The 72,089-nt window shown below is 35.6% G+C and overlaps 1 protein-coding gene across 3 annotated transcripts; it reads right to left on the bottom strand.

The window, feature by feature from the left end:
* Window positions 1–16,283: 16,283 nt before the first annotated feature.
* CWC22 (CWC22 spliceosome associated protein homolog) lies at window positions 16,284–70,732 on the bottom strand. Of its 3 annotated transcripts, none has more exons than XM_045831040.1 (20): window positions 70,532–70,732; window positions 57,211–57,353; window positions 52,697–52,764; window positions 50,862–50,972; window positions 49,262–49,507; window positions 46,478–46,606; window positions 42,791–42,959; window positions 42,363–42,416; window positions 39,958–40,093; window positions 39,672–39,878; window positions 39,518–39,580; window positions 33,605–33,709; window positions 32,232–32,313; window positions 29,047–29,107; window positions 25,586–25,663; window positions 24,772–24,924; window positions 23,208–23,335; window positions 21,510–21,611; window positions 21,205–21,419; window positions 16,284–17,134 (listed from the first exon to the last, which is right to left on the bottom strand). In XM_045831040.1, the coding sequence occupies exons 2-20, from the start codon at window positions 57,235–57,237 to the stop codon at window positions 16,548–16,550; spliced, it is 2,721 nt and encodes a 906-aa protein (XP_045686996.1). In that variant the 5' UTR covers window positions 57,238–57,353; window positions 70,532–70,732; the 3' UTR covers window positions 16,284–16,547. The 3 variants fall into 3 exon arrangements, with proteins under 3 accessions (XP_045686996.1, XP_045687017.1, XP_045687006.1); XM_045831061.1 differs by lacking the exon at window positions 70,532–70,732 and adding an exon at window positions 69,805–70,293; XM_045831050.1 differs by lacking the exon at window positions 70,532–70,732 and adding an exon at window positions 68,929–69,129.
* Window positions 70,733–72,089: the final 1,357 nt, after the last annotated feature.

Genomic DNA, 72,089 nt, shown 5'->3' with positions numbered 1-72,089 from the left:
AGGCTGAAATAGAAGATATATATCATTGTTATATACTATGTCTGAGTGCATGGGACTGAATATTAGAGGTATGACTAATGGATAATTTAATACTTACTGTGGAATAGGGGAGAAGGAGGTAGGTAGGAGAGAGTCTTCCTAGATATTTCATTCACGTTGGAGAGAGAAATTGAATTTAGTCAAAAGTATTACCTGTAATCCTTCTAGAAATAAAGCCTGACATTTAAATAGCCTCAGATTTCATATGAGATTGCCAACTATTTCTATTGGAGAAGTAAAGTTACTTTCCTTTCTTCAACCTGACTTTTTTAGATGAACTAGCTTTACTATGAGAGATAGTCTACAGTCCATTGTTATTGAATTATTAAAAATGACAATCTCGAATGCTCTCTTTTTGACCACAAATCTCCTGGGAAACATCACCTACTCTTACTACCTCAAGTTTGTATTATAGTAAATATTTTATTCATTTCCAGGGGCCAACTTGGAATCATTCCTTCACTTCCTCTTGCTTTGTCCTTTCCTGATAGATGATTCACCTAAGACGGGATTTAATCAAAACAAGTCACAGGCCAGCAGGAGAGATGCAGAGTGTTCATCCAGTGAGAGAGGACAGACCTCCACTGTAATTTCTCATAAGCTGATGACTCACTCCTGTTGCAAGTCACTGAGAGCTTCTGCTCAGCTGTTTCTCTACACCTTTGCCAAAGACAGCCACATCGGACTGACAGAGTCTTCATTTGGTGGGAAGCAATGCTTTTGATAGTTTACAAGGGGGCTGTATCAATAGTTAACAGAGTCATCAATATCCAGGAGCAATATTGATTTAGAGAACACAGAACTGGAAAAAAGACTTAGCAGACTTTTCCTTTTGCCTTTAAAAAACCCCTGCATTTAAATATATATATATATATATCCTTTCATGGTACCATTTCTTAAATGGTTAATATCTTGCCAGACAAAGCAAAAATATAGATATGTAAAGGATTACTAATGATGAAGAGTTGGAGTTACAGTAGGCAAAAGTGAATTGTTGCAGAATGTGGTACAGCTGAGTAAAGCAGAAATAAGAAAAGAGAAAAATGGTCTAACACCACAGAGGAAGATTCTCTCAATTTCAGGATGGAAAAAAAAAAAGGGCTGCCCTAGGAAACTGACCAGAAGCACATCTTTTATGTTCATCTCAGCATTATTTACAATGATGAAGATTTAGAAATAACATAAAAGACCAGGATTATGCTTCACTCATGTGAGAGAACACTATTGCACCATAAAATGGGTCACAGACAAAAACATTTCATTCAGTATTATAAAAAAATAAAAACCAGATTACAAAATGAGAGCTGCACCATGAGGGAAACCAGGTAAAACACACAGAGACACTCACTGCCCACACAGAATGCAAAGGTAGCAAAGACATGCATCCAAGTGTGATTCGTGTTTAGGTCTGGGCTGGTAGGAGCTTATGGATTATTTTAACACTCTTTTCTGTACTTTGTCTATTTCTCACATTTTCCAACATTAACATGTATTACCCTTATAACTACAAAATAAAAACAATACACTCTATTTAAAAAAGAAGAAGAAAATGAAGAGAAGAACTTCTATTTTTGGCAATAAGGCTGACTAGATACCCTAAACACCCCCTTTGCTAAAAACATGAAATTCTGGGCTAAAATAAAAATAAACAAATAAAACCCCTCCTCTTAAAACACATTGCCACGCTGGTACAGATATGGAGAAACCTAAAACAAAGTCAAAGAGGAAATGCAAGGAGGCAATTTATCATTCAACTGCCTTTCATCCTGAGGGATATTCCAAACTCTGGTGAAACGATCTCCAGTTTTCCCAGCCTTGCAGTGTGTAGGCAGTAGTGTGATGGAGCTGCCCACCACCAACCCTGAGGGGTGGCTGTACATGCCGCTTCCCAACTGCATGTTCAATGGCACCACGTTGGTACTTGAAATTGGCCATGTGAGTGTTATAACATGGAACTTGGTAACTTCAGGATTTTTTTCTCTAGAGAGCCAGTACTTAAGCATTTACCAACATATTAATAAGCACAAAGTTTGGGGTGTATAGAAGATAGTCTAATTGTAGACACAACATAAAGCTGGGGTGCCAAAGAAATACATACTGAGAATAAGAGATCAGTAGAAAAAAGCCTACTTCACAGAAGGAATCATCAAGGAAATGAACTTGATGTTGGGGTGGGGTGGGTGTGGTAAAATATCCTCCCTGAAATTTAACCACAAACCTACCCTCAAAGAACTTTTAGGACCTGAAACTCACACCAGCTCTGTGGCCCACAAACACTTTAAGTCAAAATTAAAAAGTGGTTCCAGTAGATAATATCCCCATGTTTCTGAGTGATTCAAATATAGAGCCTTTCTGTGGAAACACACTTATCACTCAGTCCCTAAAATTAGCACAAGTAAAAAGTATTAGCTCACATTATAAAAAGAAAATAACATCCCCAAAAACAAGGCAGTATGAAACAACAAATGCAAAACCAGACCTGCCAAAGTTTTATATATTTAAGCTAGGCATAAAACAGAAAACAAGTTAGATATATTTTTAAAAATAAAAGAGGGAACTGTAAATATGAGAACAGTATGAGAGTCTATTAAAATAGGAGAAAGAAAGACTTGAAAGAAATGAATGGAACTTCTAGAAACAGGAAATTAAATAATGGAAATTAAAAACTCAGTGAATAAATTAAACAGAACATTAGACACAGATTAAGAGAGAATTAGAGAAATCAGAAGGCAGATCTAAAGAAAGTACCCAGAATGCTACAAAAAGAGTCAAAGAAGTAGCAAGTATGTAAAGGAGGTTAGAGATATGATAGAATGATTGGGGGATGGGGGACATATGTGGTGAATCCATAAATAAAAGCATTGAGATAAATATTAAAATAGAACATTAGCTACCTGTGGAATAGAGTTCAGAACTGGATCATGTGGGCATATAGGGTTTAAAATAGTGTGGTAACTTCTGTGTAGATTTGCTGTGGGTGCACAAGTGTTCCTTTTTATTGTTGTTTTGTATGCTTTTAAAATATTATAAGTATTTGTTGTGTTGTCAATATTTGATAAAAACCGTTTTTAAAGTAGCTCTAAAGTAATGCTCCACAATGTTCACTGTAGTTGCACTTGAGTCATGAGACTATGAGTATTTTTATTTTCCCATCTTTTCAGATACTTTAAACATTTATTTCATAAAACTATTAAATTTTCAATAAAATATGATAAATACACTTAAAAAAGGAAAGCATATGTTTTCCCAACATGATAAATGTCTTTGCATAAAATAGCAAATGCAGATGATCTTATTACCTAGGATTTTGTCTTTTATTTACAAAAGGACAAGTTTTTAAAATCCTGTATTCTGAAGTCGAGAGGCTCCTCTAGGTTCTGTTTTTTCTCGGGTGAGGATAAACATGCTATCACGTTTCCAGGGAACTGAGGAAGTTTTGTAATTACTCTTTGGAACTTATGAGGGTTCTACATTGAATTACTTCTATTTCTTAATTATATTTAATAACAAATTAATTAGAGATCTGGGACTGGTAAAATTACAATAAGACTGCTGAGATTTAAAGATGTTCCAAGCAGAACCTGTGGCAAAGATAAGATTGATTTAATTTTTGACTTAATGTGTATATAGAGAGGGTAAGAGTAAGGCCCGCTGGTAAGAGAAGCAGTGATACTGGTGGATATTTAGAGAATTTATCAGGACTTCAACATATTTTTACTAACTAGCTGAATAATAATATCCAAAAGAGGAAAAAAAACCCACTTGTTTAAAGTCCTGTATTTGACTTACGATAAAATTATAGTTCGTAAAATCATTTAAGGAAAAAGAAGAGATAACGTTTTAAAAAAATCTTAGCAGTTGCTTCATTTTTTCTTACATAAAAAAATAAGCTGTCATGTAATATGCTTAAGGGTGATATGCTTAAGGTGTAATATGCTTAACTGTTTCCTCTCTTAAAAGTATGGCATAGTTTGGAATTTTTAAGTGGCCTTAATCATCATAAGTATTCTTTCGGTTTCCAGCCATATTTATTGAGGTATAATCATATACAGTAAAATACACAGATATTAAATGTAAAGTTCAATCCAAATTAACAAATGCATACACCTGTGTAATCCAAACACCTATATAAAAAACTTTTAAAGGTGGGGGTTAAATCTCTCCGCTTTTCTGCCCTTTCTTCAATCTGTCCAGTAACGACTCAGTGAAGGCCTGTGGAAAAGAGTTGTGGAGGGAGACTAAATGGTAATAAATGATGGATGGGGATCTTGGGGTTTCTGATTCATCACACCAGCCTTCATTCAGCCTTTAAAATGTGTTAAAAGCTCAGCCATTTTCTTCCTACCCTCTTTTGTGGCAGCTTCCCCCTCCTCCAGCTGTTCCCCCAAGGGTAGAGCGTCTGCACACCTCTTGTCTCACTTTCCAAATTCCAGTTCGTTAGGTTTCTTTGCATCCTCACTCTTCCGTGCCCCAAAGTGGGGAGGGGGGGAGGATATGAATTTGTAAGTTATCCAGATTGTTCTTCCACCTTAACAGGTGGAAGCAATGCTTTCTTGTGACTTACTATATCCTGCACACAGGCTGGGCACAAAAGAGCCAGAATAAGTACTCAAATGACATAAGACTTTCTTAAATCTTGGACAATATTAAGTTCCCCAGATAAGTGTGTTAATACTCCTGTCTCCAGAGAGGATTCTGATTACATTAACTTGGCTTTGATCTCAGGGCTCCTCAATCTTTTCTTGATAAAATTACTTTCGATATAACAGAAGTTTCACGTACTATTGTAGAGATTTCACCTAATGTAAGTGAACATTACCCTCTATAAGTCCCACAGGTGTGACTCTTCTCCCTCCCATTGTCTCTCCACTGCCCTGTCCTCTCACCTAGGCTCCCTTCTCCAGTCTCGCTTGTTCTCCAGCCCACTGTGCACACTGCTGGGAGACGATTCCTGGAACACAGAACGATAACTAGCCGTGAAGCCCTTCAACAGCTCCCACCAACAGTCCAACAGTCTACAATGCTCTTTATGATCTGGCTCTGCATTATATATACAACCTTTCTATTCTAGATCAAAATACCTTAATCTTATTTTTATCCAACAACTGTTTGGAAATCTGTTTAGTTGCAGAAAAGTGAAGTCATGGTTTTTTTGCTCCTCATTTTCTCCCCTTGATTGAGTTTCTCATTCTGGATTGTCATGGGTACATCTTGGAACATTTGATTTATCACCACTCCTCTATAGAGGCAAATCCTGCCATGTCTGAGTTCTCATCTAGTGTCTAGCGGGTTGCACACTGCATCTGCTGTGTGCCTTTTTCTCCCCCTCATGAGGCCCCAAACCACAAATCCACAAGTTTTCAGTGTCCTATTCACACAAAAATCTTTTGGTTACTTTTCCCTCTTACTTGAGTTGGAAGGAATCTATATGACTTTCTAAGATTCCTTTGTTCACTGTTTAGACATTTCTAATACACTCTCCAGTGCTATGATGACATAAAAATTTCTACAGGGCTTGTTGCCTTCCGAGAAAGCCCTGCAGAGCAACAAGGTACAGGATTCCTTACCTCAGAATTTCTAATTTATATGGGGTTCTCCATTCTCCCCTGAAGTTCAGAGAATCTTTATTTCAGATGAGGTGATAAAAAGTAATTCCTTCTTATCACATATTCTTCCAAATACCTCTGATGTACTCTTGAATTATATCTTTTGAAACCCAAAAGTCAAGACTTGACATCTTTGTTCTCTGTTTCTACTGGGACAACTCCCACTGAGGACAATTAGTTTCCTGTCCCATGACTTAAACACAGAAAATGTGTATAGGGTAACAGAAAGTGATGGGAGGGAAAGAGGAAAAAATATCAGTTAACATTTCAAGATAGCTACCACATGAGCTTGTTTTTATCCTTTTCAAATTTAAAGTATTGGGACCCACAGGAATAGCAAGAAGAGAGGTAATGGCTTGCTCTGAGAAACATCTCTCTGCTAGGAGTTATTTAAAGATGATGCTATTGAACCTCTATCAGTAGAGCATATGTCTGGGTAGGTTTTCTCACTGAGGCTACATTCACCAGTGTCCCCAATCCTGCACCTCTGATCAGTAATACACAGCAGAGGACAGGGGCCAACAGGTAGGGGTGCAGCTCTACAATGGTATAGTCAACAGAGCTAAATAATGATGTAGGAGTCTCCTAAAAACCCAGATTACAAACTACCAGTTTCTTAGAGTTAAGGACATTGTAAAAAGTATTGACCGCCTTACTACATTGCAAGACTATGCATGCCAACTTTTTCTGGGCTTTCTTCATGTTTCATTTGAAATCGTTGGGCTGGTAGGGATGAAGAGGTACCCTCAAGATACGGCCCTGAAGGAGAGGTCTTTCTTTCAAAGGATTAAAGGAAAGGACAACCACAACCCTCCACAGTAAACTTGTTCATTTTTTCTGACAGGAAACGTCTTGCTTTAAAAAACCAAATCAAACCATACAACTGCTAAAGAAAAGTTCTGACTATTATGTTCTAAACACATAGAAAGCAGTTATCAGCATGGTTTGTGGGGAAAACCGTATCATATTTGAAGGTCATTCTAGGAGCTTTCAAAGAGGCTGGTGTCATACAAGAAGCAAAACACCTCAACAACAGCCATTTAAAATGTTTTAACATGTGTGGAGCTAAATATTGTGGTTTAAGTTGTAAAACTGACTACTTAGGACAAAAACTAGAACAAGAAGAAATTTCCATTTCTTCATCATTATTAAAAGCATTATTTTAAATGTGGTATATGGGGTTATGTTGCTTTGCTGAACATTCAGGGATCATTATTATGTCTATCAATTGTTTATAGCAAACTATTCCAAAACCAATGGTCTCAAAGAGCAACACCCATTAGTTCTTCAAGTTCTGATGATTGGCTTGGTGGTTCTCTGGTCTATGCCAGACAGGTCAAGGCTCCTCACGTCTGGTACTTGGCAGGTTGATGCCCTTGGAGGGAGGGGAAGACTCACTTACATGTATGGTATTATATGTACGGGAATGGCCATGGCCTCATTATATATTTTTTAAGATTTTATTTATTTTTAGAGAAAGGAGAGGGAGGGAGAGAGGGAGAGAAACATTGATGTGAGAAACATCAACTGGTTGCCTCTTGCATGTCCCCAACCAGGGACCTAGCCCGCCACCCAAGCATGTGCCCTGACCAGGAACTGAACCAGTGACCTTTCAGTTCACAGGCTAATGCTCAATCCACTGAGCCACACACCAGCCAGGACTACCATGGCCTCTTATTATCTAGCAAACTAGCCTGGGCTCATGAGCTTGAAGGAAGGATTTTCAACATCAGGAGGGGTCAAGCCCCAGTGAACAAGACCTATTCAAGCATCCCTGTGCATCGTGTTTGCTAATGATCCTTTGGCCAAAGCAAGTCATATGCCCAGTCAAACCTTCTGCAGGAATATAAAGAATACATTCCAATTGTAAAAGGGCTGAAATTCTAACTAGGGTCCAGATAAAAACTCAGATTCAGTGTAGGGTATCTCATTTGGTCCCAATGGTATAGTAACAGAGCATACTTCTTAATGGTAGGGGGCATGCAGTGAAAGGAGAGAAATTCATGGCCACAATGCCATCTCCGACATCATGCACCTTTGCTTATAGTAGAGGCAATGATCACAGCTGTATTTGAGTTGGAAAGGTCAAAAGCAGTTTACTTTAAGAGATTTTAGACATATCCTTTTTTTCTTTTACCTTGCTTTTTCTACTGAACAGAAAGTGAACAAGTCCTAAGGATTTACAATTCAACACATTAGCACAAAATGAAGAAACGTGTGTAACTAACATCTGGGCCTGGAAACTGAACAATACGAGCACTCCAGGAGTCCCATTTATCCCTTCTCCCACCATCACCCCATCCTCCTCCCACATGTAACCACTACTCTGACTACATCAGCTTGGCCTGTTTTCCTACTTACCGTAGTTGGGCTCATTTAGTGTGTCTTCCTTTGGGTCTGACTTCCCTTGTTCAACATATGCTCATTAGATGTATTTATGTTGTTGCATATAGCTGTGGTTTTGTTATTTTCTATATTTTATTGCATGAATAAAACTCAAACTTATTTATCCATTCTACTATTGATGAACATCTGGGTAGTTTCCAATTTTGGCTATTAAGAATAATGCTACTCTGAAAATTCTTGTACATGTCTTTTGGTGTGTATTTGTACATATTTCTGTTGAGAAGAAAGAAGACTGAAAATGTTGCAGTGTTCTTACTGTTCAGGTACCTAGGTACGCAACATTTTTTTTGGTTCAGCTTTATTGAGGTATAATTGACAAATAAAATTGTAAGATATTTAAAGTGTATGAAGTGATTTGATATGTTATATATACACTGTAATATAGAGCTGTCTATCACCTCATATATGTACCCTTTTTTAGAGAGAGCATTTACATTCTTTTTTCAAAGATATTCAACATTTTTATTATTTTATTTTTCACTTTATTTTTATTGTTGACACTATTATAGATATCCCCATTCCCTGCCTCCAACCCTTTGCCTGCCCCGCCCTGTTTCCCTCTGGCCATCACCACTGTTGTCTGTGTCTATGGGTTATGCATATACATATATATATATAATATATATTGCTAATCCCTTTACCTTCTTTCATCCAGCACCCCTTCCTTCTCTTAGCAAATTTCAATTATACAGCCTTATCATCTATCATCAACCATGGTATACATTAGATCCTCAGACTTCATTCTTCATGTAACTGGAAGTTTAAAAATGTTCAGTATTCTTACTGTTCAGTATTTCATACTGTAAATGATCAGAATACATTAGTTGTTAAGACAATGTACTCAAGTATTTTGTGTCTTTTTATTTTTTATTTTTTTTTCACAATTTATTTTTATTGTATTTTTTCCATTACCAAGTATTTTGTGGTTTTAAGGAAGGATCCCTGCTCCCAAAATAGCTTCAGTTAGTCATTTTATCTGGTAGTATGAAACCAATTTTTGTTTGTGAATTCTTTCATCTGTGTATTACAACCATTATATTTCGAACTCTGAGAAGAGTGCTTTAGGAAAAAAGAGGTTCTCCAGTTTTTTAAAATGGAGTATTAATAATAAAATTAACCCCACTTAAAATTAACCTCTAATTTAAAAAGACCGCCACCAAAGGTCCTTTGTTGTAATTTTTTCACATGCCATCTTTATTGGGTCCATATTTATCTCCCTCAATCATCTAAGGGCTGCAAGAAAAAGTATGTAAATGAAGGGCTAGTGAGATGAGAACAGCTGTCCTTAACAGCCAATGATTCCAACAACCTGTCCATCAATAGGAATCACCCTGAATTGGTACAGACATTTTTGTCTAAGTGGTAGAAATCCAAATCAAAGTGGCTTAAGTAGAAAAGTGTCATTAAACTGAGAGGTCTAGCTTCAGTGAATTCAATTCAGGAACTCAAACAAAATTTTTAGGACCCACCCTTCTTCTCCAACTGGGCTGTTTCCTTTTGGGCGGCTCTGATCCTCTCTGCTGCAGACTAGCTTTTTCCACAGTAAATGCTTCAGCTGCAATGAACACACTTGTTGGTCTGTGTGCCCTTAGACATGGACCTGTACTTCATGCTCTAGATTGAGAAACTACTGGGGAAGGACTCTGACTGGCCCCGATTAGGTCACAGGCGTGCTCCCAAACCAATTACCTTGCCCAGGGGGATCAGGTACTCCGTATGGCCAGGCCAGGGAGTTCTTTACTTGGCAGGTTCATCAGAGTGATCTGACCAGAGAGGAGAAATCATCCTCTACCAAAAACAGCAAGTGTTCAGTACAGCCCTCACAGGGTCTTCACATGCATTGGTCATAAAAATAGTGTTAGGGAAGGGAGGATACCTGGTTAAGCCAAACAAGATACTCTGTAAAGCATGGGACTCATAAGGACTCCTAATTCGTAACAGAGATACATGTTCCACGATTCTGTCTAGGACAGAAGTGAACTCACAGCAGATACAATCCCATTTGGCCAGTCTTTTAGGTCTTGTAATGCATGAAGTTACTCATTAAATGGCTAGTTTACTCACTTTAATAATCACTGACTGTCCCTGAAGTGTTCAATCAAAAATTAAGGTGTTTGGATAGTGAATATTCTAATTATCTAACATAGGATTAAAAATACTACAGTAGTCTCAGGTGGTTGTTTTCCATTTCAAAAATGAGTTGGTTATAATAAACAGGTACACTGAGAAACCAGAACCTCTATGAGTATGTTATTATATATTATATATATATTTAATATTATATATGATATTAAAACCTACCTCTTAAAATGTTGACTAGCATGTCTCCCCCGGGATGTCCAAATATTTTGTCAAACAAAAAGCATTAGGATGTTGCCGTCCATCACTCTATTAAATGATGGGTTCCTTAATAAAAATAAAAAGCCTCGCCCTCGCACAGACAGGACAGTATAAGTCACTGCTTTACATGAGTGGACACAGTGACGTTCCCAGAACAAGCACTATCACTGCAGGGCATTAAAGAGTACTTTCTAAGTTCTAGGTCTATGGCTGTGGTAATCAACTAGGAACACTTTTGCCTCCAAGGGCATATTTGGCAATGTATGGACACAATGTCTGATCATCAGGACAGACATAGTAGCACTAAAAGGTTGGTGCTACTGGCATCTAGCAGGTAAGGTCAGGGATGCTGCTAAACATTCTGCAATATGGGTGAGTCCCCTACAATGAAGAATTAACTGAACCAAAATGTCAATAGTGCTGAAATGAACACACCCTGGTCTATAGCAAGGTGCAGGCGGAAAGGCAATGTTTAGACACAACTCTTGCCCCTGATAAATGCATCATCTATTTGGGGGAGAATAAGATAAAAAAATAACAGTGAGCTCTCTGTACAATCTGTAAGTGCTAATAACAAGGCTTTCACCACGTGTGCCCTGCATGGCATTAGGTACTATAGGAAGAAAAGCCACTGTTGGGTTCTACACCAGAGCACCCTCTGTATTAGTAGCTAGGTAGACGTGAAAGATTTGAATGATCTGGACAAGCAACCAGGAAAGGATACTTTGTGTAAAGGGTAAGAGGGAGGCAGAAATCCAGAGATGAGAGACAGCAGTGTCTTTTCAGAGCAGTTAAATAACCAGCCTGGCTCCGGCAGGATTCTCACAGTGAAAAACTCAAGAAAAAATGCTTTCACCTGTCACGTGAAATAACATAGCCAAGGGAGTCCTGGCTTTGGTGCGTTTTAGCTAGGCAGGTTGAGAGCTGTAAAACTGGGATTCCTCCTACCTTACAGCTGTTGCTAGAAAAACTAGGTACTTAAAATGCCTGCCACACAGTAGTATTCAAAGGATGGCAGCCCCTAGAACAAATATTAAGAGAGACAGGTTGAAGTTGAACTTTAAAAAACAGGCTGTGGATTTACATTTCTCCTGCATGCTAGAAGAGTCATTGGTCCTCAGTGTGTAAGGGAGTGACTGGAGGAAAATAAACCTTCAGATTAATCTGAGTCTGGGTGGATACTACACCAGTGGTTATTGCACAATTCTTTTGGCTCATCTGAATAGCTAGCGTTTTTTCAAGATACTGTTTTTTCTTCTTCTTAACTTTCTGTCCCCCTCCACCCCGTAAGAATTTAGGCTCCATGAAAAACAAGTCCTCTGTGTGATCACTGCTTTATCCTCAGAACAGTACCTGGCACACAGTAGATGGATCGCTAAACAACTGTCAAAGTCCAGCCACAAAAGAAAAAGGGCCAGAACCATGCGGTCGGTGACAGTTTGGGTGAGAAGATGGAAACATATACCAAAGAGTCCCAAAAGCAATATTGATAGAATTTGGTGATTTCGGGATAGACAAACAGCTTTGAAAACTCAAAAGTGATGGGAAATTGGTGGACTCAGTTCTAGTTAATTTAGAAAACATGCTGATTTGAGCAAAAATAAATTCTATTTTGAATACATTCAGTGCAGAACTAAAACCTGACAGAAATTTTACAGTTTAGCTACAGGAGACTGCTGAGGTTAGCAAAGCGAGGAAGTTTTCTCTAGAAAGATAAAGGGTCTTATGCTTCTAGTATAATAAAGAGCAGAAGTGAAAAAATGATTTTCTTTGTATAACAAATAGTGTCACTTCAAAATTAAGTAGTAGTCTTGGATGGTCTAGACAAACTAGTTCTTTAAAAGCTTATTTACCTGTAGATATAATTTTTTAGACTGTAGAATTTTGGGCTGCTTTACATTAAAAAAAAAAAACATCGTCTACGTTTAAAAATCAGAATGTACATAACAATTTGATTCTTGAATTTCCTTGAAAACCAGGCAGATTTATCAGCATTCAGCCTTCTTTTCTACAGGCACAACCGGATGGAGCTGAGGAACAGTTGCTGCCTTACTGACTCGAACACACTACCCAATTCTAGGGGCCTCATTTGTGTTGGCCACCTGGCCCCGGTGTTTGAGCTTGCATTTCCTGGTCTAGTGGCACTGTGTGTGCTTTAATGACAGTAACAATAAAAATGGTACCTGTAATAATAGCACACTGAGCACTTAGTTCCAGGCCCTGATCTAAGCAAGCCACAGAGATCATTCACTACTTGAGGGACTTACTATTAGTCTACCATTTTACAGACAAGAAAACAGACACGGAAGTTCAAGGACCCGCCCAGAAGTCAACAGCCAGCAAGTGGGATAGGTGAGATAAAAACCCAGTCAAACGTAAATGTGCAGTCAGCCCCCAAATATTCAAATTAAATGGTAATAAATTATTGTGTATGAATCTGAGTCTATTTCTAAAAGCAAGCATCTTTACTTCAGCCACAGACTGCGGCTTTTCTGCAGTGCACCTGTGTACAGACACACATACCCCTGTGTGACTTCGAGGAACTATCTTCTTTCTTCTACCTTGCGTTCTTCTGGCCTAAGTTGAGTTCCATCTCTCTTCAGAAGCCATGGCCTTTGCATGGTGGGGAGGGCGTGTGGTCGTGGTAGAGACCAGTCCTCACTTTAATCTGCAGAAAACATAAAATGCACAGATAGGACTAACTTCAGGAAATATATGTTCTAACTTGAGATATGCAATGTACTCAAAGGTTTTTAAGGATTTAAAAAGAAATGTGTGGGTGGGTATAAATGGAAGTTGTAGAGCGTATCCAAGTCTGAGGGTACACAAGAGATCAGAACAAAAACAGCCAAGAAAACCACTGGGAAGTGTTTCAGTTAGGGTTTGGAAGTGTGTATGTGAAGATGTGTACGTCAAATAAACAGAGCTTTCCTAGAGGTCACCCTGGACACTCTCGGTTCTCTCCTAAATTATCAGTGGGTGTAAAGTTTGCTTGACTGAAGAAACATGCAGTGGAATAAACCTGGAACAGAATGAGAGAATCTGAAAGATCATAAAGAGTATGTGCCTACCTTAAAAAGAGTGAGAATTGGGAGGGAAAAACATCTGGGTTCTAAAAATGTTGATGCTGGAAAGCATAAAAGTATGAGGTAGGCATGAATTAGGAAAAAAACATATCAGTTGAGTCAAGATGCAAACAGCATAAACAAATTATTGAAGAATCAAAACTTTACTCATAACTATCGCAGAGAACCGAAACTTTTTTCTCCCTTTCTGACAGCACACTTGGAAATATGAAAGCATGAAAATCATGGGTGTAAGAAGCGGTTGCCGTGAGCTAAATGAAGATACTCATATACAGCTGGGGAGGCAAGTGATGGAGGATTACTCTTTGTCACAGTGATTCCAGAAAAATCCATTCATTCTCTGAGCCATCTTAATGTCTCCCCCACTTTTTTTTTTTACAAAGTGCTATTTCCAATGGGATGAAACAAAGCAATCCTAATGAGTTGGTCAATGAGCTTGAATTTTCTTCTAAGTCTTTGTTGCATATCGGCAAAAACCCCCACAAAACTAATGTTTACTGAATACCCACTCTGTGCTACATACTATTCCAGGCCTCACTGCATTACTTCACTAAAATTATTACTGCTACTGTGCAGGGTAGTGATAATAAATATAGGGGTAGGCAAAAGTAGATTTATAGTCATTCACATGGAAAGCAGTAAGAATAAACTTCCACATACTCACAGCTATATTATTATTTTACTTCTCATATGCACAATGGTAAACCTACATTTGCCCACTTCTGAATTTTTTTAAAATCCTTACCCAAGGATGTCTTTATTGATTTTTAGGGGTGGGGAGTGGGAGAGAGAGGGTGAGAGTTATCAATTGCCTCCTTATCTGCCCCAACTAGGGATCAAACCCCCAACCTAGGTATATGCCCTGACTAGGTATCGAACCCACAACATTTTGGTGTATGGGATGCTGACACTCCAACTGAGCCAGCTGGCCAGGGGCCCACCTGTACTTTAAAGATGAATGTGAAGGTCAGAGAGGTGAAATAATATGCCCAAGTTCACACACCTGTAGGTGGCAGAGCTGGAACTCAAATACTTACGATCTTTTCTCCATCCTCCAGTTGTGCTTTAGAATGACACTGATCTGGGTGAAAACCTGGCCCAACTACTTGAGGTTTGAGCCCAATTAACCTCTCTGGACTTCAGTTTCCTCTTCTGTAATGTAAGGGGACAATGTCAAATTTCATAGGGTTGTTTTGTAAAAATTAAATCAGTTTACTTATTCATCCATTCAAAGGATGGACCACAGAACAAGGGAAGTACAGAAATGGGGGGGGGGGGGCGGTAACTAATGAAAACAAAGTCAATAGATTTGAAGTTTTGATAACATGAGAAAGAATCCGAGGGTAGCAGTACTAAAGCAGGTAAGCTGGATGGGGAGTGGTCAAAATGTGATGCTTACAGGGGAGCTTTCAGAGGTGATATAGATTGTGAAGTCAACATAAAGGAGGTAACCCCAGGAGTAAGTGGCTAAGGGTGTAGTAGGGATAGAGAAACCTCGGAGGGAAGGAAGTTGAGAAGCTGAAAAAGAATAAGAAGTGTATGCAAAATACCTGGAACTCAGCTGATCCTTTAGAATGCTAATCCTACATTTTTTACAAAGTAAAAAAATAGAAATAGAGGCAACCTGTTTCTTGTCTGCATATTAGAAGGACTGAAGTGAAAAAGCTGCCCAACTGTAGGCCAGCGCATGTGAACACATCACATTTGATCACTGGACGCTGTAGAAATGCGTCACAAAGGCAGAATGGTGCCGTTCTGCACTCTACTGCCTAGTCCCTGTGTCCCCACACAAGTCACTTACACTGAAACACTTCTGCTTGAAGGTAGTTAGGTGTTCTGTTAACTGCTTTTGTTAATAGTAAAAACAGCGAGGAGCAAAAAACCCAGATAAGGAGGATGGGGGCAGGGCAGGAGGGCTGGAGGAGGAGAGGATGCTTCTTTATTAACATGGACTTTATTTTTACTTATATTCAAGCTTTTGAACAACAAAAACAGAAAACATTTTGAATCAAGAGTATGCCTGAAAGTCAGACATGAAGATGGTGGTCCCATTATTCTTGAGCCCAGGCAGGGGGTAAAATGGACTTTATAAACTTTTAAATAAGTGAACAAGCACAAGTAGTCTATTAAGAAGTAGGGTTAAATGTCTGTCGACGATTCTAAAATTTCAGTGGCAATGTTTTATTTAAAAAGTGACAAATAATATGGTCACATAATATTTGGTGAGAGTTACAATGATGGAAACTCTTAAAAATTCTTATAAAAATTGGAATTATTTCAGTTAGGTTGTTCACATTTCTCATGACTGTATGTTTTCCAATTTTGTATTAATGCAAATAAAAAATTAAAAATATAATTCACCAACAATAACTTCAAGGCTGAGAAAAAGCACTAGTCACAAAGAATTTCAATTAAACATTAATTTAGCAGTCCAGAAAGAAGAAACATTACAAATGAGAGAAGTTTTAACTATAAATAATATAGTTGTGTATCTTTTTAAAGATAAAAATACACCCAACTTCACCAAAACATCTGTGAAAAACAATCATATATACCTCTTTTGTTCAAGACAAAATATGAAACTTGAAATAACTGTTCTATTAAAAAAAAAAAGTTGACTCCCAAAAAAGGTTCATAGCATCTCATCCACAAAGCAAAAATGTTACACTGAAAGAGTTCACTTATTTTGGTCTTCAGTTACAAATAAAAAGCCAGTAATAATTAATTATAATAGTTCTATGACAACTGGAAACATTATCATCAGAAAAAAAATTGCCAATGGAAAAAAAATCACTGATTCAGTAAATGTATTTAATCATTTTATTAACAAAATATATGCAAGAATTACATCCCTCTCCAGTGAAACTTTTCTCTTCAAATAATTTTATATGGAGGGCCTTGAAATGTATCAATTATATAAACCATGTTAAAATGAAAACATTTTTTAAATGTACAATACAAACCAGTACTTTATACAAGAATTCTTATGAAGTCCATTAATCAATGTAAAAAATAATTTGTTTGGACTGAATATAAGGCATGTTGAGTTTCTGTAACTTTGTGTACTTAGTTATTTTTTTTGCTTTGTTGGAGACTTTTCTCTTCGTCGGTCCTGATTTCTTTTTGATTCTCTGGGTTGTTCAGAGTATCTGCTAGGTTTTTCCCATCGCCTATCAGCACCATTCTGATACCTATCTTCATCGCTTCTAGAGTCTGAATGTTTTCTATTCTTTTCTCTTGATTTTGATCTGTCTTTTCTTCTAAAATTTTCACTGTCCTTATTTCGGTGTCTATGCTCATTTTCAGAAAAAGAATTTCTTCTTTCTCCTCTCTTCTTTTTGGGATCACCATACTTATTTTCCACATCTAGGTGCATTTCTTGGTCTCTGTCATTTGTGACTCTACTGTAACTATTTCGTTCAGAAGGAACACCTCTGTCTGAAGTGTATTTTGTTACAGGATCTCTCCAATTTGTATCCCTTGAATTTTTATCTCTGAGTTTTTCTGACCTTCTTTCTCTTTCAGTCCTTGTTTCTTGGTGCCTTGGCTCTGGCCTTTTTTCATCTTGTTTCCTATCATTTAGTTGTTGTTTCCTGATCAATTTATCTACTTCTTTACTTCTGGTGTTGCCTTGTCCCTTCTTTCTTGTATCTTTAGCTGCACATGTAAAGTAAAATACAGTTAGCTTTAATTTCATAATTTAACACATTTATTAATATAATGCAGGTTTACTAATTCAGATAAACTGGATTAAACTAACTGAATAACAAGTCTGACAGAACTTTGCACAAAAATTTTAAGAGTATGCAATATGTCAACATTAGTCACCAAAGTACTGTTTTGATCTTTAGATCCAAAACAGTTAACGGAAACTTTTAACTACAGCAAACGTTGTAAAATCCTTTATGAAGTGACTAAAATACATTTCTACTTACAAATTTTATTCAAAAAACAGGAATTCCATGTGCCTTATGTCCTATGAAATATTACGTCAGTTCTGATACATAAGCAAAATACAATGATCACACACACCAGCAACATCACTTCCCACAGGTGGGAGGAAGTGGGACAGCTGGGTTTACTTAACAGCATAAATAGATATACTGCAAATAAAAATTGCTTCCTACAAAACAGCAGTTTTTCTTCCAGCGCTGTTAGAGGATTTTGACTGTACCACCATGAGAAGCCATGGTAAGATATCATCACAGGCTTTATAAGAGCCACTAAGGCTTGATTTCTGAGAAAACCCTTCTTCAAAAAAGGCCTTGAACAATTTAATTTTATTGATGGAATCACAAAGATAAATATTAAAAAATTACAGTGCAATAACTTACCATTTTCAGCTAAAAAACAAATTTAATTGCTTTATTTGTGTTATTTAGTTTAGATATATAAGTCAAAGGTGCTGAAATGATTCATATGTGCACAGAAAAAAGAAAATAAGGTAGAACACTACCTATTCTCATCCTACCTCCACCAACATGTCACTATACCAACTTGTCTTCCCTCTACCAAATGCCTACCCTTGAATAGTCAGTGAGTTTGCCACTAAGGACTTACTTCTCTGTTCCCATCAAGCAGCGCAGCTGAACTGCAGGTACCCAAGCAGAAACCATCTGGCTCTGTGCTAGCTCAACGTCTCTGACACTACTCCACACCGCTCAGTGGTCTGCTGACACTAAAGCCTGTGCCATACAATAATATGCAATCTCCTTTCTCCTTTGGTGTCTACTTTATAATTTTCCAATTTGGAAAGCAGTAATGAATACTGCTTTCATGCTATTTAATTTTTTTATTTAATATTTTATTTATAAAACTGAAAGCTCTCTAATGAAATTGTATGATAAGACAAATGAATTTTGAATCAGCAAAGCCTCCTTATTGCAGCAATTCATGCTGTGTTGTCATCTGTTCTCAAAACAGATCATGAAATAACAAATTCTTCAGAATTAGAAGAGGTGAATGCTAAATGAACAATGCTGGCATATTTCAATTCAAGAAGAAAACTTCCCGTAAGCAAATGGAATCTTGCTCTAATAATATAAAACACTGAGAGTCCTACAGATCTGACTGCCACATAGTATGAAAAACACTTCAAAGTGTAACAACCCAGGGAATAAGAATAAAAAGACCAGGCTTCCAACCTTCTGAGACTACAGGAAAAGGTGCTCCCTCTCTGACATATGCATTAAAAAAGTAATATGCATTTTATATAATTAGATTAGCTCTAATTCTGACTAAAATTCTATAATGAAAGAAAGCAGAGCTGCCCTTGCAGAAAACAACTTAGACTTTTTCAGAAAATGGGACATTTGAAAAAAATCTTTGACTACAGCACTTCCAGTTCCAACTAGAATAGAGAAGGCTGTGAAGACCAGTGTTCTTGTTGAAAAACAACTAGAAATGCTGGACATAAATTTAAATCTTTTACTTAAGGATGATAAAGATCTTGAACAACCTGAGATGCTATAAAGGAAGGCAGTGCTCAGGAAAAGGACAGGGCTCTGTCCAAAGAACACAGGAGTCAACTTCAAGGAACTTCTAATTGCCAAAGCTGAAATGATCTGAACAAACTGAACGATAGTATTGGACTTTAATCCACAGGATAAGATAAACATCCATGTATCCACATTGATAAAATGTATAGTTAAATTATTAAATAAATGAGAGGAAGAAGAACTCTTTCTTATAGAAGAAATTCAATTACAAAATGCAGAAAAAAAGAGAAATAGAAAAAAATCATCATTTAGCAAACACCACAGAAATAAGTGTTCTAGACAAAAACCAAAAATAAATGCTAAAACTAGAGAAGAAAAGTTAAAGAGGAGATTTGCATAGTATCAAATTATCTCCCTGTAAGATCCAGGTTATAGAGAAAAACCTTTCTATCAAGAAATCCAGCAGACATTACCTTAACCAAGTTATCAAAGTTAATGTCACCAATACCTAAGAACACATCACTTCTATGCTCTAGCCAAAAATGCATAAACCCATTCTAATCATGAGAAAATGTCAGGCATGTCTCTATAATGAAGGACATTCTACAAAATAAGTGGCCACAGGACTTCAAGTGTCAAAGCCATTAGGAAAGCCTGAGAGGAACTATGACAGATTGTAGACGACTAAAGAGAAATACAATTAAATGTCTAATAGCATCCTGGAACAAGAAAGAGAACATTAGTGAAATGCAAAATTATTAAGATCTGCTGTTTGGTTAATTGTATTGTTCCAGTGTTAATTTCCAGGTTTTGATATGTGAACTATGTTTATGTAACATGCTAACATTAGGCAAAGTTGGGTGAGGGCTACATGGGAATTCTCTGTACTATGTTTGCAACCTTTTACAATTGGAAAATTAGTTCAAAATAAAAAGTAAAGAAGTAAAGGCATCAGAGAGCTGGCAAAAGAATAAGGACTAGAAGAGTCAAGACTCAAGAAAGCAGAAATGGAGAGAGGTAAACTGACATTCCACAGCCACTTTCTCCTGGCGAGCATCTGCTGATCCCGGCTGCTGCTGAAGCAGAGACCAGCAGAGCTCCGGTGGCCGCAGAGACAAGACTATATGTGACAAAGGATATACATCCAAAATACAGAAAAACTCCCACAAATCAACAGAAAAAAATAATTTAAAAAATTGAGCAAAGACTTGAACAGCCACTTAACAAAAAGAAAATTTCTAAATAATCAATAATAAATAAAATGGTGCTCAACCTCCTTAGTGATCAAGGAAATACAACACAATGCCTTTTCACACTGACCATGGCTAAAATGAAAAGATGGTCAAGGGAAGTGGTAGTGAGGCCAGGCTCTAAGGGGAACTCTCAAACCTGGCTGATGGGGACGTAAGCTGGAATAATCACTTGGCAAATTGTTTGGCAGTATCCTCTAAAGCTAAATATCCATACAACCTAAAACTTAGTAAATCTACCTCTAGGTAATACATGTGTAACAGAAATGCATATGTATCCAGTCCCAAAAGATATGTACAAGAGTATTCATCGAAACATGAATCACATCTAAATTGCCATTAACTAAAAGGAATGTTAAATATACTGAGGTATATTCATGTAGTAGAAAACTACTCAGCAAGTAAAAGAAATGAACTATAAATGCAATAATATGGATGAATTTAACTAAATAATTTTGAAAGACAAGCCAAAGGAGTTCATAGTACACAATTATAATATTAAAACAGACAAAACTAATTTATGGAATTGTGAATCATAATAGCTGCCCTGAGACAGTGCAAAGAAGCGGTGGCAGTAACTGGGAGAGGAAACAAGGAGGACTGCTAAGGAACTGGTCATTCTTTTCTGGGTGCTAGCTGCACAGTGTGTTCTCTCTTCACTGCTGTACACCGATGAGATACGCACTGAGTGTGTGATACATGTCAGTAACCACCATAAAGCTTCCCTATTAAAAGTAAAAACCAAAATTTCTTAAAATACGAACGTCAGGAAAGCACCTATAGACTAGATTACAGACATTATGAATGGTATGAAATATCTTCATTTCTATGAAAAGCTTCCAAAAGGTAATCTCTGCATTGTAAACGTTGCAATTTGCCATAGACTGCAACAGTGACAGACGATCATTTATGTTATTAATTGTGGCTTTTAAACTGAACTCTAAAATAAGAAAAAAGTCAAGTTATTTATTTTTCATTGTAAACATCACCAGCAATACACCGATTAGAAAAGAGCATGATTAATTACAAGTTTTAATACCTGAGGCAGAGCTCTCACTACTGGCGGATGAAGAATCGCTCTCCTCGCTGGAAGACTCTGAACTGCTGTCACTGCTGTCTGAGTCGGAAGCAGAGGAATCGGACCCTGCAGAGGAGGATGCGGATGAGGAAGAAGAGGATTTATCTGGCTCAACTTCTGGTTTCTGCGGCACAATAACCTTTGGTGTATTTTTGAGATGCTCACGTAATTCATCCCTAATTAAAAAATAATGTTAGATTTTGTTTAGGCGGCAATTCTGAGATAATTTTGTAAATTGAAAATAAAATTCTGAAAATAATCCTTACGTTAAACCTCCAAGACCTATAGAAGTAAAAAAGTTGATGGCAAACCGAGTGTTTCTGGGATTATCTCGGGGTAATAACCCTTCAAAGAATGGCTGTAGGGTTCTAAAAGAAAAGAAAAGACAATGAACAAAAGAAAACAGATTGCTTAAAGATGAAATTCTTTGCTTACAGGCAAAGTTCTTATACAGTCACTGTTCAAATTTTCTATGTGCTAGATTAGTAAATAAAATACAACCAAGTAAATGATTTATATAATTTATCAGGTTAGGCTACATGGTATCTAAGTGAAGCGAGTAGGGTCCATTCTGTACTAAACTTGATTTATATAATTATACAACAGAGGTTTTTATAAACTTTTTTATACACATGCCACACACACAAGGAGAATTTATATGTATATAACATATACAAACGTGCATATATCTGAATACATATTCAGAAAGGTAAAAAAAATACTCCTCAGTTGTATGTGTATATATATACATACATATTCACACATACATACATGCACACATGCATGCAAAGACAACACTGTGCAAGACACTGGGGGAGGGGAAAGTAATCAACAAAAGGTAGAAATCATGGTTATTGAATGTACATAATCATTATTTATTAGGAGAGGAACAAAAAAACATTTACAATATAATGTGGTTTTGAGTGGCATAGTGAATGAGTAACCAGCAGAGTCAGAAAAAACTGTTTCATAGAAAAAGGTGACAAGTGATTAAGAATGATTAAGAGTTTGCTGGACAGAACAAGGGAGGGATCTCCAGCTCTGGAAATGGAAATAAAGAGGCAAGAATGAGCCAGACCTGCTTAACAAGCTGGGCAATGCTGGGGTGGTTGGAGTGCAGTTTGCTGGAGTGGGCTTTACTAGGTGAGCCTCGAAAAGTGGGCAGGGACCAAAAAATGAGTTTATAAAGCCAAGGAAAGTGGATGGGGTGGCACAGAGAGAGCATGGAGAACCCAGAACAGACCTTTGGTATACAGTGGAGAGGCAGGCCGAGGAGAAGGTAGGGACTGGGGAGAGTAAGGTAGAATGAATAAAGTGAGGAGCCACAGTGAGGAAGTGGTCAGCTGTGTAAGTGAGGCTGAGAATTCAAGGGGCAGGAGGACTGAGAAAGATTACTTGATTTGTTTGACAGCAGTCACCAAGAGATCTGAAAGGATAACTTTAGCAATGTGAATGGAGTAGAAGCCAATATGAATGGCAATGGGTAACCTGAATAAATAGCAAATAAAGTTGGAATAGAGATTACATAATAGTCCTGAGACAAGACACTAATTCACTGTAATGATTTGAACAATTACATTACATATTCATCTGTATATATTCATAATTGTCCATGACAATAAGAAGTTAATTATCATTCTAAGGCTCAAAATTAGGGTAAAAATGATAATAAAACTATAAATACTCATCACTGAAGAACTCTAATGAGCATACAAAAATAACTTTTTGTGTTTTAAATGAATTAAAAGAGGCATTAATTCTGTGTTTCCTCTACTGAACTGAAACCATCATTAAAAACTGCATGTTGTTCTAAGGCACAGAATATGAGATTCAGAGTAGTAACTAATGAAGAAAAGTCATGGTTGCTTAACTCTTGCTTTAGAACGAAGGGTGGACAAGTCCCTAAAATTGAAGGAAAACCCCATAGGACAGTAAGAATGAAAATTGCTTAATAATAAACTTACTCATCCTTTAATCTTGCATTAAGTTTAGGAAGCCCCATGTATTCACACAGTTCTTGGAAAAATATTTTAACAAAAATTCTACTGGAGGACGTAGTGGTTTCTTCACTCAGCTTCACACATTCAAGAACCTGAAAATTAAAATTAAAGAAGATAGTATTTGTTCAAAAGGTAAGACAAAGTGACCAATATTTGTAACTCAAAGTTCCTCTTGAAATTATGATTTAGTCTCATCTTCAGTCAGAATTATCTCTGAATATCTTCCCTTGTGCTGATACATATTGTACTATTTCTTGGCAAGTTTAAGAGTACTTCTCTGTGCTAATTTTAAAAATGTTAAGGTGCTACAGAAATAGAGTTCATACTCTTTTTGAGTAATGTGCTTTTTATAGCAGGGATATATTGTCTTGAGTATATAATGTTGAAGTAAAGATTATGAGCTCCTAAGCCTCACTTATCAAAATGTGGGTATATGAGGGTTTGAAGCAGAATGCCATTTGCTATAGTTTTGTTTAGCACATACAATACACCATTAAAGGTAAAGGCAGAAAGAGTGGGGGCTTCTCCTGAATACTAAGACTGAGGATTAGACACTGAAGCTCAAAGAAAGATGTTTTACAATCAATACAAATAAAAGCAACCTCCAGTTTGTGGAGTTATGTGTTTCAGGAGCCCTTTTGCTTCAATGGTTTAAAACTTTAATTTCATGTTCCCAAAAAGGGAAAAAAATAAGAAAAAAACTATGATTTGGCTCCTGGGTTAGCTTACAAACTACCTATTAATACAGCTGAGCATACTTAGTACTTAAAATATAACAAAAATCTATCCAATGCTTGTAAGCTCAATGATGTTGCTTCATTCTTCCATTAAACCCAGGTATTCTATAATGTGATCCTCTTCTTTCTTTCCTCCTGGATGCTATTTCTTTCTATTGGTGGCTAAATAAATGGTTGTTGAATGAACAGTAGTTGTATAATAAATGCCAGCTTAATGAATGCATTTCAAATTCTAGCCCAGCGTGCATTTCCTCATTAAGAACACCTTTCCTTGTTCTGCCTGTGCTAAGAACTCCTCCCTATCACTGAACCAAATTCAATACTGGCTGAAAAGAACACATCCTACTAGGACAAACATTTCTCTCATGTTCTAACTAGAGGAAGCATTGACAATCCCTTAGGAAACAAACAGCAACTCAGCAATAAATTACTACCAAACCGTGGTGTACATTAACATGAGTGTCCACATATGTGTACAGAGATAAAAATCTATAATAATTTCCATGAAAAAAACTCATAGTCATTGCTATTAGAAAGCACCATGATGTTTGAACTGCTAGTATCATCTAGAATGGTATTTCTTACTCTCACATAGTTATGCACTTAGCTTTTTGATACCATGTTACATGAACATAACATCACAGATAGCTACTATAGTAAAAGATTGCCACATCTATTTCATTTTAAAGTATATTTCCTATGAAAGAAAAGTGTGCCTATATTATACCTAATACAAATCTGAGAATAAGAGGATTAGGAAAAAGTGTAAACATTGACCTCCATCTACTTACACTCCATGGAAGTGAATCAGTGTATAGAAGATGAGCAAACATCTTAGCAACATTCCTCAATTTGTTTGTTTCCAAACGATGGATGGTATCATACTGTTCTTTAAATATACTCTCAAAGGATTCCATGTACTCTTTCTTCAGCATGCAAAATCGCTAATAAGTAAAAAAATTGCTAATAAGTAAAATGAATGTCAGTACCATAAAAAAATTGAATATCAATACCATTATGAGTATATTAAATCCTTCTAAATTTACTGAATCAACAACAAGTATCTTCTACATCGTTCTTGTGGTGCTATATGATAGGATGCTCAAAAAAGAAATTAATATATTATGCTTATCTATCTGGAATTTATAAGATACAATAAAATTATATAGAGCATAACACAAATTATACAAATCATATACATCTGCATACTATACAAATATATTTCTCTGTAGGTAGAGTTTGGATTTAAGTAATTATTTTAGCTTATGCTCTATTTGTGCTGCCTAAACATGCACTTGAATTAAGAAGCTGCTTTCAGATTTCAGAAAGACAGTATTCAATTGTCCTCTTTGGAAATTTTTTACAAAGCATGTAGAATTTCAAAAAGTTCTGGAAGAGTGATATGCAATGGTAAAGGACTACAAAAATGAAGAAGGAAGTTACACAGAGTGGGAAACCTGAGGAAGCAAAGAACAGTTTACTTTTAGCAAAGACATGATATTAGTCCAGACCAAAAAGCAGATATATTAATTCACAATATTCATGTTAAAAATTCCTTCAGTGAGTCCATTTAATTCCAACAAGAAAAACGAGGCTGGAACTCACCCCAGCTAATAAGCCAAAAAATTTTTCATATGTTCTTTGTTGAGCACAGCAGTCAAGTATCATGTTGCAGAGTTCTTTCTATTTGGAAAAAAATTACAGCAATGATTCAAAATATAATAAATACATGTCATATGATTATATATCAATATATAGACGGCCTGAAATTTAAGGAAATTTTTTAAAACACAAAACTTCTAAGACTTTGTGAACTTTATTGATTAGAAAAAATTTTTTAAAAAATCCATGCTAAGAGTAGTTTTTAAAAGCCTTCAGTCTGGCTGACAGTTTCCATATATCATTCATGCTAATTAGATTGATTATCAAATTTAACCTAAATTTAGATTGCTTCTAAATTTATATAAGTATAAACCACTTTAAGAGAACCTAGTATGTGAAACAGACACATCAAAAAGAGATTAAATAAATGGTATTTTGGAGAGACTCCATACAGACCTCTTTTAAATATAGGTCACCAATATGATATTTTACCAATACATTTAACAATTCAGTATATATACCTTCAGTTATGAACCTTAAATAATAATTTAAACTCAATTATTAGGAAATATACATATATAGTTAGCAAAGAAAATGTAGAACACGATGAGTCTTTACAGAAGTGTAAATAAGCACAAGCTTCAATATCAACTTAAATGACACTCTGGTTGATAAAGAAAAAATATATTTAAAAGAACAAAGAAAAAGATCTCTGTGGCCAAATTTTCTAGGCTCAAAATAAATGTTATGCATATAGATCTGTCTATAGCTTAATCTATACAAATAGATGGAATGATTTCTTAACTGCTTATAATATATTGTCTAATCAGCTATTTGTATTCCTTGAAAACTCCTGTGTGAAAATTTATTAAACTAATAAATCCAGGAATAAATGTGGAATTAGATAATAGCTGATTTATAATTAACAAATATTGTTTATTAATCTCTAAAGTAATCCTAATGAAAGATTTATTGATTATAGCAATTTCATAGATGAAAAAACTCAGGCAACATGGATAAATAAATGGAGATAAAATAAAAAAGACCTACATTTATTCTGACCACTGCTGTAAAATTGACTAAATATCTTTTTCTACAAAACACTTCTTACTGAAAAGTTTAAAATTATTTTTTCCAAATATAGTAACTGCAATGTATTTGCTTTCTGTAAACAGAAACTAACTTATAAAATATAATGTATACTCAGTTCATTTTTGCTTTTATTCAACTTATCTTTATATTTTTAATTAGTAATTTTGACATTTTGTCATGTTTAGTAACACAGGATGCAACCTAGGTTAATATTGTGAACACTTAAAAATTTAGGTCAATACATATTTACTGCATATATTTATCTGTAAGGGAGAGGACAGGGACCCTGGAAAAGCACAGAACAGATACTGTAACTGTACTGCCAGGGATGGGAGCCTGCAGCCACACGTAGTTATTTATATTTAAATTACTTACTCTTACATAAAGGTAAAATTTTAGTTCCTCAGTCACACTAGACACATTTTAAGTACTCAAAGCCCATATGTGAGTAGCGGCTACTATACTGGACAGTGTAAAATATGAATTATTTCCATCACTGCAGAAAGTTATTTTGGACAGTACTGTTCTAGAAGTTGATAATCTACTTATAAAACAAGCTCCTCAAAGGCCTCACTTCACAATATAGGGTAATTTTTAGATGTTTTGATACTGCTAGATTATTATTTTTTAAAAGACTGGTTGCAAGTTACCTCAAGTAAATGTTTATCAATGTGTAAGTTTTGAAAAGATGTACTTTGTCAAAATTTAATGTAGTATTAAAAATTTAGAATGAGGCTTTTCTGACTTCTGCTTTATTATGTTAATTTTTTATATTAATAGGCATTGTCAGCTTTTCTACTAACGTATTTTACAATAAGAGTTAATCAATTAATCAGGTAGTAAACAGTGTAATAAGGTAATATGCTGATAGTATTGCTAATAAAGTCAGCACTGCTTACAAAACAAATGACTTTCTTCCCTGGACCAAATGCAATTACAAGCACTATTCCCTGTGGCTTATAATAACTACATATTTTAACATTTTAATTAAATATTATAGCTGTTTTAGACGAGTCTTTTAAGTACATAAAAAAGATACACTAAGACACTCTTCCAAATGTTATAAAAATACATGAGGTTAATTCTAATATTATCCTCTAGATTAATATTAATAAAATTTATAATGACTTCATTATATTCCTCAAATAATGCAGCAAGATCATATAGTAATTTCAGTTTCAATTACAATTTTAAAGGTTAATTCACAAATTTATTTCCTTCCAATGACAACACATCAAGTGCACCTAGAGTACAAACAGTACACTATTATTAATATACTAGTAAAGGCAAAGGACTTACAGCTAATAATAACTTAGCTCAGATAGTCAAACTCTTTTGTAACAATGAGAAACCAATAAATAGCCTATTAGACTCCAGCATCTGTGCTGGTTCTAGCACATGTAAAGCAAGCTTAAAAAAACAAAACAAAACACCAAAAAACAAAAGCCTTGACTTAGGTTACAAGGACCTAAAGTCTAGGTGGACTGGGAGTAACATACACAAGAACACAACTTAAAAATATACACAAGATAATCTATTTAATATAGTCTTTATTTTCCTTGGCGTAAGAGTTCTATGATGCTTTGAATAGTGAAGTATGCATATACTGAGTTATGATACTACGAGTGCTATGGGCTAAAAAAGGTCTAATGTGCACTTGGTAAATTGCTGAATGCCTGACACCTTGCCTGACATAGTATATGTTGAATCACTTTCACGAATTTAAAAAAATGATGGATTCTTCATACCCAATTAAACAATGTAACACTATGTATGATGTTCTTTATAATTTCTACCCCAAAATAGTGCTTTAGTCTGCAAAGTAGATGGACCAGGTAATTCATTAAAGAACAAATTTCCTATTGTGTTTAAGCCACAATTTGATTTACAGGCAACCAGTCAGAAATTTATGTACAGTGTGGCGATTCAGAGAGCGTCCTTTTCCCACATTCTTTTCAAGCAGCCAATTTAATTCACTGGTAAAAAAACCCCTGCTCTTACCAAACATTCATTGTACTTAAAATATCTTTCATATGCTTCACCTAAGAAAATTACTGAACTCAATGTGAACTCGATTCAGGAATAATGTTAATATATGTGCACTTTTTGTACAATGTTCAAACCCTCATTCTTTTGATAACAGTAATATAAAATAATTACCCACTAAAACAGCAAATATAGAACTCACCAGGACTCCTAAGTTTTCAGTTATTTTGTGTTATTTTAAACTTTGATTCATTGTAAATTCTAGAAAATCTACATTTAAATAATATTTAGTACTAAGCTATTATTTCAATTCATGAAACCTATTAACTGTCCTAAATATTTTCATAACCAATATATTTCTGAACAGGAAAAAAGTATTAACTTACTGTTTGACTTTCAGGAAACTCCATTTTCAGCAGTTTGTGAGCACATTCTTCAAAATCTAAACTGTAGAGAAACAATGCTCACAACAGTTATGTTAAAAACTTGCAGCACAGTTAATTTAGACTATTCTTTTATGTACAAGAATCTTACTTTAATAGTGTTTTAAATACTTTTTAAATTATAGTTTCATATTATTATATTATGTACATGAAAACAACATAGCTCTTTACAATGAAGGCAGTACTACAATATGGATGGACCTTAAATTATCCTAAGAGAAAAAGGACAGACACATAAGAACACATATACTATGATTCCATTTATATAAACTGTCCTGAGTAGGAAATCCATAGACATAGCAAGTAAGCTTAAATTTTTATTACACTACTAAAGGATTTCTACTTCTTTCTAATCCAAGTCAGCAAGTGGTAAAAGACATTCCAGGAGCCCAACGTGACATGCAGCGCTTAAGCTCCATTTTTACAAGTTACCTTAATTTATAACCAAACACAGGGCTTCTACATTTTATAAAAACTAAGTATAAAAATAACAAACCACCAAAAGCACTTCCAAGTAAAACTGTTTTTACCAAACATTCATTGCATTTAAAATATCTTTCATGTGCTTTACCTAAGAAAATTACCGAACTCAAAGTGAACTTGATTCAGGAATAATGTTAATATATTTGTACTTTTTGTACAATGTTCAAACACTCACTCTTTTGATAACAGTAGTATAAAATAATTACCCACTAAAACATGATTATGAATTTAGTTTTAGAGTTCATCTGCATTTCTCAGCTTCTGTTACTTATTTGGTTTCATAAGAACAGGGTAAAAATCCTGCATGATACAATGTAATATAATTTTTTAAAAAACTAAAATGAAAAATAAATTATTTTAGGAAAATATATTTATCAGGAAAGTGCTTTTAACAGATAACATTAAACTGTATTTAGCACTAAGATTAAATAGTAAAGTATAGTTAACAAACTTCAATAACAATAGCAAAACAGATTTAAAAAGATGTGACTTTTTTCCTAATGTATTATTTCTAAAATCTGTCTATCCATTTGTCCATTAAAGATAATACCATGGGCACAGTACTACATATTCTACAGAGTTTTTCCCCACCTAGTATTGTATCAGACCACCCGCCCGTATCAATAACAAGACTCCATTAGCTTAACTTTCAATGATGACATAAACTGGATATTTTGATTATTTGTGTGGAACAGTAATTGTCTCCTTTTTTTTTTTTTGCACTGAACAATTCTGTATATAATTCTCTGTCATTATGTATTTAAGAAATATAATAATGGAAAAGAAGGGTCAAATGGAATAGATACTAAGACGTTGATTCATGTTACTGAAAGGCTTCTGTAAAGAGTCTATTAATTTAAATTCCCACTAATATTGTTTATGTGTGTCTGGTCAAAATCATCATTAGTACTGAGTATTGCTGCTTTAATGAAATAAACCACTTCAGTTGCTTTAATGAATGATAACAGCACATTAGTGATATGACTAATAACTAATATTTTTTGTTTTATAGCCCATTATATAAATCTCCCAACCATACCCTTTAATACCTTTTATCAGTCTTTGGGTCTTTCCTAAAATTTGTATGAGGTTTTAAGTACATTAACTTTTGTCATATATAAATTATCTTTAGTAGGCAAGAACTCAACAAATATCAGTACAAAAGGCAGTAGTTACTGTGACGGGTACTACTGCATAATAGTGGCTGTCACTGTGTCTTAATGCTTTAATTTTCAAGTCTTCTGTGTGATTCAGACATTATTAAGGTTAGGTCGACTTAAAAAAAAGTTGCTTTTTAAATAATTATTCAAAGAGATCCACTGTAACTCTTCAAAGTAATGGCAATATTAAAACAATAAATCTGCCCTGGCTGGCATAGCTCAGTGGATTGAGCACGGGCTGCGAACCAAAGTGTTGCAGGTTTGATTCCCAGTCAGGGTAAATGCCTGGGTTGCAGGCCAGGACCCTCAGCAACCGCACATTGATGTTTCTCTCTCTCTCTCTCTTTCTTCCTCCCTTTCCTCTCTAAAAATAAATAAATAAAATCTTTAAAAAATAAAAAAATAATAAAATAAAAAACAATAAGTCTGTTGTTACAACTTATTACTGTTGCATGTCTAAAAAAGGATATACACATGAAAGCTCAAACTCTAAGAATAGTAGTTTATAACAAATATTTCTCACCTTCCACTTTAATCATGCATGAAAAAAATATTTATTGGTTTTTCTTTCATGTGAAAGGCAAAGCAATAGGTAAGGATGAACAAAAAGATTTCTAACCAATGTTTGCTGTTTAACTTTTCTTTCTGAAGATGAATCTAAGCCAAAAAATTTTCACACAGACTGAAAACAAGATGACTCCTACTTATGAATCATTACTGCTATTACATCATACTAAATGAAAATATTCAAAACCTAGTAACAAAGAAAAACAGAGAAAACATTCCTCCTCCAGTATAAAATGTAAACACTGTGACCACTAAATCAACAGTCGGATTCACAAAACAACAGATGTAATAAACATTTAACATTTTCATTTACTTTTCCTGAAAACCTAACTCATAGCCTTCAAAGGGAATAGGTTTTATTTTCAGGACATAATAGTAATTCTTTTCAGGACATGATAGTAGTTCTTCGTTAACATTGCTCCAAAGGGTCCTAAAAACCTTCCTAAGTCTAATTTCTATTTTCCTTTATGTACATTTCCATCTGTACCACAAGTCAGTGTCTGAAAGTTAAAGTAACAGTGCTTCTCTCCTTAGAACTACAATTAGAAAACAAATTAGAAAATAGTACAATATTAAATTTCCACTACACAATTAAATAATGTGCTAGCTCTGTAATACAGAGTTGTTTTCTGGTTCTTATTAGTGATATGTAACTATAAGAAATGGTATGGCTAAAACAACAAAAAATGCCAATCATTTAATTATGCAACACAGACCTTCCAAGTAAGTAAAGATAATTTGCTTCTGAAGCAAAGAACCAACAGTGGGGATCTATCAGCTTGGGTTTGGGATAAAGGCAGAGAGGCAGGTAGTTTGAGAATCTCTGTAACTGTTATTGAGTTTTCTGTCATCAGATTCTAAAAACCCCATTTCCTTCACATTTGCTATCAAAAGAATCAACTGAACTAGTTATCTTACCTTGACTGAATAGCAAGATAAATTGTACGGCGAAATGAGACTAGATTAATTTCTGTCTTGTCATGAATAGTCACCTTTTGTCCTAAAAGAAACATAATAAGTTATACAACTACAAAAACAAATGTGAAGAACTGGACATGTATTTCTACATAATAATTTTCTAAATAATAGGATCTATGAGTTTGATAACAATATTCTTTTCTACAGTGTAAACTAATTTTTACAGAATTCAAAGTAACCATTTCAAGTCTTCTGCATATTTTAAAGTACTTTAATAAGTTTGTTAGCTCAGAGAAGTCCAGAACCAAGCCAGGGAAACTATTTTTGTTTCTGTGTTACCTGCTCATTTACTTTAAAAAGGTGCACTTATGATGTTGTTAGGCAAAATATTATTTCTAAAGCTCTGAATAGTTTCTTCTTTATTTAGAAAAACTGTAACTTATGGGTAGAAATATAGTTTCAGAGAACAATGAGATTATCATGACAAGTTGGATGGATCCAATAAAAATATGTTCACTTGTTAAAATTTTCTCTTATCTAATGCATAAAAACTTTCCTGTTAAATATTTAATCAGTTTATTTGAACAGTATTTTCCCATGAAACAAAGAAATTCTAAGGTGAAATATAGTACATGAATAGTAAGGTGTTTTAAGTAAGAAAAACAATGGAAAAATTAAAGTTATTTTATAAAATATATCATAGAAGAGCAATTATACTCTAAGACAGAACTAAAAAAAATACATTATTCCCTAAAAGGGAAAGATATATTTTTAACATTTTCAAATACATAATACAAGTAAATAGTGACCAGTACAGACATGTTCTGATATTTAGGCTGAGACTCAACCAAAGTAGTGAGCTCATTTTTCTGTGAAATATAATGTAATCAAAGGTGAAAAGGAAGAACTTTGTGCCTACTTTTATATAAATATATATTCTGGCTTCCCCTGTCTATTTTGCCAAAATGAACAGCAAATATCTAGTCATTCTCATCTGTCACATTAATGCCAGGGTTACATAAATTATATGCACTGAATATGAATGTACCTTTTTCATAGTTTATAATCAAAGACATAAGATGTCAAATTTAAATTATGCTGATGTTAAAAATGAACTTCCTTGTTGAATACTTCTAGGCCAAGGTTTTCAGCCCTGGCAGTAATGCCATTTTAAGCTGAATAATACTTTGTTGTGAGGTGTACAGTCTTGTGACTTGCAGGATATTTAATAGCATTCTTAGCCTTCACCTAGGAGGTACAGTAGCAACCCTCCCAGTCCCACAGATTGAGAACCACTGTTTTATAGAATTACATTAGAATTAAATTAATTTCAAAGTATTTTACAGTATTATTTAAATAAGCTATAATTTTACCTTCTTCATCTTCTTCTCCCTCTTCCTCTTCTTCTTCCTCCTCCTCTTCACTACTTTCAGCATCTTGGTCTGTGTTTGAGTCACTATCTCCTTCATCAAGAATTTCTAAAAGAACAAAGTAAAATTAGGAAAATATTAACAAGCAAATGATACCCATGCAATTCATTCTGTGAAGATAATTCTCATTTCACTGAAATTCAAAATGGCCCAACAGTTTACCACCGATCACTCAGGCCTCCTGGTACTGCCTTGGCGGTCAGAGAGCATTGTAATTAAATTGACTAGCCAGAGCCATGTATCATTCTTCTGACAGACAAAAAGTGACCATGAAATAAGGAAGGGATGAAAGTTTCCAAAAGAGCATGAGTATACTGGAGTCAAAATATTCTTAGTTTATCATCAGAAAGAAGAGTCTGTTTACAAAGGCTTGATATAGACAATAAGAATTAAGGCTAAGAATGTTTATTGAAAGAGAAAAAGAGAAAAGAAACAACTGCATAATTTAGCATTCATTTTAAATAAATACCAATGAGATCTTTATTAAAATGTATACCTATTAAATAGAACATTACACTCAATCCACTTTTACTTCTATATGTAAAACAGAAGCCAAAGTTTAAAAGCATTTAAGAAAACTGGTAAGATGAGCACTTCATTGGATTACCACTTCTTAAAATACAACTCACACTCAAAACTGGGTGAATATAGTGAAGTAAATAAGAGACTATATAAGGCCAGTCATCATATTAATAGTAAACAATGAAAACTGAAATTGTATTTTGTCAAATGGTGTGTGCTCTATTAGTCTGATAAGAGATTTTACCTAATACTTCATTTTTTTCCATTTCTATTATAAACAAAATTTTTAATAAAATGTTGAGGGCCAATTCATTTTTAGGAAATTTTTAATGCCTTTGTATTTACTAAGCAGTATAAACCAGGAGTCACATACAATCCTTAATGTTAGCAGAGAATGTCATACTATGAGGAATAAATCATTTACCAACAGTCACTCAGCCCATAGCTGACATATAAACCTCCTTAAGAATATTTCTAACAAATGCGACTTCAAGAAATAATCTGGGAGGTTACAGCCAAGATGGAAGCATAGGTACAAACACTTTGCTTCCTTACACAACTAAAAGAAGGATAACAAACAATTTAAAAACAATAAACAACCAGAACTGCCAGGAAATCAAACTACATGGAACTCTGACAACCAAGGAGTAAAAGAAACATTCATGCAGACCCATAGGAGGGGAGGAGATGGACAGCAGGGCAAAGAGGACCCAGCAAGGCAACAGACCATGTGGGTGAAGAGGGGCTGGCTGAACAGGAAACTTCTAGTTATAAAATCCTGGGAGGGTTATAAAGGTGGGAGAAAATCCCAGTCTCGTAGGAGTTCCTTGGAAAGTGGGCTAGAGCGGAACAAAAAAGTTGCATTGTTCCTTCTCTGATCCCTCCCCCACAGACAGCACCACAAGGCAGCAAAGAAAGTTGCCCTATCCTGGTGAATACCTAAGGCCCTGCCCCCTTACAACATAACAGGTGTGCCCAGACAAAGAAATATGTCCCAAATGAAAGAACAGATCAAAACTCCAGAAAAAAGAGCTGAGCGACAAGGAGAAAAACAACCTATCTGATACAGATTTCAAACCACTAGTAATCAGGATGCTCACAGATTTGATTGAGTTCGGTTACAAAATGAATGAAGAAATGAAGACTACAGAAAGTGAAGTAAAGGAAAATATACAGAGAACCAAAAGTGAAGGGAAAGAAACCTGGACTCAAAACAATGATTTGGAACAAAAGGAAGAAACAAACATCCAACTGGAACAGAATGAGGAAACAAAAATTCAAAAATTAAGAAGAGACTTAGGCATCTCTGGAACAACTTAAGAGCTCTAATATCCAAACAATAGGGGTGCCAGAAGGAGAAGAGGAAGAGTATTAATTGAAAATTTATTTGAACAATCAATGAAGGAGAACTTCCCCAATCTGGTGAAGGAAACAGACTTCCAGGAAGCCCACAGAGTCCCAAAGAAATTGGATCCAAGGAGGAACACACCAAGACACATCATAATCACATTACCCAAGATTAAAGAAAAGGAGAGGATCTTGAAAGTAGCAAGAGAAAAGGAGACAATTACCTATAAAGGAGTTCCCATTAGACTATTAGCTGATTTCTCAAAAGAAACCTTGCAGGCAAGAAGGGGCTAGAAGTATCTGAGGTCAGAAAAGGCAAGGACCTACACCAAGATGACTCTATCCAGCAAAGCTATCATTTAGAATCAGAGGGCAGATAAAGTGCTTCCCAGATAAGGTCAACTTAAAGGAGTCCATCATCACCAAGCCCTGGGACTTATCTAAGAAAAAGAAGTTAAAAAACTATGAACAGTAAAATGACAGCAAACTCACAACCATCAATAACTGAACCTAAAAAACAAAAACTAAGCAAACACCTAGAACAGGAACAGAGTCAAAGAAATGGAGATTGCATGGAGGGTTGTCAGTGGGGATGGAGAAGGATAATGGGGTGGAAAAGGTACAAGGAATAAGAAGCACAATTGGTGGGCATAAAATAGACAGGGGGAGGTTAAGAATAGTATGGGAAATGAAGAAGCCAGAGAACTTCTATGTATGACCCATGGATGTGAACTAAGTGAGGGGGGAATTCTGGTGGGAGGAGGTTGCAGGGCAGAGGGGGTATAAAGGAGAGAAAATTATTGGGATGACTGTAATAGCATAATCAATAAAATATATTTCAACATAAATATAAAAAGAAAAAATAACCTGAAGTGTCTGGTTTATTATTACATAACATGGTTTAGACAGACTTTTAGAAAAGGAAACTATTTAGTATTCAATAGTAGGAAGACAGGCACCCCTGCTGTTTTCCCAAATGCTGTCAGACCTAAAACACAAATACACTTGAGTCACTCTCAGGTGCTAATTACTAAAGCTGTGCCCACTTCCTGCTGTGGCCATTTTTTTTAATGCCAGCTCTAGAACAATTTTATGAAAGAATGAAGGTCAAATGAATTGTCTAGTCATTTACATCATCTTCTCATCTGTTCACTTTAGAATCTACTTACTCAATTCACTTAGGCAATGACAACTGGATTTCATTAATTGAAGAAAACAGTGGTTTCAAAGTATGGTCTGAGAGTCCTTAGGGATGGGGGCGTGATCACTGACACCTGTCAGGTTGTCTGTGGGGTTAAAACTGTTTTCATAATAATACGAGGACATGATCCACCTTTCCCTGTGCTGACATCTGCAAGGATGGTCCAAAAGCGATGAGAGTTAAAACTGCTGCAACCATAGCACAACAGTATGAATGCACCAACTGCACTAGCAGTGGTGCTCTTTACTGCCACCACCCTCTCATGGTAGCGGAAAAGCCAGTTTCACTTGAGGATGTCGTTGAAGTAGAAAATGACTGATTTTATTAGATCTTGGCCCATGAATATAGACCTTTATAATAATCTGAGTGATTGCTGTTAAAGACACATGTAAGATGATGACTATTCTCAAGGAAAAGTACTTATGTGATCATTTCAGCTGCAATATAAATCACTTTTACTTCAACTTCACTTTCACTTTTACTTCAACGAATGGCTCACAACCTATAGTTGTTAGGTATTTGGCACACATTTTCAAATATAAACAAAGTGAGACTGTCACCTCAAGGAAGGTAACTAACTGTATTTGCCATTATGATAAAATTAAAAATTTCAAGAAAAATATGTATAATTTTGGAAAACTTGTACCCACCCCTGTGACCTTGATAGTTTCCTAACACTCAGACTTTCCTGACAAAACAGGTGATAATATTAATAAATGTGATTTCTTGATATTATATTAACATGTTAATTTAATTTTGATAGTGTTAATGTGTTAACGCTGGGAAAATACGCATAATTCATTCAATCAGCATTTTCCAAATGACCAATGCAATATGTTACAAAATCATGCATGAATAAAATATCCATTCAAAGTGACAGGCGAAATAATTTTAATTTAAGAGAATATGAAAATTCATGCATAATATTTGAGGTTTTACATTATAATTTATCTGTAAGGAACCACTAGCTATTATATATCAGCATAGTGTTAAGGAAGAATACACACAATTATCTGAAAAGGCTATTAAAATACTCCTTTCTTTTTGAACTAATTATCTTTGTGAGGCTAAAGTTTTTTTCTATTAACCCAGACATTAAAATGTACAAAATATAAAAATGTCACTCTTCTCATTATATTTCTTTGCTGTGTAATTTTCACAAAAATGTTACTTACTAATAGGCATCAGGTTTATTATCATTATTTTAACATTTTTTACATTCTCAGTTTTAATTTCTAATAAAGTAAACGTTAATCGTTGTAACCAAGATAAACAACAACTCTTTAGAGTCTTCAATAATTTTCAAGAGCTCTTGAGACCAGAGAGTTTAAGGGCAATAATCAAGAACAGTGCTTCTTTTCTGGCACTGGCCAACAGCCTAGACTCTAAAGAGGTGGATGGGGAATTCCAAAGTTTGAAAAGAAACCAGAGAAGATACAGTAATTCATAAAACCATTTAGCATGTTTTAAGAAGACTAGAAAATGACATTCATAAGAAAAAAAGAAAATAATTCTAAGGAGTCCTCCATGTTTGGAAACATGTAGTTTGTGGCTGCTGTGCTAAAATACCCTGAGGAAATTGGCATCTAAGAGGAGAAACCAATTTATTGTACCAGATTTTTGGAACAATATATGGAAATGGAAAGCATCTTACACCCTTACTTTCCACTTCAACATTCCACTTCTAAGAATAACCACAGATAGAGAGAGGGCAGGCAGTGACATTGTTCTAGGTCTCTGTTCTCTCCTCCTAGGAGCTTTCAGAGCAGTGAGTACTTCTCAGGTAAATCACAATTCATGAAAATAAACCCATAAAGTCATCACATAATTATAATAAGTAAATATATATGTATCATGTAAATATATAAGTAGCCCTGAATATTTGCTTTAGAAAAAAATGACACAAGTGTGAAAAAAAGTACCTTTGTCTAAATAATTGCTCTGTAACAATATAAAGCACTGTATTTTATTTACATTTATACAAACAAGGAACATTTACTCTTACATCAAACAAGTAGCTTCTTCCAGGTCACTTAGCTAGTAATGGCAAAGACAAAGTACAAACCACAGTCTGTCCAAAGTTAATGCTTACAATACACTAATGGTGTACAAATAATAATTATCAGTTTATGAAGCACTGATAGCTAGCACTGTGACTGATATTATCAAAAGGCTATAAACCTGCTCTCAAGAAATAGTCATGTACAGTACTTAACTGAATATTAAATTGGATATCATTTAAAGTAGTAATTCTTGCCCTGGCTGGTGTAGTTTAGTGAATTGAATACCAGACTGTGAACCAAAGGGTTGCTGGTTCATTTCCCAGTTAGGGCACATGCCTGGGTTGTGGACCAGGTCCCCAGTAGAGGGCATACAAGAGGCAACCACATATTGATGTTTCTTTCTCCCACCCTCCTCTCTCTAAAACTAACTAAATAAAATCTTTAAAAAATATATAGTAGTGATTCTTAAGCAGTAATGAAGCCAAATAAAGTCTACTAGTAATACATGAATATTTCTTAAGAAAGATGAAACTTAAGAGTTACATAATTGAAACACAGGGAAAGAGGAAAGGAAAAATTATGTAAGTAATAATGAAGTAATACTTTGAATAAGCACTAGACTGAAAAATAATACATGCAAAAAACAGTGAAGGGGGCAGCTTCAATAAGAGCAGACATTGTATTTATTAGTGATCTACAGATCATTGACTTTATCGGTATTTTATAACTACAAAAATTGCTTCTACTTATCCAAAATAAATTATGTAATAAAATTCTACATACCCTTCTTAATAGCTTTGTATTTCTCTTCATTCTCCATGAAATTAGGATCCATCTTGAAAACATCTTAAAAAAATAAATTAAAAGTTTAAGTAAGTGTTTATTTTCTATGTTTATATTTGGTGGTCCTACTTCCCAACCATCACCCCTGACTTACTAAGAACATCTTCTGGATTATAGTCATCTTCCAGAGGGAGCATGTGGGTAAACTGATCATCTTCTTCCACTAAGTCAAGTCCTTCTAGGATAACAGGGTGGTCCTTGAAGCCATCTTTCCTTACAGCAAACATCACTTCAATCATATACTGAACTCTTTTGTCAATTTCAGACTCATGGAGGATGTTTCGAAGACGTTCAAATATAGCTAAACAGAAAGAAAAGATGCAATAAACGTTATAATACTCAAACAAAATCTCAGTATCTAAATAAGGATATAAACTTACCATTAATTCCTCTTGGTGACACTTGTGTTAATTTGAGGCCACATTCCTTGAGAAAACCAATAGCTACTTCAACACTATCATCTGTTGGTCTTTCCAGGAGCAAAGTAAGCATCTCTAAACATAGAACTTCATGTGCCTTAAATAGAATAAAGATATAATGGAATAGAGAAAATGCCTATATATATATATATGAATACATATGAATATATATGAAATGCCTATATATATATATATATATATATATATATATATATATATATATATATATATATATATTCATATAGACACACACACCTACTATTGAAGGTAATTTTCAGTTAGTAAATCTGGTCTTTGCAGTGATAATATATATATGATTAGCAAAGTTTTAAAATGTATATAAAAATACTGCAAATACAAAATAAATTTATTCTTTCACTTCCATTATGCATCTGTTAAGAATTTGACTTCTCTCCAAAAGAAATATCCTTATACATTATATAAAATATATAATATACATTATCTATGGGAAATGCAATTAACTTCAAAATATAAGTTAAAAATCATGACTAGTTTTTAATCTGAGATATTTTCATAATCACTATATGAAGAATAGTGATTCTCCATGAGCACAAATCTTTATATTCATTTTCCAATTCATTCTATCAGCAACTGTTAGACAGAAAAATTATATAACTATTTGATCAGAAAATATCTTAGTTTCTGCTTTGCAATGACAGTTTTGAATATATCCCCTCCCCTCCTCTTTTTCTCTCTCCCTCCCTTCTTATTAAATCAAACTACTTTCACTGGCCATATTCAAACATTAAAACTTATAAACAATACCTGGTAGAATGGGAATAAAATTCTACCAGGAAGCTTTACTATGAAAGAAAAGGAACTAGGAAGCATGTTTGAAACCACTATATATAAAAGCCTTTCTGAAATTAAACATTTATTTAAGATGGGAAAGGAAAAAGTCTCAATCTCAACTCAGTAAATTAACTTTTTTACGTTGACCACAAGATGAAAAATATATACAAGCCCTGGCTGGCGTAGCTCAGTGGATTGAGCACGGGCTGTGAACCAAAGCATCGCAGGTTCAACCCAGTCAGGGCACATGCCTGGGTTGCAGGCCACAGCCCCCAGCAACCGCACATTGATGTTTTTTTTCTCTCTTTCTCCCTCCCTTCCCTCTCTAAAAATAAATAAATAAAATATTTAATACACACACACACACACACACACACACACCACCTTTTTGGGGAGGGGGGCAAACAGTCTTACAAGTGACAAGAAAATACTGTCCTGTACCACAGCTGGGAAAATCTAAAACATTTATCATTTTAACTGTTTGTGGCAATGTCAAAAGTATCTCCAATATAAGTAAAATACACATTCAAAAACAGAAACATATAGCTGTGCTGATATAGAGATTTAAAGTTTTTTTTTAGAGACAGGATTTTTTTTTAAGATTTTATTTATTTATTTTTAGAGAGGGAAGGGAGGGAGATAGAGAGAGAGAGAGAGAGAAACATCAATGTGTGGTTGCTGGGGGTTATGGCCTGCAACCCAGGCATGTACCCTGGCTGGGAATCGAACCTGCGACACTGGGTTCGCAGCCCACACTCAATCCACTGAGCTATGCCAGCCAGGGCTGAGATTTAAAGTTTTTATAGTCTTAATGAGCAAGCTAAATTGTTACAGTATAGCTAATTAGGGTAAAATCTAAAAAGTTTCTAACTGTAAACACTGGAAATAATTCTATGTAGGTAAGATATAAAATAATATTTAATGTTAGTGAATTAAGTGTGACTTCAAAATTTCTCCTGTTATAGATACAATTAAGCATGATAAAATGTATTAAAAGAAACCTTTGAATATAAACAAGAGAAATTTTACTGTTTTCAAGCTGAACAGAGCAGAATCAAGATTCTCAAATACTGACTGAATACAAAATAAACAAAAAACTTAATAAAGATAAAATTATTTGTATTTAAAACTGATTAAAATTATAATCTACTATATTTTATAAACTGATTCTATGGCTCTGTGTACTACATAATTGCAGGAACCTGGGTTTTTAAATCAGATACTATTAGTTTCTCATGAATTCCACATACGGGGAAAAACAGTGGAAGAGATTCCAACTTTATTGCTTTATAAAGACAAATTTAATTACTTTCTCTAACTAAATGACTTGCAGCTAAGTAACCATTTACAGAATTAAGAGATCAACTTCATGAAACACTGTCTGGTTCTTCCTCATATTAAAGGTACTTATTATGGTCTTAAAACTAAAATATTACCAAGATACATTTCCCAAGGACTACAAAATCAAACAAAACCTGAAATGTACCTAAAGTGCATCAGTCCTGTTGTCTAATGTCAAGAAAAAGCTCCAAGCTTTGAAGATAATTACTTACCACATTTTGGTTAATAAGATGTGCCACAAATTTTGAAGCAGTCAGACAAAGTTGCTGGAAAGTAAAGGTAGAAAAAAGTTCATCTATAAACTAAAACCAATTTTCATTTATCTTATAGCATCTACAGCTTACTTACTCCACTTAACATATATAACACATAGGATAATTTTGTCATTAAAGTTAAATAATAAGGACTAATACATGTGAAAGAATGCCATTTCTGGCAAGTTATATTCTATAGTTATAGCCATCTTTTTTGTGGCTCATTAGTGGCCAAAGATATTTAGTAGAACAAAGAAAAGTTCTCACGAAATACGCAGTTTTAAAAAATAATTTCTACGTAGAAATCAACATTGCTCACTATTGTTGTTATTGATTTTTTAGTCTGTCCTTATGTGGCAATCTACTTATAATCCCATCATATATACCTTATCATTTCTTCGATAGCCTTTTCGAAAATTAAGAATTAATCTCTTGAGGATTAGTTCTCCAATTTGTGGAAATTTTGAGTTGATAATTGCAACTAATGCTGCATAAACATGGGTGAAGATTGGAGAAGCACTTTGAGCTTGCAAAACAGATCTGGACAACAGGCCTCTGTTTAAAAAAAAGTCAACAATAATCACCAACTTAATTAGAAGAATAAATACCTCAATTAAAATTCAGTAATATTATTTCTCTGTACATAACCACAAATGCTAAATTAGGAATAAATTTACACCACTTATGTAGGATGTTTGCCTCCCTAAAGACTGCTTTTGAGAAAATAAACTTCAATTTATGCTTTTATAAAACAGACAGATTTTACCACAATATTTTCTTCAATTTTTTTTGAAATATAGTTCCTCTTCTCCAGTTTGATTGTTATATCTAGTTATAAATGTAAGTCTTTTAAACTTCTAAGAAGTAATTTAATATTTTCAAAGCAGTGAAAGAAACAAAAGGTCTGCTTCAAAAGTACTAAGTTTAGACACTAGTGTAAGATTTCCACTTTTGGTCTGTTATTTTACATAAAATTATGTGATTAAAGACAAATCTGAGTGGTTCCCATCATTAAGCCTATTTTCGGTGAAATAAAAATGAAGATGTGGAATACTCATATGAAAGATTAAAAAAAGCTCTGCAAGAATAATGCTGAAATAGTGACAGGAAAATAAAAGGTTCTCCTTTAATTCATTCTGAAATAAGTATGTTTCTATGTGCATTTGATAAGGAGAGAAGTGGGATAAATAGTTATTTTTAGAAACATAATGACAAATAATTATTGGACTGCCAAAATGCAGGAAAAGATTGTCTCAGTAGTTCTTATGTTTAGGTATGACAACTAAATCATTAGAGCAGAAAATGAGAAAAGGGAACTAATGAATTATAAGACCTCAAGCAACCCACATAACTGTTCTGAGTCTGCTTCTTTCTCAGTAAAATAAAAGAGCTCTACCTACCTTTCAGAACAGTGGCTGCCTTTTGGTCACCTTTGTGACCCCCAATACATGCTACATCTTACTTTATATCCTCGATGTTTTTTGAGATAAGAAATCAGGGTTGTGTGAAATGACAAGAAAATAGCCTTCAGATTTTAACATAATATAATGAATACAGGATATCACTATTTCCTGACCCTTTTAAACATCACGATTACTTAAAACCACATAGAAAATGCTAAGTCATTCTCTTCTGCTTTTCTAAAATTTATTACTGATCTTCCTGATTTCTTTCACATTCTCACTTTGAATCATTAGAAATTAAACTGGTCTAGCGTCATACATACACACACACATACATACATACACACATATATTCACTACTCCTAAGTTTAAATTATTGGAAGTATTCAGTAAATGAATGTGCAAAAATTATTATATCACATCAAAGCTTCAAAAAGCCTCAAAGAACAAAAGCTCCATATAACCTCTAATAGTGAATACAAAGTAAATATAAATATAGTTAATAGCTTACATTTTTATAAAAACTGCATTTTAAATATTTTCAACTTCCTTTGAAATAAAGTAGTATAATAAATCAATGATTATTATCCATGTAGTTATTATGTTTCTTTAAAACAATACTATGAAGACTTCCAGTCAAAATGGAGACATAAGCAGACACACTTCAACCCCTGACAGAACTATAAGAAGGATCAAAACTAACCTCAAAACAAAAAAACACCCAGAAATGCCAAAAAATTGAACTGTATAGAAGCCCAATAATCAAGTATTTAAACAAGCCATATTCATCCAGAAGAGCAAGAGGGGCAGAGCTGGGCAGCCAAGGTAGAAAGGATGCAGTGTGGCAACAGGCAGTCCCACATTCATGTGTGGTGGATTAAAATCAGGAGGGTACCTGGTGAGCAAGTGATCTCAGCCCCAGGCCAGACTGCGCAGCCCAGGGTTCCAGGGCCAGGAAAATAAAGCCCCATCATAACTTCTGGCTGTAAAAACCAATGGGGTTTAGGGACAGCAGAAGAAACTGCTGGTTGTTCAGGAGAGTCTGTTTAAAGGGCTTGCATGGTCCTAGAATGTAAGCAAATCTACCCACTCTGGGAACAACCACCAGGGCAACAGCTAGAAAGGTGCTAGTCACATATGGGAGGTGGGTAAATTGACTGGGAATGGGGTGGATGGGGAGCAAGCCTCCAGCAGCCAGGCAGTAGCACTGTCCATTCTCCAACCCTTCCCCCGTATTTAGAGTCACAAAGCTGTGAAGCAGGTTGCCCCACCCTGGCGAATACCTAAGGCTCCACCCCATAAAACTTAACAAGTGTGCCAAGACACAGAGTCAAAGCAGCTCTACCTAATATACAGAAACAAACAGGGAGGCTGCCAAGTTGACGAGACAAAGAAATATGACCCAAATGACAGAACAGAACTCCAGAAAAAGAACTAAATGAAACAGAGATAGCCAACCTATCAAATGCTGAGTTCAAAACACACTGGTGATAAGGATGCTTAGAGATCTCACTGAGTACAGCAAAAGCATAAGGGAAGAAATGAAGGCTACACTAAGTGAAATAAAGAAAAATCCACAGGGAAACAACAGTGAAGGAATGTAAGCCAGGACTCAAATCAATGATTTGGAATATAAGGAAGACATAAATATTCAATCAGAACAGAATGAAGAAACAAGATATCAAAAAAACAAAGAGAGAATGAGAATACTCTAGGACATCTTTAAAAGTGCCATCATCCAAATCACAGGGATGATGGAAGAAGACGAAGAATAAGAAATTGAAAACTCATTTGAAAAAATAATGAAAGGAAACTTCCCTAAGTTGGTAAAGGAAATAGATATACAAGTCCAAGAAGCACAGAGAGTCCCAAACAAGTTGGACCCAAGGAGGACCACAACAAGACACATTATAATTAAATTATCCAAGATTGAAGATATGGAAAGAATCTTAAGAGCAGCAAGAGAGAAGAACAGAGTTACCTACAAAGGAATTCCCTTAAGACTAACAGCTAATCTCTCAACAGAATCTTTGCAGGCAAGACAGGACTGGCAAGAAGTATTCAAAGTGATAAAAAGCAAGGACCAAGATTACTCTATCCAGCAAAGCTATCATTTAGAATGGAAGGGTAGATAAAGTGTTTCCCAGATAAGGTCAAGTTAAAGGAGTTCATCAATACCAAGCCTTTTTTATATGAAATGTTAAAAGAGCTTATCTAAGAAAAAGGATATCAAAACTATGAACAGTAAAATGACAACAAACTCACAAGTATCAACAAATGAATCTAAACAATAAAACCAAAATCAAACAACTACAACAGGAACTGAATCATAGATACGGAGATTATTTGAAGGGCTATCAGCAAGGAGAGGGAAGCGGGGAGGTTGGAGGGAAAGGTATAGGGATTAGGAAGCATAATTGGTAGGTAAAAAAATAGACAGGAGGATGTTAAGAATAGTGTAGAAAATGGAAAAGCCAAGAACTTATATGTACAACCCACAGACATGAACTAAGTTGGGGGGAACTGCTAGAGTGAAGGTGGGTACCAGAAGGAGGGGAGCAAGGGGGGAAAAACTGGGACAACTGTAATAGCATCAATAAAATAAACTTAAAAATAAAAAAATAAAAAACTAGTATGAAATACTGCAAAAAAAAAATAGCTGATGCTTACCTTCCCCTAACTATATTTTCTTGAAGAAGTTCTTGAATAATAATACCTATATTAGAAATGTTGACTTTGTTGATAAGACCATTGATTGACTTCTTTAGGGCTTCCCAGCTCATTCTCTGGTATGCTAAGCTAAAAAGAATATATTTTAATAAAGATTAAAACTTAGTCAACAATTAAATGAGGTTATAATAAGGACATAAAAATACTTAGTTTTTTATTTTTAACATGATTTTCACAAAATGAACCCAAAATGCTGTAAAATATTACTCAATAAACACATACACTATATCCTAAGCTATTTGGCTTTTATGTACATATAATGCTTATATATAGGCTGCTTCCCTTTAGTAACATACGGCTACTAAGGATATATAAGGATAATTTTTGTTCATATGATCGTGATCATGTATATTGTAATTTGTAACATTTAATCCATTAGTTAGATTCAATACATGCTTACTTTATGACAATTCATAAAACTTGTCTCTAAAGAAAACATTTTAAAATAACAGCTATTATTTTTATTTTAAATAATTATCTGAAACATCCACATATAAATAAAAAGGAAATTTTTCTTACGTCTCTTTTTGTAAAAGCATGACAGAAAAAAATTAAATGTTTTAAACCACAATATAAAGAAATAATTATAGGAAAAAAGGAAAATTTTGAGGCTGAAAGACTGTTCTAAATATTTTAAAGAACATCTCTACATTTATGCAGTAATTTCACACTATTCCAGCTGAATGTTAGTTATACTCTTTTTTAACTAAGATCTAAGGTAAATTCTTTAGACTAATTGGGTTTCTTTGGTTGAATGTAATGATAGGAAAAGCCTTTTAATATTAAAGCTATAAAATTCTATGGTTTTTGTAATTATTTCTCTGTGAAGTATGATTTCAGATGCAGTCTTTTTTTTTTTTTCTTACATACAGCTCTCTGATGAAGCTGACAGACTTCTTGGAATAGTATATACAAATACATAGGTTTACAAAGAATAGCAATCATACTGAAATAATAGTTTTTTAAAACATGAAAAGAACAAAAGTTTGATACAGTATTCTCTGTGCTTCTTAACACATTATATAACAAGAAGTAGTGGTAAGCCTAATAATTATCTTCAAGGAATCTACTTAAAACTTCATTTACTGCTGACTCTGTCCACTGTATTCATAAATAGAGTTGGATTAACAATGTTTCTGGTCTTTTACAACTCGGACCACTTTGGACCAGATTGGAAACAGTAAATACTTCTCACTGAGGCTGCCACTACTGCTTTCTGTAAGAGCTACAAGCCTACATGACCATGAAGCTACCATGAACCACAGAAGCCATCTCCAAATCTCTTCTCCACATAAAACCCCAAGCATCACTACCAAGTGTTGGAATGTGACACATAAAGAGAAACTTATGAGTTTTAAATTTAATGTTATCTAATGTTCCTTTTTAGCACGTATTTATTTTAATTTACTTCAAAATTGTATACTTTATTTTATATGACATTTCTACTACAAGCTCATTCTCGAAACAAAATTAATTTCATTTATATAAAGTTCTCAAGTATTTTCAAGTTGCCATTAAAAAAATCCAGGAAAGATGTAAGAACACTTTCTTGGTCCACCTAGAATCCATTTTTCTTTTTCTTTTTTTTTAGTAAGTTTTTTTTTAAGATTTTATTTATTTATTTATTTTAGAGAGGGAAGGGAGGGAGATAGAGAGAGAGAGAAAGAGAAACATCAATGTGCGGTTGCTGGGGATTATGGCCTGCAACCCAGGAATGTACCCTGGCTGGGAATCGAACCTGGGACACTTTGGTTCCCAGCCCGCGCTCAATCCACTGAACTACGCCAGCCAGGGCCATTTTTCTTAAAGTACAGCTATCTTCTAGCCCAATCTTTTTACTAGCTCCCTGGCAACTAACTGAGTGACCATTTCAATCTTGAACCCTATTTTACCTAGATAGTATCTCTTTCCATTAAAGAAAAAGGTCTTGAAAACTTAGCTGTACTTTCCTATATAATGCCTCAACATCCCAATTATTTTGAAAAAGGAAGGAAAGGTATTTTGAATGTGAACATTCATATATGAATTTTGATTCTTTGCCTTAGAGTAGCAAAACATTACAGTCTAAGATGTTATGGCCTAAGAAAAGGAAAAAAAGAGAAATTGTCTACTTAGCTTCATGGATTAGTACAGAGGATGGCAAACTATACCCATGAGCCAAATGCAGCCCGTAGTCTGCAGTCTGTTTCTGTAAATAAAGCTCTATAGGAACTAAGTTACTCATCTGTTTATGTATTATCTATGGCTGTATTTCCAACAGAGCTGAATAGCTGCAACAGAGATAGAATAACAAAGCCTTAAGTATTTACTATCTGGCCTTTACCAGAAAAAGTATACCAACTCCTGGTTTGGTCAAACTGAAAAAGATTAATTTTAGGTCAAAAATATCAATACTTGATTATCCAGGAAAAATAGACACTACTTATACACCGCATGCAATTAGGAAAGAAATAATGCTAAAGGAGCCAAGTGGTCTTTCCTCAAATTTTTAAATTCATACACATAAAAAAAAATAAAGAAGTTATGAGCTAATGTCAGGGCAAATAGTAAGAAAGCTCCAAAGCAGCTTATAGAGTAAAAAAGGAAAGTAGTCTAATTTGAGGGTTCTATCATCACTGTGGACTCATGTAAATTATCAACAGTCAAGGTTAATTAGACCACAGTTGACCATTTTTTTCCAATGAGGGTATGTTTGCCTTGTATACTTAGTGAAAATCAACATGCCTGCTTTTATCTGTAATCTGTTCTTGCATCATCCTGAGCTTTGCAGGAGGAATATATGCTCCACCAGTACGAGTAAGAAGAGGATCCAGTTCATCTTTCTTCTTCTTTGCAGTAGGTTCATCCTGAGCAGAGGAACTCCGGGTTACCAATGGTTCTGGGCTTCTTCTCCCAGGAGATGGGGATTTCCGGGACCTTTTCCGATCCACATCTCTCTCTCTTTCTCTGCGTTTTTCTCGATCCCTACTTCTGTAACATTAAATTTTTGAAAATGGAGAAAAGACAATATGAAATACATTCTTAAATGTATTTCTGCATACCAAATGACTAAGATCATAAGTGGGCCCCAGAAATTCAGATAAGGAAGTGGTCTGGAATGGTGAGAAAGTGCTTCACAGAAAAAATGTAACATAAATTAGGTCTTCAACACTTGACAGAATTTATATTGAGGGCAAGAAGGGGAGGAGGGGGAAGAAAGGGAGACTGGCTTTCTGCAAATAGTAGTAGTAGACAGAGTAACTACTGAAAAACTGAGCAAGTGTGTCCAGGCTAGAGTGAAAAGAACAGTACGGAAACAATAAAGAATCCTGTGTAATAGTAGTTGAAAGGAAAAGTTCAGCAACATACTTTTTTTTATATTGGGGAATCATTACTAGTGATTTTGAGTGGGATAGTTACATGAAAATAGTGTTTTCAGAAGATAAATTGGCCTGTGACATAGATGATGAATTATATAAAAGGGAAAACAGAGTTTATTTACAATACTGACAATTTAAAAGAAAAATTATTGTAGAAAATGTAACATTTGAAATTATTCTTGACACAACTGATATTTTTATTAGAAATCTCAGAACATAAGATGTTTATTTGAGACAATTTTCAAAGAAAGTCAACCACTTCCTAGCCACAATTACTCTTCCCTATTAATGTAGGTGAGTATCCTTTCTTAAGCTACCACTTTTAAAATAATCAGAATATTGTTTTCTGAAACTATCAAGAACTAACAGGAAAGGGTAAATCTTTGCTTTTTATTACTTTTCCCTAGAGATGAGTTTGTCCACTTAGCTATTATTTACATATACTTCCTTGGAAACTCAGATCATACTGCTCATGCTCTGTACTACCATGAGTTATATAAGCAGAGTAAGTAAAAACAGTTTCATATTATCATTATATAGATTTTAAATTTTATTTATTTATTTATTTATTATTTATTTATTTGGGGGAAGGGAGGGAGAAAGAGAGTGAGAAAAGCACCAATGTGTGGTTGCTTCTCACATGCTCCTACTGGGGACCTGGCAGGCATGTGCCCTGACTGGGAATCAAATCAGCAACTCTTTGGTTCACAGGCCGGCATTCAATCCACTAAGCCACACCAGCCAGAGCAGATTTTTTAAATTTATTGAATATTAGAGAAAAAGATAGAGAGAGAAACATTGATTTGCTGTTCCACTGCTTATGGAATTCATTGGTTGCCTCTTACATGTGCCCTGACCAGAGATGGAACCCACAACCTTGGCATATTGGGACAATACTCTAACCAACTGATAATCAGGCCAGGGCCAAATACACTTTTTCTATAGTTAAAATTTCCAATACTAACCGTGACTCCATGCTACCATCATAAGAATGTCCTCTTCTGGAATGCTCATACTCTGATCTGCTGTAATCGAAGTAATCTCTATCCCGAGGGGATCTTTCTTGTTCTGCATATCTAATACAGAAAATAAGAAAACCAAAGTTGAAAACAACTATGTTATATATTTAGGAAAGCCATACATTCATAATGTACAACAACTCTATGGCTAAAAAATGTGTTACCAAATTTTTAAGAGATAGCTCATTTTTGATACCCATTCATTCAGTCTCAATTATAAAAGATTTCAGTTTGTGTATAAAATCAACGCTGGAATTTACTTAACCAAACTTGTCATCCTGAGTCACACTGTACTTAGTAAAGGATATATAGATATCATATATAGTTAGCATTAAGTGTATCCTGCAAATGCCTTCTTTTGCTTAGTCTGTATCTACTCATTTTATCAAGACAGTGAACAAATGAGACCAATGCCATCAAGTGGCCTCTATAAAGACCAGTCTAACTCCACTGCAAAAGACTTTATTAGCTATTAATCTTGAAACTACGTTTTTGGACAGCAGTGATAATGAATTGAAATTACTAGCAAACAAGGATGAGTAGTATAAGATCTGCTATTTGAATCTTAAGAGTCAATACAATTAGAGAACCTCAAGAGAAGTTAAACACACACTGACATAATAAATGTATAGTAACACAATCAATATTTTACATACACATCTGTGATTTATTTATATACACACATAGACCTATGTGTGTGTTTCTGTGTGTAGAGATCTTTTTTTAAATACACTAGGTAACTGATGAAAGATGGTAAGTAGTTACAAACCAGTGTAATTAATTTATCCATTAAGCAAAGGTTTTTGGAGACAGCAGAGTGGAATAAGAAAGTGTATATGAAGTGAGGAAGAGATTAGAGAAATGAAAAAAAGTTTAGAGGGTGCCTTTCCCTTCATAAATTATTTTTAATGGTCACAGTTTACTAAGCGAAATAACTGAAGTCCCCTACGAATGCATAATGAATATAATGGTGATATTTCTGGATCTTTGATTTTAACATGATTATGATGATATATAAAAATATTTTAAAGACTATAAAGACGTATTTAAAAGGAAAGGATAGTAGTAACAGTAAAAGCAATGCCTCCAAATAATGTGATTTTAACTCAATTTTCCATTTTATACACTCATTCTACCTCATATTGAAGATATTGAAGTTCTTCACTCTCATTTAAAAAATTACTTGAAATCTACAATTATTTACTTATTTATTAGAAAGTTCTAGAATAATCAGTCAAGAATGATTTGTCCTCTGGCACTTGGCTACTATAAATTGTGCTACTGTGAACATAGGCATGCATAGGTTCTTTTGAATTGGTGTTTCAGGATTCTTAGGGTGTAATCCCAGCAGTGGTATATCTCACCTATAACTGGGGCCTAATCAACAAAACAAGTAAGCAAAATATAACCAGAGACATGGGAATAAAGAACAAACTGACAGTAATCAGAGAGGAGGGGGGGATGGGATAAAGGAAGAAAACAGGGGAAGGGCCATCAAGGAACATGTAGGAAGGACACATGGACAAAGCCAAAGGGGGTAGGTTCAAGGGTGGGAGGTGGGTGGGTTGGGGAAAATGGAGACAACTGTACTTGAACGACAATTTTAAAAAATTAATTTTTAAAAAAGAATGATTTGCCCTCAAGACCACTCAAGTAATATTCTTTGTAAAACCATAAAAAAGAAGTTGTTCAAACTAAAATTAGAAACCTAAGAACTAAGTAATTTCTTAAGCTTATTATAAAATATTTAAATTGAATTCATAACAAAGAAAACTGTTTACCTATCCTCTGGAGAGACGGTCCTCTGATATGAATTACTGTTTTCCCTTCTGTCATGACCTGAAGAATGCTTTCAAAGGGGAAAAAAAGAGGAAGCATTTTAAAAAATCATGTTAAAAAATACATACACAATGAAATATGTATCTCAGAAAATTGAAAGTGCTTTAGAAATTACTTCCAAGTATTTTGTAAAAATTCGTTTTCACAATGGAGCAAATACCCTTTTTAACCCCCCAAATTTAAGGTAGGTGAAAATATTTTTCAAAATTTTAATGCTACTTAGATGGTATTTTATTTATTAAGTTTATATAAATTATAAACTTATAGAATACCATTTTTATAAAGACATCTCCTGTTGAAAAATAAAATCAAAGCTTTTTTTGGTAAATTACATGACTAAGGGCCAGATGCTTTCTAGCAAGAGCTCACTCTTGTGGTTTTGCCCAAGTCTTAATACTGAACTTATCTACTTAGTTCCTTCAGCTTATAATAACCACAACTTTAGTCCAGGTTAAAAAATCTAGATAAAATAAACATGTAGAAGAAATAAACTTTTATATATTTATGAAATTCATTTTTGCTTTAGGCAAACATTATTTGAGTGGCTGATATGTATGGCACTATATTAGTTCTAAAGATTTGAAAGATTTAATTCAGAAGATATAGCTCCTATGTCAAATCCTTTGAAAAGGAACTGACATACAAATGACTTCAATATAACATGAGACTGAAGAGACATGTCACATGAGACAGACATGAACCATCCAGTATGGGAACATATCCTAGCTTAAAAATCCAAATATATTTAAGAAGCCAAAATACTTATCTCTATAAGTAGATAAATTGTTTATAGCACTGGTTAACATTTATATTCATAAGCCTTTTAAAAAAATTAAAATAATTTCATTAACCTAAGAAAAACAGTAATTTTTAAAAAGTAACTTAATCTTAAAATCTAAGAAAAAATAAAACAAATAATGAGTAATTTGTTTTGTATACTTACATCCTTGTCTCCTTAGAGGGAAAAAGATACATTTAAAAACAGAAAATTATACTGCATAGAAAAACAAACAGCTGCTCAAACTTCCTCTTATTTTATGATGATGTGATTAATGGAAGTTTTAGTCTAACATTACAACAAATAAATTCCCAGTCTCATTAACTACTGAGTTTTTCAAACAGTATACACAAACCAGATTCACCTATGTAAGTAAATAAGCATGTGATCAAATTTACAATTTACAGTAGCCATAGGCTGTTGTTTTATATTCAGTGCAACCATCTTAAAAGCCTGTTTCTAATGTGTGTAAGAAAGCTTTGAAATTATTTCACTTAGCAACACAATAAAGCAGAAATGTTCAACATGTATACATAGGTTTCCATAAAACCCAACTTCAATATTTCAAGCCAAATATGGAGCACAAGATTCATTCAATTCATGGCAACATCAAACATATTTACTGGTGATTTACTGTAAGACAAAGCCCTTCCTGTGTAGACACTCTGAAGGATACAAAAGATAAGAAAAGCCCTCAAGGAACTTATGATCACAAAGGAAAAAGATGGTTATAAAGATTTCCAAAATTAAACATATCAGATTATATGTTGCGGGGGGGGTAAGGAGAGGGGGGAGAAGAAAATAAGGAGAAGTAGGAGGAAAGAGATAATAAAACTGCAAATTCTACTTTTTTTTAATAAGGCAGTGCAATTATTTTGATTACATTAGAGAGATGGCCTCAATTCTGTGCTAATGATCTTTAACACATCTCCGCAACATCTGTTGTGAGCAAGAAGGAGAAACCAAAAATACTGAAGTTGTGAATAGGGATTTCATAAATACAATCAAGTTAACAGATGACTGGCACACATGGTAAGTGCTAGCAGGAGATCTGGAATATGGCACAATCACTATGTTACAGAGTACTGAGGGATGGCAGAGGGTAAGAGGGACCTGAACTGGGCTTTAGTTGCTGAATAGGATTTCACTAAGTGAAAAATCATTTTGAGGTATGATTCAAGTAATAATAACGAGAATTTCTCAATTTCCTTTATCACAGAGTTTAGATTGTAAATCAGAGTAGTTGAAAATAACATATTGCCAAAATTACCTTTAAAAATTCTCTAAGTTTTTCATCCAGCAAAACAAATACAGTACATCATGCAATCACTTGTAGTCTACCAACATAGACAGCAGAACAAGGAGGTGAGTGAAGCAGGGAGCCTGAGTTCAGAGGCTCTGGGCATCCACTAGGCTCAGGGAGCAAATCTTCAAGAGCAAGGGACAGGAGGGGCTGAAGGAGGTAGGGAGCTTGCTTCTAGTTACCCAAAGAAGCTACAGTAAGACTCAATGGAAAAACAAGGGATCCTCAGCTCAGACCTCTTGAACCTAACAGATGAATCCTCAGCACATCAAGGGAAGATCTGAGCTTCACCTGAGGTAACACTGGGTCCAACCCAGATAGTGGACCTGCTTGTGGCTTGCAAGATAGAGAGAGGGAGGCACACTAAACTGAGAAGCGGGCTGTGGCCAGCTAGCTCAGTCGGTTAGCACATCATCCCGATATGCCAAGGTTGCAGGTTCAATCGCTGGTCAGTGCACATACAAGAAACAACCAATGAGTACATAAATAAGTGGACCAACAAAGCAATGTTTCCTTCTCCCTCTCTTTCTCTCAAATTAATTAAAAAAATTTTTTTAAATAAAATAAACTGAGAACTGATTGGGAGGTCCAAGCCACTACTAAGTGTAAAGGACGTGCTGACTGAAGACACCCACTCCTAGGTGGACGGGATATCACAGAGGAACACAAGAGGAAAAGGTGGAGAAGCACAGTCTAAGAGGAACAGGAAGAAGACTCTGAGAGCTATTAAACACTTTCCTCTTTCTATAAAAGGCATCAGTCTAAATCTGAGTGCCCTAATCTAACATGGCTCAGTCAAGAGTCAGTTCCACACAAGGTCTTCTTCTTATGTCCTCAGCTCTTAATACCATCTGCCACTTACTAGGCCCACAATTAATTGTTTGAGTCCCAGTGGACCAATGAATACAAGTCCCAAAGAGGCAGATTTCAGTTAACTACATATAAAAGTTATGTACTGACAGATGGAGCTACCTTTAGAGATGGCGAGCCTCCTGCCAAAGGAGATATGTAAGCACAGGTGGGTTGTCCACCAAGCAGGAAGGCTGGAGAACGGTGTCTTCTCATGGCTGAAAGAATTTAGAAATGATGGCAGCAGAGCCTGACTCAGTCCATAAGTCTATCAATTCAATTTATTAAGCACTTAGCATATACCAGGTCTTCTACCTGGTGCCTGCTGTTAAGGAGCTCATGATCTATTGGTTCTCTTTAAAGAAGGAGGGTTACAGGTACAAAGCTCATGGAGAAGAGGAAAGGAGAAGTGCCTAGATTTATAATTAAATAAAAATACACCTTCTCCTTTAATCACTCTGAGACCCAGGAAGTGATGTGCCTGCTTGTAGATCCATGAAGGTGAAAAGAAAAAGAAGTGAAATGGTTTGCTCTGCCACTAAGTCTATCCACAGCAGGGAAACAGTTCTGATAGCAACTGGACTTACTGACCTGTGACTGCTCTGCCCTCATCTCCTATTATGCTCCCCCTTTCATAAACTGCTGCAGCCATGCTAGACTCTTTGCATTTGCATTTGCTGTTCCTTCTGCCTGGCACATGCTTCCCCCAGACATCTCCATGGCTAACTTGCTCGTATCCTTCAAGTCTCTGCTTAAATGGCTACTTTTTCAATGGGCCTTCCCTATTAAAAACTGCAACCTCCAATGATATGGATCAACCTTAACCGATTTCTTTTCTTCATAAATACAAGTCTAGCACTTAACACTCTAACATAATTTACTTTCATTTTAAGTTTTACAATTTATTTTGTCTCTCCCCACTAGAATACAAACTCCATGAGAGCAAGGATTCCCGTTTTGTCCACCTTTTTACCCAAAGTAGTTAGAACAGTCACTGAGACATAGCAAGAATTCAGCAAATATGTGTTGAATGAATACATAATGTCTACAGGAGAACACAGGGATAAAGAGCTCACTTATACTTGTGAAATATGAAACAAAAGGCTCACCTGTAGACAGATCTGCAGGAACTGTGACCAACTAAGGACACAGTTCATTGCATGCTCATTCAAGAAGGCATGTTCTTTAAGAAGAATGGTGGAATTTCCTGCTGTTACTATTTTTTTTTCATGTGCCCATTTACATGCACTTTGTTGACTGATGCAGGTACTAATGCGTGTGTGTGTGTGTGTAGGTGCTAATGCGTGTGTGTACATGTACACACACACCCTGTATGTTCTCTCAACTGTCCTTTCCAACACTATTAATTCCATTTAACAAAGTATCTACATTTGAAATTGTGCAGGTTAGAGGCATACCACTTAACTGTCTGCATCTAATGTCCAAATTCTATAAATGCATTTTTATTTAAGGGATAGGTAATTAACTACAAGTTCATTTTTTTATTATAAGTTTCAAACACTTACTTTTATCTGTGCCACACTACTTTTCATTTTCTGTTGCCAGCGGATCCTATAAATCAGACTCCTATAAATCAGCTCGTCCAAATAACAAGTACCAAATGGTATGAATTCTTTGACAGTTTACTTTTTCTGTCTGCAAGGGTCACCTATAAAATATACCAAAAAATGCTTTGTTAACTTTGACCACTTTTAGTTTTGTTAGTCAATAGGAAGAAATATAATCAACAACTTAAAAATCTAAAAAATCCTTAAATAGTTCCACATAATGTATAAAGAACACATATTAATAGAAAAGATTCTGAACAATGAGCAAATAGTAAAAAGGACACATTATGCACAATAAAGTATTTTATTCTAATGACTGAGAGGAACAAAAATTAATAACTGATGTCAGATAACTTTATTCAACTTGTCCTCAGTGAGGGATACTTATATCTACATCATAAAACAGCATTGTGACATTAAAAAAAAAAAAAAAACAAGTGAATGGAGGAAACAATTAAAAGAGAAACTTTAGCCCTGGCTGGCGTAGCTCAGTGGATTGAGCGTGGGCTGCGAACCAAAGTGTCGCAGGTTCGATTCCCAGTAAGAGCACATGCCTGGGTTGCAGGCCACAGCCCCCAGCAACCACACACTGATGTTTCTCTCTCTCTCTCTCTTTCTTCCTCCCTTCCCTCTCTAAAAATAAATAAATAAAATCTTTAAAAAAGAGAGAAACTTTGTATAAACTGAACATAAATTATCCAATGTTTCTACATAAACTAAGAATGAAATATACAATGTTCTTGCAATAAATGATCACTCAGAGACAAATATACTCTGCATGAAAATATAAGATGCTACAGCAATCAAGTCTTAATATGATCTACCAAAGGCACAAGGCTTCAGACATATGCACTTATGAGAACTAGATATTTGGCTTAGAACAAACAAAGTCATCAACATTAAATGCTAAAATAAAATGTCTTTCAATATCCATCTGTTAAATTTTAGGAATTTTTGAAAAATGTTGAATGTTATGTTTATGTAGAACTGCCATTTAAGTATTTTATTGGAATTATATATCTAAGTGGTTTATGAAAATTGCATATTTAGGTGGTTTTTAGTATGGTGTATAGAAACACAATTACAAAAACAAAATGAGATAGAAGAAAATAAAATTAAAAGACATAGATAATCTAGAGCAAGAACTGTGCTCAGTACCAAAATAATTGAATACAATCAGGAAAAAATTTTAATTTGAATGCCAGAAAGGATGTTACAGATTATCTTCTCCTTTTTTAAATCCTCACCCAAGGATATATTAATTGAATTTTAAGAGGGAGAGGGAGAGAGAGAGAAAGAGAAATGTCAATGTGAGAGAAAAACATCAACTGGTTGCCCCCATACGCACCCTGACTGAGAATTGAACCTGCAACCTAGGTATGTGCCCTGACTAGTTATCGAACCTGTGATCTTTGGATGCATGGGACAATGCTCCAACCAAATGAGCACTCTGGCCAGGGCCAATTTCTTCTTCTTAAACATCAGAGTACTGAAGGTCAGGTTAGTCATTTCAATGACCCAAGTAAGCTATAATAGTGGTGAACCCTAAGTAGAAACTTAACTTGAGGACACCCAATTAAGTATTCTTTCATTAGACCAGGTACACAAATAACCTCAACACTATAAAGTAACACAAGGCTGCTACCATTTAAACAGATGGGGATGTACAGAACAACTAAGTCAAGGAAAGTTTCTATTATAGTGGTTAGCATGATATCAAGGTTAGTATATGCAATATACATATTGCTTGAGAGTCTTTACAAATTTATCAATGTATAAAATATAATTTCAATCTAAAACACAGTACCTCTTACATATTTGCCACTGCAGATAGGCTAATGTGCTGCTAAAGGACTCCCAGATGGGAGGGAGCCAGAGAAGGAGAGCTCAAAGTGCTGGTTATAAACTCTCCCGAATTTCTGACTCTTCCTGTACCAACACATGCACAAAATAAAGTCCTGCTAAGGATTAAAGAACTAAACTCAGATGTGAACAGCTAAAAGAGAATTTGCAATCTAAGTCTAGTCAAGTTAACTACCTAAAAAGTCACTACTTCTCATATGAATGTAATTAAATCCAGTTTTCACATAAAAAAACCTCAACTATCAGAAAACTGTTTTCTATAACAGGCCTAATCTTAAGAAAATCAAAGACACCAACACTGAGATGACCCAGATGTTGGAATTAGCACACAAGGTTTTAAAAGCATATTCAAAAATGCACAGGAAAAGAAGTTTGCAAAAAATAAAAACAGAAAATTTCAGGAAAAAACAAACAAACAACATAAATCATATGAGAACAAAACTGAAATTTCAGAACTGAAAAATATCCTAAGTGAAAAATTCACTGGATAGCTTTAACAGCAAAATGGAGATAAAGGAAAATCAGTGAACTTGAAGTAAAATTAAAAATTATCCAATCTAAAGAATAGAATGCCAAAAAAAAATTAACAAACAGTATCAGGGACATGTAGAACAATATCAAAAGGTCTCATATATGTGTAAAGTCCAAGAAAAGAAAGAAAAAACTGGGATAGAAAAAGTATTTTAAACTTAAGAGCTAAAGTTTCCTCAAGTTTGGTGAAAGGCATAAATTTATTCCTGAAGCTCAGAGAATCCCAGAGATAAATCCCGTCTTCATATTTATCCCAGGCAGGATAAGTATAAAGAAACCACACTTACACACATAGATACAGATTATGTATATTAGTCAAGTCAAACCTGAAAACCAAAGATAAAGACAAAATCCTGAGAGCAGCATGAGAATAAAACAAACCTTACATACATGGAAATAACAACTGAAATTACTGCTAACTTCTCATCAGAATAAGGAGACTAGAAGATAGCAGAACAATCTTTACAATACTGAAAGATAAAAAAACTGTTAACCTAGGATTCCAGCAAAAATACTCTTGCACTACAAGAAATGCTAAAGGAAGTTCCTCGGGCTGAAGAGCAATAAAACCTGATGTAATTCATTTTGTCAAGAAGAAATGGAGAACATTAGATATGGTAACTTTCTCAGGAAATAAAAAAAGACTACTTTTTTAATCTAAAAAACATAGGCTGGTTTAAAGTAAAAATGATAATATCTCAAGGAGTTATAGTGTATGCTTTCAAGATAGAACCATTTACTGCTCCAGCGACTCTAGTTTACATCCTCTGCCCAACCCCAACTCTGATGACTACCTTCAGTCTCACAAACTATTTAAGTACCCCTTCCTTTTTTAACAACACCTTTTGAGGCACCACATGATTCCCTATAGTATGCTTTCTCCCTTGCTGCAGCAAATTAATAAATTAACTTTGACTACTAATTAGCTATCTTACTGGTGAGTTTTCATCAATGGGCTTTAACATAGAAGACAAATGAACCACTGTCACCAACAATTCCATGGCATGGAGGACAAAAAAAGAAAGAGCAGCACAGTTATAGAATAAATGAGACTAAACAAATATATGTGGATCTTGAATTTGCCCTACTATAGAATAGGATATTTTTATACAGTAAGAACCCATGTTAACTTGAATTCAACACGAACTCAATTGATTAATATCTTCCATCCAGCCTTCTTTCTTAAAAAAAAAAAAAAGTGAGCTGAAGTTCTTATCTCTACTTTGGGAACAAAATAATGGAAGAGAACCCTTTGTAATCCAGTAAGACTGTAAACTTGCTGACAATTACCATATTCACATCATGGTTTTCTGTGTAAAAGAATGAGAACTGGGTGGGATTTGGAATATCAGAATTGCCAGCATTCTTTCACTGATTCCTACACTCTCTAATGTTCCCAAGACATCTAGAGATTAACTAATTAACTACATTTCCTATTTCAGAAATCAAAAATGTGTAATTGAGAATAAGATAACAATAATGAATAATGATAAATTCTTGCATCTACAAAGACATTATACTAGGTACTTTTATTATATAATCTTTTCAATCCTCATATGTATTCTGCTTTGGTGATTTTTTTTTTTTAAGAAAGAGGGGAAGGGAGGGAAAAAGAAAGGGGAAGAAATATCAATTGGTTGCCTCTTGCAGGTGCCCCAACCAGGGGCCAGGTCCGAAACTCAGGCATGTGCCTCGACTGGGAATCGAACCAGAGACATTTTGCTTTCCTGGACAAGGCTAAAGCAACCGAGCCATGCTGGTCAAGTACCTTTTAGCCTTATTTTTCAATGGGAGAACTGAGGTAAAGAAATTTGAAGCAATGTGTCTAAATAAATTACAGCTAGTAAATGACAGAGCTAAAATTCAAAAAAAAGTTTAAATGCCTAAACTATTCACTACTCCAGCCCAATGAAAATGCCAATGTTAATAAATTGACACCAAACTGCCACATGATACAATGTAAACAGGTATGGTCTCTACTATCCAGAAAATGTTCCTGTCCTAAACTGATGATTCTTCCAAAATTCCAGATAGCAAAATTTTTGATGTTAACAGAGACACTACTTCTTTTTAAACATCCATAATAATAATTTTAAAGATACCTTTATTTAGTCAGCATACCTAGAATTCACTATGGCTAGATTTAATATGAGCAAATCACTTCACTCTATTGTTCAAGATTTAGCATTTTCTTTTGAAATCCCCCTTTGATCTTAAATCTGGTTTCTCTTCTTAACCTACCAACACATTTTAAAAAATGTTTTTTTCTATGTATTTTATTTCAAATTTACCTTGTTTAAATTTAGTGAGTTTCTTTCTGATCAGTGTCAGCTTTTCTCTTTCTACCCTTCAACCATCATTACCAAACAATATTCTGCTGGTCAAAAAGTTTGTTACATTTCCATGTCCCAAAATGTAAGTGTGAAATTAACAATATTATAAGGTAGACTGCCATTCTAACAAAAGAAAGAAAAAATGTATAAAGTTCTATCACTATCCAGATTTACACAGACTATGCCTCTAGGGAAATTCTGAGAGTTCACCATGTGCCTGCTTGATACTTGGACTAATTGGAAATTCCTGCAAAGAGGGCAATTTATCTAGAGTTTATAGCTCTCACTGCTCTTCTTAGCACCACTATGAGGATTTTATGATGAATTATTAAATTTCTCTCTCCTTGTCACAAGTAAGCAACTCAGCAAAACCACACCTGCTCTCCTGAGCAAGGAGATTTTATAATAAGGACATGCAATTTAAAAATGACAATCTTTCTATCAGCTTTACCAAGCATCAGAAATTAAAATTTTAATAACATTTATAAGGACTTGAAACTGTTAACTGGAAACTATGAAACTGTAAATTCTACAATTATCTCAAAAATTCAGAAAATGAGAAAATGCTCAACCAATGGCTGAAATGCACTGTTTTCTCTATTATTTTAGTAGAACCCATCTACCAATCTACCGTTATCCCTTAAGAGTCCTCAACCCAGTTAGAGGAACTCACCAAAATATACTACCATAAAATTGTTAAAAGGAAAGTGGATTCCCTATAGTTTGCTCTTCTGCACTCTACATAGCAACAGTAGGCTTGGCAAACTTCAAACAATGTAAAACAGTTAAAAATACCCCAATTCTTAGATGCCCAATGGGGAGAATGGTAACATTAACTAACATTCAAATAAAAACTAGTTAAAATTTGTTCTAAATGCAAAAAAATAAAAATACAAAAAAGGAATGGGAGGATGGGGTCCTCAGGAAAATCCACAAACAGAATCCAAGCCCCTGCCCCTTCCAAAGAGCAATGCTCCTCCTCCGGGAACAGGCAGTGACAGCAGACTGGCCACAGTTCTTAAGCATTAATGACAAGATTGCTCCAGCCTTTCCCTGTCTGTACTAAAGGAAAACCCCTTTGTTTAAGAAGACCGTTTTCTTATTTTTTTTCTTGCTATTTTTTCCCTTTGGAAATGTACATTTTATTGGTTAGAAATTTGCCTTAGGATATGCCACATAAGGAAAATGATGTAATTTGACTTCAGCAATAGTTCACAATTTCAGGAAAACAAAAAGGCCAACACACTGCCATCCCTTTCAGGAGAAGTCACCAGGTACAGGGTGACAACCACTTACCTGCAATTCTGAAATCTGAAAAGCTCCAAAAATACACGTTTCTCTTTAACCTTGTGGCAAACTCAACTGGCAGCAAAATCTGACATATACAACTTGAGACTTCATGGTATTCTTGATGTGGTATGGAAATGCTAATGTGTTTAATTAGAGGACATTGCTCATGACCCCAAAAAGGGTATTACTTACTATATCTATACTGTATTTCTTCCTTAAAATCTCAAAAATTTTGAGTATCAGAACAGTCTGACTCCAAGAACTACAAATAAAGAACTGCAGAACTGTTCTCCCTGTTGTTTGCTCCTAGTCTTTGCACGCTAGGAGCACAATTTGACTCATGACCATCTGAATGACTGAATATTTCTGTGTTCAAGTACAGGGTTGGAAGCTGTGCAGACAGTATCTGGATACTGTTTCGGTTTTGTAAGTGATGAGGAATGAACACAATATAAAAGCCTTTGACTAGTCTCTGACACTAAATAGAGGAGATGATACCAATTTTGGGACATGTCATGAAAGATGCAGATGAAGCCCTGGCTGGCGTAGCTCAGTGGATTGAGCGCTGGCTGCAACCAAAGTGTTGCAGGTTCAATGCCCAGTCAGGGTACATGCCTGGGTTGCAGGCCATGACCTCCAGCAACCGCACATTGATGTCTGTCTGTCTGTCTGTCTCTCTCTCTCTTCCCTCTCTAAAAATAATAAATAAAATCTTAAAAAAAAAGATGTAGATGAGTAAAAAAAATCAAAAAGTTCGTATCTTTTTAATGAACTCAGTGATACCAATATCCACACAAAAAATAACTAATTATAAACAGGGAATAGCTATTATACCCCATTCATTTCCTACATCATGAAGCCAATCCACAGTGGTTGGTATTTAAGTAACCAAAGAACACAAAGTTAGTGATATGATCATTTGGATATGCTACTTAAATTTTTTTAAAATTTGTTTGCTGTTACAAAGGAAGATCCTCTAATGTGCTCCTTTTCATTAGAATATAGACTCTATCAGAGCAGGAATTTGTTAATTTTTTGTTTCAAAACTTCTATCCGCTATTTCTTGATTTATATGTATTGATTCCACAGAGTTAAAAAAAATTCTACATGTTGAACTTCTTTACTGATTCATTTAAATATAAATTATGACATTTATGAGACAAATTCTCTTTATCCTGCCCCCTCTCTAGTTTCTAGTTTTTTTCTTTAAACAGTCAATTTTTTTTGATACACAAGTCTACACTTGATGCCACCAATTCTTAACCTCCCATTAATTCCACTTACCCACCGAAGTCTTTTCCACTCCCACTACTCCAAAATACTCATCAAGTTTACACAATAACCTCTTTGTTGCTAAATCCAGAAACCATGTCTTTCCTTTATCTGACATCACTCCAGAATTTGGTAGTGCTAACCACCTCTTCCTGAAATTCTCACTTTTCAATTTACAGGGGCACTAGTTTCACCTGGTTTTCCTCATGCCTCTGCTCCTCTGTCCACCCCTAATAGTAAATAGTAAATAACATTTACTATTGCATAGAGGTTAATCGTTGCTCATGGATTTTTGTCTTTGTTCATTGCCATATTCCCAACATAGAAAGCTCTTACTACATACTTATTACATGAACATTCCTTATCTTTTCTCCATATTCCCCTCCACCCCCACATCTTCAACTAACTTCTTAAGAATGACTCTTACTCCAGCCCAGCCTTCTCTAAAGTTCCAAATCCTTACATCCAAATGCCTATTATGGCTGCCTCTGAACTAGAGTCATCATTTCCTCCTCTCCTCAAACCAGTTCTTCCTCTAATTCAAGATATCACCTATAAAGCTAGAAGTGACATTTCCTTTTCCTCACTCACAGTCTGTCTCCAAATTCTATTGATTCCACCTTCTCATTTAATAGGAAATATGTAGATACATGCCTCCATTTAGAAAAGATCCCATAATGAGACAATCTTCATTTCATTTTAGAAAGCAAATTGTTTTTGAGATCTCTACCAAGATTTCTCACAAGGTCTTCCTTATCTCTAAGGTATAAGAACTTTTGCAACTTGCCTCTAAAAATATACAAATTATATATGCATACTACTAACAGGTAGGGCTCCACTGTATTCCACCCATGCAGGGCCAAAAGACCCTTTAAATATTTGCAAAATTGCCCTCAGGGAACCCCAGGCCTTAATTAAAAGCACATCCCACTACAATATAGGCAATATTATTCCATACTTTCCAAATTTCCCTCTAAGTTTTTAAAATGGAAATTTTGTCTCAATGTCTACTGTATCAACAATCCTAGCTCTGCTTATTATCCTTTTATAGACTTTTTCAGTAGCAGTCCCTTTAGTTACTAAGTAAAAACAAGTCCTAAGGGACATCTCCACTGCTGCTAAACCCTCAATCACTTGTACTTACATCCTCCTAAAGCCACCCTGTTTTGCCTGAGTTTCCCCATACATCCCTTGGTTCACAGCTCAACTGCGTGGTAAAAAGATTTAACTTTGCTCATTAGCCCCATCATCTCATTCACTGAATACATATTATCTATATGGGTTTTCTTGATCTAGTGATTAAGTCAAACTTATATCCATTTTCATAACAAGGAAGAGCTAAAACCTTAAATTGAAAACCGATACCATAACCCTCACCACTTTACTTAATATATGTCTTGTGGCTAAGAAATAGGTCCAGTGCTTCTAGTCACCTGCTGAATGCTGCCTTTTTCATTTTTACATTAAAATATGCATTTGTGCATTAGAGTCTCCTTTGTGAGATCACAAAAATTAAAAAATTTTGTCCAGGACAAACAGGAAAACAAAACTGAAAAAAAAAAAAAAAAGATGAGGCTGGGGACATAATTGATAGTGCTATTACTAAGTGGGTCACAAAAGTACTTACAGAGAAAATAAAGTACAAGCTTAAGAGAAAGAGCTGTATGGTCATAGTCTTTTCCTTCTTTTCTTTACCCCTTACTTCCTGGAAACAAATTAAGCTTAGAGGGTTAAAAGCAGTGCCTTTGCACATAGTAAGTGACGTACACCTTACACAGTGCACAAGGCACTGAGGTCTGAGAGATCACAGTTCCTTTCCTCTGGGGAGAGAAAAGTCTAAGTGTTATAGCAGCGTTACAAACACAATACTACTGGAAAAGACGAACTGCAAATAAGTATGTGGGTCTGGGGCATAAAGAAAGATGTGTGTCTTGACCCTCAATCTTGAAGGACAAGTAGGAAAGGGGGAAAGGTCACTAAGGAAATGAGATTAGCATGTGTAAAGACTCAGAGAGCCCTGGCTGGTTTAGCTCAGTGGATTGAGCGCAGGCTGCAAACCAAGGTGTCACAGGTTCGATTCCCCGTCAGGGTACATGCCTGGGTTGCAGGCCATGACCCCCAGCAACCGCACATTGATGTTTCTCTCTCTCTCTCTCTCTCTCCCCCCCTCTCTAAAAATAAATAAATAACATCTTTAAAAAAAAAAAGAATGAATATCTCTAAACTTAAAAAAAAAAAAAAGACTCACACACAAAAGAACTTAGGGCACAGGTGGCAAACACAAGACCCAGCTGGCAGAATCCAGCCCCGCACCCTGTTTTATCAGCAGTGCTGAGCTCCTTGTGCCTAGTCAAGGAGTAGTTACTTTTATACAGTCCTAAAATTACATTCGGCCCTTTGAAGGCAACCATGAGGCTGATGTGACCCCCAGTGAAAATGAGTTTGACACCACTAATTTAGGGGATTCACAGTTGTTTGAGTCGAGTACAGGGTGCTTACAAAGGATTAAGCAGAAATGAGATGGAACAGGAGAGATTCATGAAACTACAGCACAAAAGAACTTGTATGGGAACACTGGATACTTGAAGTTCTTCGTCACTGCTTTATATCCAGAACCCAAGACTGTCTGCTCCTTAGTAGGTTCCAATTCTAAACTTAAATATAAAAGAGGGTGTGTGGACTTTTGGTGATTATCCCTATTTCTTCCTACATAGAACTCCCTATAATGATATTTTGACAACTTCTTTAACAAGGAATACCCCAGCAACCTTGTTCTACCTATCAGCCCCCACTTCTAGGAACCCCAAGCTGTCTGTCATCAAACTGCATCAACACAGCACTGTCAGGTGCTAACCCCTCTTTGTCTTCACCCCATATTAACCTGGTGAGCAGCTTGAAAAAACCTCCCTATTGAGATGGGAGGGGAAAAAAGTTCCTTTGATGGCACTGCAAGAGGAAACAGGACCCTCAGGTTGTTGTTACTACAACTTACAGAAACAAGTCTCATTACTGAGTGTGTCCTATGCCTTCAACATTCATACAGCTTTGTTCCCATTCCCCAAAATTCTGTTGCCCAATTAAGTATATGGGCTAGATATGTTCTGCCAATTCTCTCACAGCACAGCTCTGAAAGTGGGCTTTCTAAGTATTTAATTCAAGAGCCACATTCTAAGTTTTAAAGAAAAGCAGAAGGTGGTGGCCTCCAGAGATTTATGTAGTCCCCAGGCACACACCATTACATTCCACCACAGAGGCTCCTATCACCAGCTGTCCTGATAAAAAGCTGTCATAGTAAAACCAATTAAGGAAAGGACACTCAAGGCAACTTTTCAGATGGAAGTGCTGAACCCTGTCTAGCCTTACCCATGTATGAGTTAGGCTCCAAGTCAAGTTAAACATAAATCTCCACAGGGTCTCTCCTTTCCATTAGCTAATCTATGCTGTATGACAGGTGCCCATATGTCCCCAGGTGAAAGCAGCCCATACTATCCTTTTGGTATTTCTTGACTGGGAAAGACTTACTAGCTTGGCAACAAATGGAAAAAGACTGCCTCAATCCACTGCTTCCTTCTGATGTATCATTTTTGAAGAAAATGCTTTGAAAGTTTGTACTTGGTTGTAGGCATTGAAATGTCTCTTCCATGTCCACTTGGGAACTGCATATACTGAGATAAGATATTTAGGCTATAGGTTAGGAAGTCTGAAGTTCGCTGAAACTGCTATGCCAGAGGCTTTTTTGTTCCATCACCTTCCCATGCTAGGATTCTCAGACTTGAACGGAAAAGCAGAGGAATGTAACAAGCCCACAAAGTCTTCAGTGGGATCAGCTTGTACCAGCTCTAGGCTACTCTTGACTTCTACCGAGTTAAGGTTACACCAGGTAGTACAAAATTCAGACTAAATGCAGATTGGCAATAAGCAGAGAATAATGTGCAAATTAAGGCATGGGGTTATAAACACACAATGTATCACTGTGTACTCTTTTAGGTGGTCTCAGGTACAACAGCCACTGTAGACATGTGCACTTGGCAATGCACAATCATCAAGGAGGAGAGTTAACCTCTAAGAATTCAGCTGCTGGGGAAACTGAGAGAGCTAAAGCTGGTTTGGGAAAGACAGTGAAGTAGAATAGAAAGTGTCAGAAACTAAACTGTTCAAAGTGGGGAAGGAAGGGCAGCATAACACAGATATAACGGCTAGCCAAAGACGAAATACTTTGCAGCAAGGAAGACAGCAAACCTGATTCCAGGGTGGCAGTGGACCATAACAGAGCCCTCGCATGAGAATCACATGAATGGTCTGGTAAAAAAGAGATTGAAGGGCCCTCCATTCCCCAGTTTCTAATTCAATGTGGCTAGGGTAAAGCCCAATAATTTACATTACTTACAAGTTCCAAGGAGATATTAATGCTGCGTGTTTCAGGAGACCACATTTTCAGAACCACTGGGCCAGCATTCTTGGGATCTGAAGTTTCAGAGCCCCAGACATATGAGGTGGGAAAGGCTCCATGAGAGCGACATGGGCACAAAGAAGTGCAAGGGAAACACTCAGCACCACAGAACAGGAAGTCAGACAATTCGTCAACTATATCGTAGTAGTAACAGTAACATAACTAAAACTGTATGCCAGGCACTCACTGTGCATAATGCTCTCCTTACATGCATTATTTTTCTTCATCCTCAAAACAACCCACTGTAGTAGATATCACTATTATCCACATTTTTCAGATGAGGATGCTGAGAACAAAGATGTTAGTTAGGTGATCTGCCCTAAGCAACAGGCTTATATATGATGACACAAGGCTGAAATCTTTGGCTTACTACTCCATCACTCAGCACCGACATAAGTAGGTCTCCTCCTCGTACAGATACTGCCTGTAACAATGCTTCTTTTGATCAAAATAACACTTTTAATGCTAATTCTAAACTTGCTTTTCCATAGTAGAAAGGTAATTCAGGTTAACTCTTCACTTCACAGACAATCCTAAAACAAGATAAATCTAAACACAATTAAAGAGGAGGCAGGCTACCTGGTCTTCTGAAGCCCAAGTTTGCTTGTTTATTTATCTGCTGTTTCCAGCCTGGACACCGGCAAATGCTAAGGGAACTCTTACCAACTTTCAGTCTCCAGTGTTGCATGTGGAATAATAGTCTTTCCCCAATTTTTTCCTTCTCCATTTATCTCAAGTAATTGTTGTAAGGATTATAAGTGAAAATAGGTAAAGTGGTGTTGCAGTTAGACTTAGCGGAATTAATTATATTACCTTTACATGCAAGCGTATTGTGGGATCGTGAGCTCAACGGAGAGGTGGTACTAGAGGGCCAAGTGAGGGAGCTATCACGTTTTTGGAGGTTGATCAACTTACGAAAGGATAAAGGATGACAGAGGAAGAGCAACACATACTGAAGAACAAAGAGTCCCCAAGACTAAATACTAGGAAGAATCATCACTTACGGGGCAAATATATGAAAAAGAAACTGACATTTCAGAGAAGCCGTAACAGGGAAACTACGCCAAAGCGCATGAGTGGAACTTGCACTATTTTTTAATTAAGCACAGTTCATTAAATACAATCCCATGTCCTGCGACCCGAAAGAGGCCTCCAGCCCAGACGACTCGAGAGACTCTTAAATGATGGGCGACTGAAACACAGCACACAGTAGAAAGAACCTACGCTGGTGCCGGATTTCAGCAACAAAGATACTGCAGAACCTTACTAGGAGGCTAAACCCCTCCGCGCACGCGAAAAGGGATTCACGGCAGCCCCTTCCCCACCCGCTCAGACTCCTCCGCCGGACCGGTTCTCACACTCCAGCCTCGCGGGCCGCCGAACGGCGGGAAGAGCCCCGCGCACCCCGGTGCCGCCTACGGCTGTACCAGCGAGCCCGCACCCACTCCTGGGTCCAGTCTCATTCCCCATCCGGTCCGGTAACCCACCACCCGCCCTCTGGTTCGCTGCCTGTGACGAGTCCACAGACTTAGGTATTTACCTGGAACTCCACCGCGCCGCCATTACACCGGATGTACGTCACTTCCCCTTCCCGGCCCAGGCAGGAGAAAGGCGGAACGTGAAATACATAAAAACCTCTTGCTACCTTGGCTTTGACACGTTATCGCAGTAATTTATTTTAAAAACCGTGTCGTAATACCAGATTCAGAGCAGTCGGTTCGGCCACGCTTTTCCCTTTCCAGGTCGTCAAGTTAACCCAAACTACAAAGTCCAGCATCCAACGTCTGTGAAGGTGGAAATGGCGTAAGCAAGTATAATTTAGGCTGATAAGGCCGCAGTGTACGTCGGGAATTGTAGTTCTTTGGATAAGCGCCAGAGAGTACATTCAGATGGCTGGTCGGGGACCTGGTTGTGAGTAGGACGAAACAAAATCTTACTTGAAACCGTTTCTTCATGGTTGCAAACAGTAGACGGTCGCAGTCATTTCCCGTGAAATTCTCGAAAAGAGCAGACACCTTTTTTTCTGACTTTTTACAGTAATTAGACCGAAAATCAAAGCAAAAATATTACTGTTACATGCCTACTAAATTCCAAGATTTCAAGGCCAAAGTGAATGGGAGAATGTTGGACCATAAACAAAGAAAAATAATGAGGAGACGCTAAATCTGTAGAGAAAGGGATGCTTCTATTTTTGGTGAGGCACCAGCTCGTGAGCCGTTGTGGGGATGAAGAGATTTCCTGGCAAACTTGGAAATAGCGGCCGGTGCAGGGATCAGAGGTAATCTAAGTGTTTTCTTAGGCTTTACTTTACGGTAGTAACAAAACCTTAAAGTTCACCTACTTGTAACGGTTTTGGAATCTGTATTTCCCTAAAACAAGGGTATCTTTATGTTCCTCAGCACTTCACAAACTAGGCTTGGCTTCTCCAAACACTTTTTTTTTATTTTGCAATTTTAGTGTGCTAGTGCTACCTACCGTTTCCTAGAGGCAGACGAGTGTAATGATTACGGAAGAAGTAATACGGAAAAGTAAGACGAGTGTAATGATTACTGGAGCTGGATTACTTAGGGTGAAGTTATGAATCTGTTGATGTACTTGTGGATGACTGACTGTGGGGCATGTTATTTCACACTGTTGTGCCCATTTCCTGATCTGTAAGGTAGGGATAATAGTACCCACCCACAGAACAGTTTTAAGAATTTAATCAGTTGATACACTTGATGCATTTGAGGTAATTCCTACTGTGTAATAGTACTATCCATTCTTTTTCATATTTAAGCTATTTGGCTATAGTTAAAGGTGCATTTTGGTGCCTTAAAATATTTAAGTGAGTTGATTTCAGTTGAACCAATGCAGGGTGCAGGAGATGCATCTGATAAACATTTGTGTGCATACCTGAAAAAAACACAGTACCATCTCTGCAGTTATCAATAGACATAGGAAGGTTTGAGTTGAACCTAACGGAGCTGAATGGAGCTGGAAAACACCAGGTTTGTTATTTGGGTCCCTGAGGAAGCAAACAGTGAGATCGAGTTAAGAATGTGAAAAGGTGAAAAGAAATGGAGGGAACTGGATGGAGCAGGGGTAAGAGTCCCACA

Source organism: Phyllostomus hastatus, unplaced genomic scaffold (genome assembly GCF_019186645.2).
Source record: "Phyllostomus hastatus isolate PE091 unplaced genomic scaffold, TTU_PhHast_1.1 phas_contig_1, whole genome shotgun sequence".
NCBI lineage: Eukaryota > Metazoa > Chordata > Mammalia > Chiroptera > Phyllostomidae > Phyllostomus > Phyllostomus hastatus.
The sequence above is the reverse complement of the archived record's forward strand: the minus strand, read 5'-3'. Positions and strand labels throughout refer to the sequence as shown.

Bases quoted from the DNA above. Each gene is read 5' to 3' on its own strand.
- CWC22 (XM_045831040.1), bottom strand. From the start codon at position 57,237: ATGAAAAGTAGTGTGGCACAGATAAAA. The intron at 42,417-42,790 runs GTATATATGATG...TTTACTTTCCAG, and splicing joins GCTATCGAAGAAATGATAAG to CAACTTTGTCTGACTGCTTC. The intron at 40,094-42,362 runs GTAAGTAATTAT...ATTCTATTTAAG, and splicing joins ATCTTATTAACCAAAATGTG to GCACATGAAGTTCTATGTTT.